Here is a 72,089-nt window from a genome sequence, read left to right on the forward strand (position 1 = left end):
AGTGATTATCCAGGTAAAACTCTAATTTACCTCAATAAGTTTTGCCTGAGAGTAAGAATTGAATATAACTGGTAAGGATGTAGGTCATTTGGTTTTTACACATAAATATAATATGATTAAATTCCATTTGAGATAGAGAAAGTCAACTAAGTGCTAAAATGAAAACAAAATTAAGATTATGGCTTGAATACTGTATAATGAAGATAGGCTTGTGCATTTCAAAGACTACAGTATAATGATGGACACTGCCATCAACGGATATAATTGAATACAGCACACTGTCTTAATGGTAGAGTGAGGACCTATGTAGCAAAAGTATAATAAAAATATGAATTGGAATAATAAAACCACTCAAACTAATGGAAAATATGTTGTAGAATCCACAGCAACAATGTGGGATCCATTGAGCCTTTCCAATACGCATATGCATAGCATGCTCTCTCAGCGGGGGAGTATTCCTTATTGTATGCTGAAAATTTTTGGCATCCCTGTTGTGTTCTGTGGTGCAGACTTGGTGGAAAAAAAATTTGAAAAATCCAACAAAGAGGATAAGAAAATATTTAACTATTTGTTTGTGGGTAAATATTCATTATTATGTGTACTTTAAGGAAGGGAGACAGGATAGTCTGGAGGTTAAAGCATGGGACTTGGAGTCGGGTGTTCTGAGCTCTGTTCCTGGCTCCTCCAGTGACTTATTGTGTGGTCTTAGTCAAGTCACTTATGGCTAAATACCCAAAGGAGACTTAGGCGCCATGTTGCAACACCTAACATTTAGGTCCAGTGGAATTCACAGTGCTGAATTCCCTAAACAATGCATGGGGAAAGTTCGGTGCCTAAGAAAGGGATTCACAGAAACCAGCGAAGTGAGTAGAGAGCTGTTAAAGTTAGCCAGTAGGAAATTCTGAGGTGATAGGTGATGCCTCAAAGGAGCTTAGGCACCTATTTCTGGGCTAGAGAGTGCTGCCTATCTCTACTCCAGAGTCACAGCCATAAAATCTATGTTGGAGTTAGGTGCGTAAGCCAGGTCAGCCTTTCCTTGCGAAAAGCCAAGGTGCGCCCTCCTCTTAAAATACTTATTCATTGGGTCCGAGAGCGAATGAGAACAATAGCCTAATGGTTAGCATATGTATCTGGGTGACCCAGGTTCCAGTTTCTGCTCTATTGGCTCATTAGGTATTTTATACAAAGTGGAACAGCTCCAACAGGAGAGATTGAGAGAGGCTCATTGCAGAATACCCCATAAACTAGTGGTTAGGGCACTCAGGTGGGAGATGGGAAACCTATGTTATAATCTTTGCTTCAGCTCAGATAAAGTAAGGAATGGAACCTGGGTCTCCTACATCATCGGTGAGTGCTCTAGCCACTAGGTTATTGGGTATAACATAATAAGATGGAGTGTGGGTTAGACATGCTCAGAAAAGGCTTACTAGGTTGGGCTCTACAGGTGAGAGGCAGGGGAGCGCCTCATTTGTGAATCCAGCCAAGACTTAAGCATAAGCTGGCTGCCAAGCAGTTTGGTGGTGTCAGGACTTAGGTGGCTTTGTGTATGCCCACGAGCAGAAATTTAGGCATGGGGACTTTACTGGCAATTACCTTGGTGCCTAAGTGATTTATGTACCTACAGTGTTAGGCAGCAGCTGAGTATGGGTTTTGAAGACTAGATTTTGGACTTAGGTGCCTAAAGTGACAATTAGGTGCCTAAATCTCTTTGTGTCTAGCCTTTAGGCCCCCTCGGTCCAGCAAAGCACTCAGGCATGTGCTTAATTTTAAGCACATGAGCAGTCTTGTTGACTTCAATGGCATTACTTATGCACTTAAGTGTTTGTTGGACTGAGGCCTTGATCTGTCTCTGACACAATTTTCTCATTTGTAAAACGGGGGTAATATGATTTCTTGCTGACAAGGGTGTGGTTAGGATATGCTAGCTGATGTTTGTAAAGCACGTTGTGATCCTCTGCAGAAAGGTGTTATACAAGTTCACAGAGTTACTATTTTAACTCATGGCTGGATACATTTAGCTTCCAGAAATAGTTTAGAGAGAGTTGGAAATGAAATACTTCTCTCTCTGTGTCAAAGAAAGACAAACATGGAAATCTGTTTAGGTTTGTGACGTTTAGCCTCCCCCTGCTCCTCCGGTACCAGAGGGTAAATTAATCATATACCCCACTTTAGTAAAAACAACTTTCATCCTCATCAAGGGCAAAGACCCCTAGCATGTAAAATAATCTACTCCAGTAATCCAAAATCCACATTCATCTTTTAACTGGAGTAGTTGCAGAGGGACATCTGAAGAACACCTCCCCTTCCCCTCAAATATTGCTGGATAGCAGCACAAAGTCATTCAGAAACTGTATAGCTGTGTCACAGTCTGCTCTGTAGTCAGATATCTTAGTTTTGTGGCCCAGATTGACACTGGATTGTGGAAATTAAATCTCGCTTGACAATCCCCTCCTCCCACATTTTATCTAGTTTATTTGTTCTTATTTTGTAAAGCCAAACAAATTAACATTTTAACACCTAAGCCCCAGATCTGAAATGTGGCAGTGGCTCTAAAGCATAAATCCTCAGCTGTTGCTGTACCATTTGGAGAGGATGTTTTTATATTAGTAGATTTTTAAAGCCAGAAGGGACCATTAGATCATCTAGTCTGACTTGACAGGCCATACAATTTTACTCAGTTACCCATATATTGAGTTCAGTCATTTGTTTTTTGAAATGACCAACAGCTCCAAAGACCATACTTCAATAACCTTAGATCTGGTGAAGATTAAATTGCATGAGCCAGATTAATTCTTGGTATAACAACATGGGATGTCAGCGGTATTACACTCTGGATTAATTTCATCCAGGCTGCAGAAGGGTTTACCATACCGGGCAGCTCATGCCCTTTAAGATCAATAGTAGGAGAGCTGGTGTAGAAGAAGCTCTTTTAAACCTGCTCAGAGCATATCTAGATGAGATGGTGGTAAAAACACCTTTGCCAAATCTAGAGTAATGCTGTTACTGTTGTTACCTATGGTAGAACTGCAATGGTGAGAGATTTCTCAAAAACCTGTGGTGCGGACAAGGCTAAAGTCTCAGCCAGTGGATGTTGTGAAGTCCAAGACTATACCACGGTTCAAAAAAGAACTATATAAGTTCATGGAGAATAGGTCCATCAATGGCTATTAGCCAGGTGGGGCAGGGATGGTGTCCCTAGCCTCTGTTTGCCAGAAGCTGGGAATAGGCAACAGGGGATGGATCACTTGATGATTACCTGTTCTGTTAATTCCCTCTGAAGCACCGGGCATTGGCCACTGTCAGAAGACAGGATACTGGGCTAGATGGACCATTGGTCTGACCCAGTATGGCTGTTCTTATGTTCTGTTAAATTGTCTCTTTGGGCATGTTATTGCATAATTGTCCTTTGAATGGAATTTTTGCATCCTCCTTTGAAGCATGTGGTATGGACAAATGTTGGAGACTGATGTGGGACTGTGATATAAGATGAGGGAAGGCAATGTGGTGTAGTGAACAGAGCATTGGACTGGGACTCAGGAAACCTGCATTCTATTCCTAGCACAGCCACAACTTTCTAGGTGACATGGGCAAGCCATTTTAACCTCTCTGTACCTCATTTTCCCCATATGTAACATGGAGATAATGATTCTGGCTTCCTTTGTAAGCACTTTGAGTACTAAAGATGAAAAAAGGCTATATAAGAGCTAGGTTTTGTTGCTCTGTGGTTGTTTTTTGTTTATTATATGTCAGATCAATTGTGGCCAATTCCTATCGTCTATGTATTAAGCATGATGCTGAAAATCAAGTAAAGTAACCTTTGGACCTCAAGAACTCCTATGAAATGCATTGTTTCTGCTTAATACTGGGTCCAATTCTGCAACTTTTACTCAGAAGAGGAGTCCCACTGAAGCCAAAAGAATTACTTTGTGAGTAAGTCCTAATTCATATGAGTAAAGGTTGCAGAATCAGGCCCACTGTTATTATGAATTTGTAGTGGGCAGTAAAAAATAAGGTGGAGTGAGACCTGTTTATCCCCTTGGCATTCTAACCATAAGCATAATATCATTGACAGCTAATTAAAAATCTCTACTTGCCTCCAGCGCACTAATGCCATTTCATAATACATTTCACAATGGGCCATATCCTGACTTCACTGGGAAAACTGCCATTGGCTTCAGTGGGCCAGGATCTTTATTCACTAACTTTCATGAGTATTTTCTGAGGTTGAGGAGTCTAGAATCTAGTCTTAAATGTGCACCTATAGCACCCAGTCCTGTAAGCCCTCCCTGTGTGTACCTCCCATATGTAACAGGTTTTCCCTTCACATTCTTAGGGCCTGATCCAATGATCATTGAAGTTAGTGCTGGAGCTGAAGCATTTTTCTATTCCATTTTCCACCAACCTTTCCATTTTATTTCTATGCTCACAAAACTACTAAATTGTAAAAAGACCTTTATTTTGTTGCACGTCACATTGTTCTTTGTGTTTTTATTTGTTGTAACCCGCTGCCATGTGTACTCTCATAGGATAACCTTATAAACATGATGAAGCAACTCAAGGGATCTGTCATGGAAAATATTTATTGACCAAATCATTATTAAAATTATCCCCAAAAGAGGAACAAAAATAGCCGAGACACAATAACCACCCAAATGACCTTTAATTGTAATTTATTTTAGACTTACATATTGATGAATTTATTCAATGACAATAATAGCTGATTCCATCTGGAAAGCAGGAAGACATCTAACATAGTGGGAGATACAGTTTTGCCCAAAAGAAAATACTATGTAATACTGAGATAGATTTAGGATGTTGAAATCAAAATTAGTAACTAAATTGGCAGGGCCTTGATTTTTAAAATTGACTAGTTATTTGGAGTGCCTCAATTCACATCTCAAAGGGGTCTGATTTTCAGAGGGCAAGTGCTCAGTGCTCTTCTCTCCCTTTCTTGCTATGAGCATAGGGACTGCACTGTAGAGCCCTTGTACCTGACACACAAGGGGACTGGCTTCCTTTAGCACTCCTCCATGTGCACTTCCACATAAGTACCTGTCACAACATGGCCCATGATGAGCCAGCCTGACAGGATCCAGAGTTTACTTGCTGTGCCTATAGCGCTAACTTCAGCACCGTTTTCCTACTCACCATCTTAAGCATTGTTTAATCTTCCATAATCTTTGTCCATCTGAGTCAGTGCAGGACCAGGGCCCCAGCATAGCCCAGTGCATGTCTCTGTGATACCTTACAGTGATTTGCAGTAATCCATTCTGAATGTCATGATCCTCACTTGATCCAAAATGAAGATGTTCGAATTCTTGGCTGAGCAGAACAAACAAACATAAAACAACCAATAGAAATATATTGAAAGGGAGAGAAGATGGCTCGTGCTTAGGTTAGAGTTATAAAGGGGAATTGCTGTGATGCGGTAGTTAAGGTTTAAAACAACACACAAGGAAACCCCAAGGAAATCATTAATATGAGACCTGCTGTTAAATCTCTGATATTCCTAAATATTAGTAGATTTGATTTTGAATCCCTCTCATTGGCATTAGACACTTTCACAATTTACTCAGCAATTGTTTAACACAGACACCCTTTTAAGAAGGCAAGTGGAAAAGGTTTAGCTGTAATCCCTGGTTTTGTGTGCATGTGAGTAGCCAGCAGAGGGTTAGGAGTGTACTGTAGATCCTTTTCTCCAAGAAGAAGCTTCTTGGACTAAAGATGACATTTGCCATTTTGAAGTTGTCAAGCGGAGAATGAATAGTGAATATTTGCAAGGTTGTGGAATAGACAGGAGCCAATCTCTTTTCTCAAAGATCATCACCCTATATATAAATGGCTCAGTTTGAAAGAAGATTTTATTAATCCTTGAGTTCTACAAAGGCTACGGAGCCTACTTTGAAAGGAGGTTTTATTACATGGTACTTGGTAAGAAACAATCTGAATGGAATTTATTTCCTTTTTTACCCACCCACTAAAATGTAGTTTTTACATATTTGCAAATTTCTACTGAAAAAAAGTGTTACTATATAAAGGTACCAACAAACAGGCTGTATTATCCCATTTGCTACTAAGGATACTCTGAAGTCACTTGAAACCAATGCTTTTGTCTGTCCTTCATTTGAAAAAACAGCAGCTTTCTCTCCTCTCCCCTTCTCCCCACCCTCGGCTCCTGGGAGAAAAAGAAAGGGGAAAGTTCCCTGGTTTACACTTTTCGCATGGGTCAGTAGAGGGAGCCCAATCTGGGAGGAGGTTCCCTGGCAAAGGGAAAGGCAGGGATCCTTGCTCTGGGGTCTAATTTCAAACACAGCTGTTCCTGATTTTTTTTTTTAATTTTGAAATTTCAAATTTTTTTCACTGAAATTGAATTTCAACAAAAATAGCTGATGACATATTCATTAATTTCTCTCCATATTTTGACCAGTTCTTACTTCTATCATACTATCTCCTCTGTCATGGTACAGACTGGTGGTTCTCCAACTTATTCATTTTGCACATCACTTTGGACCTGATCCCAGGCCCACTGAAGCCAACAGGAATCTTTCCACTGATTTCAGTGGGCTTTGCATCAGGTGCTCAGTGGCAGAGTCAGTGTCATGGACCCACCCCACCACCTGGCCTCCCCATCTTCCATTTCTTGGTTTTCAAAATGTTGTTCATATTGTTCCCTGGGAAGGGTGCTGAAGACCGCTGACTATTCACTCTATTGTTTGAGAATCAATGTGGATGGTGAGGTGTCTAATAAAAAAACTGTTGCTTAAAGCATGGGGTCATCTAATCAAAGTGGAGTAGAATAGTAGTCATTGTTTGGAGACCACTTTGAGTTGTTCTTTCAAAACAGAAGGTTGCCTAGGAAGGTAGATCTGTGTAGAGATTTCAACTTTCCTGTGAGAGACCCACTTTCAGGGGTGGGTTTCATTTAAAAGCAGATGATGCTTCCATAATGATAATAGGAGATTGGTTGTTGTTGACGTAAATGGGAGCCGGAGCAGGGCAGCTATACTGGAGTTGGACTCAGGCTCACATAAGGCAGTGTAGACACTGGAGTGCCAGGTTGGGACTCAAGAGTTCAGCAGTTACAAATGAGTGTAGAGGCTGGGTCTGCTAATTGGAGTTCTACTAACCCATGGCTTACATTACATTACAGGACAGACATACCCTGTATGCTTAGGGGGTTGTTGACTCAATGGTCTTCAGCAGTGGAGAAGATATCCAATGTCTTGAAAAGTATCACAATGCCTCTGGAAAGAGGAATCAATCGCCGGCAGCATCAAAGGTAAACAATGGCAAAAGGAAAGGTGAATTCCTCCGCCACATTATTCAAGGTACTCAGCTTCACAAAATCAACCCAAAATTGTTACTGGAGGTGGGGGGAGGGAAAGTGAAGAATGTCCTACTTGTAGCACCCCCCCCCCCCCCATGTCCTGGGAGCATGGCTGTGTTTGCACGTTGAGGTATTTTCCCTGGCTTTGTCTCCGCGCTGGATCATGAGCTCGCTGGTGTCACATTGCTCTGCAACTTCCCGGAACGTGCCAGTGTTTCCAGGAGTGAAACATACACCCCCCCCCTTTCTTCGACCCCCATCCACAGCCTGACACTGGAGTTGGAGAGCTGCGGCTTTTGCTGGCTAGCCTCCAGCCATCCACCGACCCAGCTAATGAGGGCCAGGTTTATTCCGCTAGTACGGCTGCCAAGGAGCCAATGTAGCTAGGAGGAGGAAAAGAATTTCACGTCAGACACGACTTTCCCTTTCTTTTTTTAAAAAGTGCATACATTTGGTGTGTGTGTGTGTGTGTGTGTGTGTGTGTGTGAAAGAGAGAGATCTGCTGGGATACATACAATATATAATCATAAATAGCAGTGCAACCCATTAATAAGCATGTACTAAATAACCTCAGACCGGGCTCTCTAACACACACAGCTATATGAAGTGTGTGGATAATTACATTGCATGTACGCAGCTGATTCATATACTAGACAAAATACTTTGGCCATCTAACCGTTTTCTTTGGAAACACACAACCCACTGCTTCAGTCATTCACGCGTAGCGCTCATCTTCTCGTAGATCCGGAAAACAAAGGCTCCCACGTGTGAGGGGACAGGACTGAGGTGTGATAAAAATAAAACGCCGGGCAGCCGTCAATAGAAGTACAACCAGAAAGGACCCCTTAACTTCGCTCCCCCCCTTTTTGTTTTCAAGGAGGCGAGAGCTGATTCAGTTGCGCGAGTTCTGTCTTTCTTGCCTTCTGTTTTCAAACAGTCCTTTCTCCAGATCAGTGTCAAGTGCGTTTTAAATGACTGAAGGGGCACCCAACTTTTGCAATGCTCTAAGCGCCCCCCCTCCCCTTTAGAGACGTGTGTTTAAAAATGAATGTTCCGGGTAATGCAAAGAAAGGGGGTATTGGCTGGATGGGAGAGAAGTGTGGTCTTTGCACGGGGCGATTCGAGGGGCATTGCAGATCCAGGCTCATCTCTGGCCGGACTGAGAAGGTTTGCGCCAACTGAGGGATGCTCTTTAGTGCAGGACTAAAGATGTTTAGGGGCGATCAGGGTGAAGGATGCTAGATAACAGGCTCAGCTGCCTTTTGGGGCAGGGCTTTGGGTTCTGGTGTCTTCCCCTGTTCATCACATGGAGCGCGGCTACAGCTACACTCCGTATTCATCACGTTCACATTCATCAGAGCCGGGGCTGGAGGCGCTGGACTCCTCTTCCCAGGAGAGGAGGGAAATGCAGGGCACTTCTTGTCCTGACAGCAGACTAGGGAAAGTAAGAAAGTGACATCCCTTTTGCTTTGTCTTGCTCCTCCCATGCCCCAATTTAGGACCGTCCCTTGCAGAAAAAGGAGAGGGGCGGGGCGGGATGGTTCTGGGGGGCTGGAGTTGGGATCGCCTTCCAGGTAGACGAGAGCAAATTGTCAGATCAGAAACGGGAATTATGTCATTCCTGCGGAGGAATGAATTCAAAAGCGCTTCCTTGTGTGGCTGATTGACAGCAGTACACGCGATGGAGAGTATATAAAAGCAGAGAGCAGCCCCTCGCAAGCCACTGGAAGAAATCTCAGCCAGACTACAGCAGATTCCGCAGCCCCGAGGAAGCCTGGAGTTTGCACTTCGCTTTTTCAAATAACTCCCGCTCTCTTGCTTTTTGGATTTGATTTGGAGCGTTAACAATAAAAGAGCAGCAGCAGATCCTTTTATGCCGGGTAAGGGGGGACACCTTTTAAGATTTCACAATGCCGCGATTGACAGAAAACTGCTATTATGAGCTATGGGTGATGGATTTGTCTGTCTGCTTATCTGTCTGTCCTCCATCTCCTCTTAGGTCTGCTTAACTCAGTAGTAGAGCATCTGTTATTCAATCCATCTTTCTTTTGGACGACTATCTTTTCAGCTGTCATGATAGCTGGGAATTTTGTCTCCTAAATCCTTCGTGTTAACAAGTATTCATGAATAGTGCACATACAGTACAGATTTATTTTTTGCACAAACAGATTATAGGACATCTTTCCTGGTGATGGTTAGTTAGGTAAATAATATGATTACAGAAGCAGCATTTAGAAATGGGGTGTAAACACGTTTGTTATACTACTGGTCATTGCATCCTATCTACCATAATATGTACATTAGATAGAAAAGGAAATATTTGTTAATGGCTGGTGTTGCATCTGTCAAAAGGTACTTGAAGTAGGATTTTTAGCTAACTGCCCCAGATTTGCAGATAAATAGTTTTTTTAGTAATGTCCTGAGCAGAAAACACTTATAGTTTTATATTGAAAGTTTGACTTTGTGTAAAAGATAATGTCCCTGAAGTTGTTTGGATATTTAGGTTAGACATTTTTTAAAGTATCAAGGTAGCATACTGGTATCTTGAAATGTGTGTATCTATACGGTGCAGTTGGCAAACTGGGTTTGCTCTATTTAACAGACATGCGTACACATACACAAGTTTAGATGAAAATGCAGATATACTGCTTACACATCTATATTACCATACAGGAATACCTAAAGGGAATGCTATCTACCTAAAAGTCAGCATTGAAATAAATATTGTGTGTGTAACTTTCTATAATGGCATGTTAAAAAGTTGAATAGAACTCAAGAAATTCCATTATCTTGCAAATAATTCAGCTATATGTTGTGATTCAAAGTGGAGTTAAGATGGAACAACTAGTATACTGTCTATCCTGTCACTTAAAGCCTTGATGATGTCTCATGGAAAAATCTTGAAGAAAATTCTGCTTACATGGTATAGATTTTCTGTATATCTTTTCTTTTTTATTATTAAGGACATGTGGATGAATACAGGATCTTTATTTTTAAGAATTCACTTGAAATCATCATGCTCTGCATTTGATGTCAAAAATCAAGTCCAGAGCATGCAATTGTGATGTCATAAATATAAGAGCATGACCACATATAAGGGATAAGCAGCAGAACTCTTAATCACAAATATCCTGTTTCATCTTAAAATGAACCAACAAGAAAACCACAAACAAACAGGAAGAAAAATACTGTGAATATGTGCTGTTGCATATAAACAGAATTGCTTATGGTCACAGTTTTTTTTTTCTTCAGTACAGTCCATGAGGCATCTGAAGGTCTTATAGACAAAGACCATTTTCCTAACGGATTTTTTTGTTTATTCATAGGAGTTATGCTACAGAGGAGCAGGCTGTTGTGGCTAATTGTCTTGCTAACTTTGTGGGCTTCTTCAAATGCTCAGGGTAAGTCCTGAAACTTCTCAACTTCCTGAAGCTTGAGGCATTTGAAAGCAAGCAAAAATTACAGTAATTTGCAAAGCTAAATGTTGACTTTAAAATGAGATAGCTAAACGACTGGAGACAATACAGTAATAACATAATCTAAGGAAAACCTGATTAAAATAAACAAAATCAGACAAAAACTTTAAGATAAATCTTATTACTACTGGCACATTTGGATGATAACATTTATCTATTACTGACAAAATAAATATATAAAAATAGTTTTCCCCTACTGAACATTGACCTAAATTTACCTATTCTTAATTGCTAAGTGATTCCCTTCTGTAATGTGTATGTAATATGAGACTTAAATGGACTGGGTGGATGGGCGCTGCTTTGTCAGAAATTTAGAGAGAAGAAAATCTCTATAAATCGAATTCAGGCTGGGTGTAAAAGGGCACAATGCCAGATATTCATTTCCATGTGGCCTCCTGAGCCAAATTCATATCTGGTGTAACTCTACCCTCTTCTTGAGAGTTACCCTCTTGTAACATGGTGTTCATAATTTGATTCTTCTTTGCTGAGAGTTAGAGTAGGTAGCTTGAAATCCTGTCCTTGTAAAAATAAGCATGGTTATGTATATGGAATTTTGTTCACTTTCACTAAGGATTTTTTTTTACATATAAAGTTCCCAAATAGATGAAAGTGCTAAATAGATGGAAATGCTGTTTATTGTGCCATGCCAAATATAGCACATGTGCTTCTATCTTTCAAGCAGATGGAAGTAATGGGCTTATTGTGCCAAACAGGTAGCAAACATGCTAGTGTCTATCAAATCATTAGAATTATTGGGTGTACTATGCATGCTGATTTTCCCTTATGCCCATTTTTGTATTCACATTGCTACATGCCATTGACTTTTGCAGATGGTAACAAGGAAGATGAGACTACGTTTGACTTATTTCAAATCAGTAACATAAGCCGAAAGACAATTGGAGCAAAATTATTTCGGGGTCCAAATCCCACCGTCCCGGCATATCGTTTCATCCGATTTGACCATATACCTCCATTTAATCCAGAGAAATTCAAACAGATTCTCAACCTCATCCGGAAAAATGAGGGCTTTATTCTTTCAGCCACCCTAAGGCAGGACAGGCAATCCAGAGGTACTATCATTGCTTTAGAGGGCCCTGGCATCTCTCAGAGACAGTTTGAGATTATTTCCAATGGCCGAGCCAATACCCTGGACCTTATCTATTGGGCAGATGGCTCCCAGAATGTAATTTCCTTGGAAGATGTGGACCTAGCAGACTCACATTGGAAGAACCTCACAGTGCAAGTAACAGGGGAGAACTACAGCCTCTATGTTGGTTGTGACCTTATTGACAGCTTCATCCTGGAGGAGCCTTTCTATGAGCAGCTGAAAGCAGAGAACAGTAGAATGTATGTGACAAAGGGGTCCATTCGAGAGAACCATTTCAGGGTAGGTAATGTGAAAGCATTAGGGTCTGTGATGAGGTAAAGAATTTAGCTACATTTAATATTAGAAGACAATGGTCCCAATTATACTTTCACATGCACTTTAAAGTCAATGGGGAAGCATGGATGAAAGAACAGAATTTGCTCCAATGCGTCTTTTAGTTGATTGCTTGGGGTGAATTATATGAATCTTAGTGCTCATGAAAGTGAAGGACTGATACAGCACAGTCGAGAGCCATACAAAATGCACGCCATCTCTGAATAGGTTTCCCCATGCAACATGTTAATATTCAACAGTCCTTTTTCCCATTTGTGAGGCTTCCCATAGCAGAGTGTCAAGCATGCCATATTTTGCAGTGAATTTTAGAGCTGGTCAAAAATTTTCCAAGAGACCATTTTCTGTCAGAAAACACCAGATCAGCGAAAGTGAAACGTTTCATGGAAATTTGTCAATTTTGATGAAATTTCATTTCAAAAGAAAATTAAAAAAACCCCAAACATTTAGACAAGGTTGAAACATTCCATTTCAAACTTTTCAGAACAGGACATTTTGATTTTTTAGTTTTAAGTGACTTTGTTTCAATTTTTAAAAATCTCTTTGATATAAAATAAAATTTTAAAAGTCAAAATTGGAATGAAATGTTTTGATTGACCCAAGATTTATTTGTGTGCGGGGGGCGGGATTTTGTTTCCAGGAAAATTCCAATTTTTTTGATTTTGTTCCATTTCAGAATGGAAAACATTCTGAAATTGTGGATTTTCCTGCAAAATGAAAAACCCAGCTCCTGTCCTGTTCTAGTGATTTGTACAAAGTCCTTTAGGGGCTAGGTTGAGCCACCCAATTTTTTATACCTGAAATCAAACATGAAATCTTGTCTCTGGAGTTGAAAAGCCAGTGCCTTGCAACCCACTGTGCTATATAGCCTCTGCTCTGATAATTGGATCTCTAATTGAATTGTGTGGAAATAGAGATTTGAACTCACAACAAGACAGCAGCATGAAAACAGCTAATCAAATATTACTTTATCATGACTCATTCTGAAAAAAACACTTGCTTTTGTACTTCATTAGTATAATAAATAATAATGTAACCAAGTTATCAAAGTTAACTTTTTGTATGTATTTCTCATGGCTTGTACCCTACGTTACTTTTGAGTATTTACCTGTGTTTAAATCCAACCAATAAACTGGGGAGGATGATAGGTGGAGAAGAATACATACAAAAACCCCAATGATATAAATTTAATGCTGAATTGATCTGAAAGTTGTTTTCTTTGATTACAGGGTCTAATTCAAAATATTCATTTAATTTTTGATACTTCAGTAGAGGATGTTCTGCGTAACAAAGGATGTCAGAGGAGCCAGACAAGTACGTATATTTTTTCACACTATCATTGTTCAATTGAGTCCAAAAATGAAGAAGCCCAAGGTCCATATATTAACCTCAAACCATGGCATAGGTTCCATTGAAGCTAGTGTGAATTGGGGCAGAGGTAGAACATGTATCTGGAAGGTTTGGAATTGTTGACAAGCTACTTATGAGCATTTTTTGGGAGTGACAAACAAAGCAAATTGTTGTAAACTTTGCTATGAAGTTGCTGAATAGATATAATAAAATATTGCTTCCGGCAGATAATCTGATCTTTTATCCCTGCTGCTCAGGTTTAGAATTTTGGTTCTTTATGTGTAGGTTGGGGAAAAGCTAATTACCAAGGAGAAAGTTACTGAAATTGGAAAGAAAATTTAATATATGTGAAAATATCCATGTACTTCCATGAAGGAATGTTCTCAAATGATTAGAGCAAGGGATTGGGGATGTGTACACTACAAATTACTTTGGTGTAATTTACATAGCTCAGAGGTGTGAATAATTCATACCTCTGATTGACATAAATTATGCTGACCTAAGCGCTGGTGTGGACTGTGCTATGCGCTCCCACCAACATAGCTACCACCTCTCCTGGAGGCAGGAGTTGTTAAGCTGACAGGAGAGCTCTCACTCATCAGCTTAGAGCAGGGATCAGCAACCTTTGGCATGTGGCCCGTCAGGGAAATCCATTGGCGGGCCGGGACGGTTTGTTTACCTGTCGCGTCCACGGGTTCGGCTCATCACGGCTCCCACTGGCAATGGTTCTCCGCTCCAGGCCAATGGGGGCTGTGGGAAGTGGCGCGGGCCGAGGGATGTGCTGGCTGCCCTTCTTGCAGCCCCCATTGGCCTGGAGCGGCAAACTGCCGCCAGTGGGAGCTGCAATCGGCCGAACCTGCAGACGCTGCAGATAAACAAACCATCCTGGCCCGCCAGCGGATTTCTCTGACGGGCCACGTGCAAAGGTTGCCGTCCCTGGCTTAGAGCATCTTTGTGAATGGTGTAGCTGCATTGGTGCTGCTGTAGTACAGACACAACCTAGCAGTCATGTGTCAGGGTTCTAATCCTGACTACTTGACTGGCTCATTGTGTGACCTTAGACAAGCTTTAAAAAAGTGAAATTATTAGATGCCAAATCTATTAGAGATATCATTGAAAGGGGCTTTGTGGATGAATCCTCGTAGGTTATGATTCAAAAAAAGTATGAATTGGGCTGGAGAGTGAGTGTGAATAACACTTTAACCCAGTCAGTAGGGCACTTAGTCTCTGTCCTGTCGTTATGTTGGTATAACTGTGTCGCTTAGGAGTGTCCCCTCACACCAATGAATATTTAGTTATTTATATGTGGTGGAACAGTTCCATCAAGAGAGGTTAAGAAAGTCCTGCCCTAGAATACCTAGTGGTTAAAGCATTGTATTGAGAGGGGAGAGACCCAAGTTCAAATCCCTATTCCATATCAGTCAGAGGTGGGAATTGAACCCATATGCTGGGTCTGTGCTCTAACCACTAGGCTAAAAGTTATAAAGTGGGCACCAACTCCTCCTGTAGCCACTTTGTGTGGGGTTAGGTATGTTCCTAGAATGCCTAGCTGATTGACTTTGCATGCACCTAGGGAATTTTTGAAACATTTTATTAAGGCAAACTTATGTTAAAACATTAACATAGTACATCATACATTACTTATTAAGGATTAGGTTAATAGTCAAAGAACCTGGCTAAAGATTTTGGCTTGCTGGCTGGGGAGACCTTCTCTACTGAGTACTCTAAAAAAGATGACCAAATGTCTAAAAACCTATCCTCTTTTGGCACTTCTCTTGTATATGAACTTGTTATGAAACTATTCTACTACAAAGACACTCCATATTTGATTAATTCCACAGGAGAAGTCAAATTTTTCCAATAACGTACAATTCAAAGTCTTCACGCTAACAATAAAAAATGAAATTAATTTGTCATTCTGTTTATAAGAGAGATCCTGTATTGGAGCATTAAGTAAGAAGCCCAGGGTATTTCTAGGAAGACAGCATTTTGTCATAAGATTAATCTTTTTAATAATTTCCTCCCTAAACTCTCTAATTCCTGGACATAACCACCATATGTACAAGTATGTTCCCCTTTTCCCACAACCCCTCTAACAGAGTGTCTCCCTAGCAGCAAAAATCTGATGGTTCTTAACTGGAGTCAAAATGCCATTTATACAATAATTTATTAAAATGTTCTTTATGAACCACACAAATTGAAGATATATATCCCCTTTCTCATACAGAGACCTGCTCATCCAGATAAATTTCTTTGTCCAAATCCCTCTCCCATCTTTTCTCTGGGTTGTTTTCTCATCAACATCTTTTTCAATCAGAATTGTATGTATCTTAGAAATTAAAGCTTTTGTTCCAACTTGCTTCTGCATCAACTCCTCAAATATGGTTGAAAGACTAGATAGAGTTGTCCTGTGTCCAGATTTACAATAAAATATTTGGTTTGTAAATAATGAAAATACCAACTGTTTATATTATTTACATCACATATCTGTTGGTATCATTCAAATCAGTACCCTGAAACAGCTGTCCAAATTGAGTAATCTCAGCTGTTACCCACAACAAATAGCCACTTTGAAATTTCCTAAGGATAAATTCCTGATTATTAATGAAAGTAGCTAAGGGAGAGGACCTCAGCAACAGGAATTTTAAAAAATCGTCCAAAGCTGCGGTGGTTGGATGAATGGGTGATATTTCTTTTTAACCCAACAGTTACTATGAATAGCTATATTTGTCTGCCAGCTTGTTTGAGTTTTACCCAGTGTTTGGATGGTCTATTGTTAACCCAGTCAATCACATCTTTTAATTTCAATCCATAATGATAATTGAGGAATGCTAGTCCACCTCACTTTGTAGGCTTACACAGAACTATAGCACTCACCCTTTGTATTTTCCATTTCCATATACATTTTAATAGTGTATCCGGCCATGTTTTTAATGTCAAGTCAGGGATACCAGTAGGGATGCACTGAAACAAAAATAGTAACTTTATGAGGATGTTAATTGTTACCTGTTTAGGTAAGAGATTTCATATTTGTTCCATTCCTCCAAGTCTTTTATTTCTGTATTCCACAGGGACGATAATTTGCCTTAAAAAGATTTTTATGTTTCTCCACAATATTTATTCCTCAATATTTTAACAGTTCCTTTGCCTGTTTACATTTATGTAGCTGACAACAGTTTGTTTTGACCCGCTGGGGAATATTAATTCCTAAAATTTCAGATTGATTGTAGATTATTCTGAAGCCTGATACCTGCCCAAATTCTGGAGTCAATTGTTCTATACATTTTAATGAGGCTTCTGGATCCTGCAAATAAAACAAGGCATCATCAGCATACAAAGCTATTTTGTGTTCTAATTCAGAATGCATTTTAATACCCTTTACCAAGGGGCTGTTTCTTCATATTTGTTGCAAATGGTTTCATTGCCAAAGCAAACAACAAAGGGAATAAGGAGTAGCCCCCAAGGGAATTGTAATGGTGGAAATTTAGGTGCCTAGGGGCTTTGGCAATCTACAGAGCTAGGTGGCAGCTGAGCAGAGGTTTTGAGGACCTCAGTGGTGCCTAAAGTGGCAGCTAGGTACCTAAGTCCATTTGTGGATCTAGCTCTTAGATACTGTACTGATGTAGACTTGATAGTTGAGTGTCTTACTTTAGGCAGCATAGGCATCAAGGCATACCCTTCTATGGTTTTGGCACATTTCATTTAAGCAGGTTCCTTTGCTCAGGTTAGGCAAGAACTCTACATAAGACAGATCTATACTTCCCACCATTGCTGAATGGCAAAAGGGAGGAGGGAATAGGAGGGGAAACATCTCATTGCTAATGTTTCCATTCTGAGTAGAGAGCAAATCCAAACATGTGATCAGTTTTATCCATGGCTCCCTTGTTAGTGGCAGGACGTGTGTGGGTGAAGGGACAGGTATGAGAAAGTGTAAATCTTGTTTTGGTTTATGTCACGGTGCATTCAGAGTAAAACAGAAGGCTGGCATCCAGGATGCCAAAGTTCAGGCATCCCTTCCCTCATTCCCCTGCAAAGAGTGAGCTTTGTAAATATTAAGCCCATGTAGACACCAAGGACCACATTAAACTATCTGATCCACAAGGCAGAGCTCTGAAATCTAGAGTAATTGATGTAATTAAAAGACTGACAGAACCCTCTTCACCTAGATGAGGATATAATGGCATGATCTGTTGTGCCAATACAGAGCAGATCTTCAGATCTTCTCTATTTGTGTTGGAAGATTACCAAGAAGGGAAATAGTGTCAGCAAAAGTAGATTGGATCATGCCAAAACCCATGGAACCATACTATAAAAAGAAAGTAGAAGGAAAATTATGACAGTACTGCCTGCTGATACTAACCTTAGCTGGAATACCTTGCATACTTCAGCATCTGCAGTTGTATAGTCAACTAGGGAGTTGTTTTGCTACAGGTGTTCCCTCCCAACCATGTCCATCAGCTATGTCTGGGGTCCAAACACAAGAGCTACAAATCAGGTACATTACACAGATTTGTTTTTTTCACCCTCTCTGGAAGAAGGCTGGTCAATAGACCAATTAATAATGTTCTTATTTTTATCTTACAACACTAAATTGAACACAATGGAATGGAAATTCCTCATTCAAATACGTGAGGTGGAGTTGCATCATTTTTGTGGCATGCATGTGAGTAACATGAGACATGCCACACACATGGTTGCAGTTTGCAGCTTCATGGCGCTGCCCATGTAGCTTAATTACCACAGTAGAAAAGCCATTGGTGTTATACTACTAGCTTGGCTAACAAGGTTAACACATACCACACTGTGCTGCATTCCTTAATGCACTGCAACATATTGATGGGGGGTGTGTGACATTCTGTATTTCAAATAACCTTAATGATCTGATGTTGAGTAAAGACATGAAAGGGAACACTGGATTGCTATTCAGGCCAAACCTGTATATGCCTCTTCCAGTTTAAGGTACATATTGCTGTTCTGGCCCTATTATTACATGGGCATAGGCCACCTTCCCCTTGTGAACTTTTGGCCCATATTTGTGACAGGAAGTGATTGTTTCTGCTGCAGTTCTGGGTTAGCACCTCTCATACTGGCAGGGAATTCTGCAAATGTGCAGGGAGCTGCCTGCAAGCTCAGCAGCACGGTTTCTGTCCAGGCTGGCTTGTGTTCCTGCCCTTCCCCTTGGCTGGATTTCACCCTTCCATGGGAGGTTTGTGAAAGAACAAGGCTAGGGCTTTAACTGAGCATGGTGATGCTAGACACTAGAAGTATTTGGTCAAGTTTGGCAGGTTCAAAACTTGTTTGGGGACAATTTAACCTTTTATTTGAAAACTATTTAAAATACAGGTGGGAGAACTGAGAGGGTTGGGAAGTGGGAAGGTTGAGGGATGTTTTCCTGGAGCCTGGAGAGAGGCAGGAGATGTAGGACATTGGAGTATAGAATGGCCCTGCTGCTTCCAGGGACTGTTCTGTGCACCCAGGAAGCCCTATATTAGTAGTTCTTGTTGCTTCTTGTGTGGAATTACCATGAAGATAGTCTCAACCTTTGTGACCTGTGACATTCTTGCAAAACACTTTCTGGGATCTATGAAAATCCATCATGGAGTAAACTTTCACATTATACTTCAGGACCTTGGTATTTCAGCACAAATCTAAATAAGGCTATTCTCTATTTAGACAATTGCTGTACTTTCAGATAAGAAAACAATTACGGTAGTTAATCCTTGGTATGGTTTGATGCCAAGACAAATTACGTTAAATTAACAACACACACCTTGATCAAGCCCCAGATGCTTGTCTGGCTGAACATTGACCAAATGTGACTGAAGTATGGATCTGCATTGGGTCTTTTTGGAATCTTAGTTGCCTCTAGATGTTCAGATATCAGCAGTGGCCAAGGAATCTTTGTCCCATCTACACTTGATTAGCTTGCAACCTATTCTTTAGAATTTGGACCGCGAGTTGCCACAATTATTCATGCCTGTTACTTCCAGATTGGATTACTGCAATCTACACTACTGGAAGCTATATCTAGTGAGCTCTAGCGAACTTCAGCTACTGCATGATGTGGCTGTCCACTTACTAGGAGGAGCTTCTTGCTGGGAGTGTGTGGCAATGTCTACCACTTTATTCTTGGGTGCAATTCAAGGAGTTAGTTTTGATTTATGAAATCTTTAATAGCTAGAGACCTCTATTTTTATTTTTATTATTATTTGTATTATGGTGGCATCTAGGGGATCCAACCCAGTTCAGGTCTCTATTGTGCTAGGTGCTGTGTAAGCACATAGGAAGAGAGAATCCATGCTCCCATCTAAATAGACAAGACAGACAAAAGATAGGAGAAAGGGAATGTGATTATCCCCATTTTACAGGAAGGGAACTGAGTCACAAATAGATTAAATGATTTGCCCAAGAAAGTCTGTGGCAGGGCTAGGATTTTAATCCAGATCCCCCAAGCTTTAGGACAATGCGTGAAACACAAGGCTGTCCTTCCTTTCTCCTTTGCTGATTACATGGCAGCTGAGCTGAGGTGCGTGAGCTAACTGACTCCAGATTTAAATGTGAGGGGCTAGGGTGGGGGGGCAGGGCAGGCATTGTCAATGAAATGCCCTCAACTCTGGGGTTACTCCTGTTGCTTTTCTGACAGGGGCCTGAATTTGTTGACTTTCAGGGCACAGTGCAAGGCCTATATATTTTTAAACCCTTTCTGAGAGGTAGGCTGACTAGAGAGGTGGTCCAGGAGGGAGGTGTTGGGTTGATGGGTGGGGGAGCCTCACTATAATGTGATCATTGTGTGCATTTTAAAAATGATTTATACATGTGCACAGAGATTTGGAGAGGCATGTTTAAAAAAGCTAAATAAATACATAAAATAAAATCCCACCCATGGCCAGCTCAGAGGAATGAGAGCTGTGTTTGGGAAAAGATGCACATTTTTACCTTTATATCAACATTTGTAGTTTCAGCAACTTTTCCTTCCAAAGCGAGTCATCTAGCCCTTAAGAAATGAGCAGGAAGCCAGCCATATAAAACTGACTCCCCAGAAATACCCAGGTGTCTTCTTTCACCGATTGCCAAGGGGGAGTAGGGAGTATAGATGTAATCAGGGGCAGCTCTGTTTTTTGCCACCCTAAGCACGGCAGTCATGTGGATTCGGTGGTGTTTCTGTGGGTGATCTGCCAGTCCCGCAGCTTCGGCGTACCCGCCGCTGAATTGCCGCCGAAACCACGCGCCTGACTGCTGCCCTCACAGTGACCGGCACGCGGCTTGCCACCCCAGGCATGCGCTTGCTGCGCTGGTGCCTGGAGCTGCCCCTGGATGTAATGTTTCTAACATAGTTTAGGACTGAACTTTGCTGAGATTATAGATTTAATAATCTTAAAATGCTCAGGTCAAGTCAAATTTCTACATTGACTTGGCAGTATGAAATTAATGATCTGAAAAGTACCACATGGGGAATCATATAAGCTTAATGTTTCCACATAGTAAGAACACGGCATTCATTTCAAGAAATCAAAAGGCAACTGAAGTAAAGGGAGTCACACCACAGATGATTCTGGCCCATGATGCCACATATGTAGTTTCTTTCTGTCCTAGATGCTAAGTTACCAATTTCTTTAAATTTGATAACTGGAAACAATTCAGTGTAGACTGTGGCACAGGGTATTCGCAAACAATGGGGTAACTAAAAATAAAATCAGCCTCCCCTCCCCATTTTTTAAATTCCTTTCATCTCGTGTGGCTATTGAGCTGAGAGTGAGGAATGGTGCTCATACATTTGTGATGATATGCTGTATTGCAATCACTGGACGCATTTCTCCTTTGGAATGTTTAAGAAAGGGCAGAGTGGTCAAATCAGTCTCTCTAAGCTACGTTAGACTCTGGTTCACCTTACTAGATTGAGGTACTATATTGACACTGAATATGTTGAATGAATCTTTACTGAAAGGCAGGGAAGTAAAGCTTCCCATATAGCTGAGATCAATATTGGGCTACATCCTGTGGCTGTTACTCACACAAAGCTCCCTTTGAAGTCCAAAGGAGCTTTACCTATGTAAGGAGTGACTAGACACTGAGTAAGGACCTCAATGGTGCAGAGAAGGATTTTAGTCCCCGTTTATTATCATTATAGTTTGTTTAAAAAAAAACTAGTTTCATTAAATAAAATCTTTTGGCAGAAAGAGAATCCTCTTGCCTCAAAATGTTTGGAAGAATTATTGCTGCTGTTTTCTGTCATGCTGATCTCCAGCAATTTGCTATGTACAGGGAGAACTTTTAAACTGTGACTTCAGAATTCTTCCCAAGCATGTTCAATTATCCCTACATAATGCTCCATTGAGTGCATTTTGTAGAAACTCTGCCTTCTTGGGGGACATTTGAAGTGCCTGGAGCCAATTTATAGCCTGGCCTTAGCTGGGCTTACCTTTCATTCCAGCGTTTCCATGTCAATGTAACAGCTCCTATGAGGGCTGTCACCAGCCATTGCAACTTAGGCTATGGCTACTCTCCAGAGCTTACAGCAGCTCAGCTGCACTGATGCAGCTCTGCCGTTGTAATGCTGCTAGTGCAGATGCTCTAAGCCGACAGGAGAGAGCTCTTCCATCGACTTAATTACTCCAGCCCCCGTGAGTGGCAATAGCTATGTCAGTGGGAGAAGCTCTCCTGCCAACATAGCGCTGTCCATACTGGTGCTTAGGTTGGTGTAACTTATGTCGCTCAGGGTGGTGGTTTATTCACACCCCTGAGCGACGTAACTTATGCCGATGTAAGCTACAGTGTGTACATAGCCTTAGACTAGACTGGAGACTTCTATAAATTGCACTGGGGCCTGAACTAGACTCCAGAAGCACTAGGGCCTAAGAGACAGAAAGTTTGCAAAAGCTGCTTATACTCTCCTTGCCCTTAGAAGTGCATTGCTCTTAAACATCTAAGAGTCTGGCCCTAACCCTTTCAGTAATTTGGGAAGTAAACTGTAATTGGAAGATATCCTTGGGTTCCATTCAGTACGGGACCATGTTGTTCCCTCATTTACTGGGAGGGGGGACAAAAAAGGCCTGATTCTATAGCCGTCACACTGGCAAAAACCCAGGTGACTTAAATGGGAATTTTGCTTGCACAAGGACTGCAGGATTATGCCAAAAGCCAGTTTTTGCTGTTAATTTTCAGTGATGATATTTAGATGTCTCCTTTGTTTCTGCCACAATTTTCACTGCAGTTTAATAACCAAGCCTTGGGTTACTTAGACCTCACACTAAGGGATATGTGTACACTAGCTAAGGGACCTTGGGATGCTCTGACTATCACTAGCAGAATAAGTAGAAGAACAGAGTTTTCACTGCCATCCGTTAGTTAATGTTGCAGCTCAGCTGGTTTCTTAGTGTTTTTGGCAGTTTCACTTTATGCCTGGTTTCACGAGTGAAACTTTGAATAAGCTTCTTGCTAGCGAAACAAAACCTCTCAGTCACACAAATACACAAAGCCGATTGCCATTACAGAGATTAAGGAGAAAAAGAATTAGGGTCAAATACTGCTCCAGCTGAAGATAATGAGAGTTCTGTCATTCTTTTCAACAGAAACAGGCAAGTACATCTACACTGTCGCCAGGAGCATGCTTCCTGGCACGGATAGATAGATGCACTAGCTCTGTGCTAGCTTGTGCATTAAAAGTAGCAGTGCAGCTGGGCTAGTGGTTTGATTGCAAACCCACTTGGGCTCCCTGGGTCTGTACTAGCCCAAGCTGCCACCCACGTTATCCCAGCTACGCTGCTATTTTCAGTGGACTAGCTAGACTAGAGCTACTGCATGTCGGTCTACCTGTGCTGGGAAACATGCTTCCAGCTGCAGTGTAGATGTGCCCTAAGGGTCCTTGCCTGTTTCTGTTGAAGAGAATGGCAAAACTTCTAACTTCAGCAGGAGCAGTGTTTGGCCTGAATTATTTTTCTCCATAGTCTTTGTAGTAAAGGAGTTTATTCTAAGTTTCACCCATACAACCAGCCATAAGGTGAAGCTGCAAAAACCACTAAGATACTACATGAGCTGCAGCATTAACTAACGGATGGCGGTGAACACTCTCTGGTCTTCCACTTATTCCACCAGTGATAGTTGTGGTATCTGGACTCTCTTAGCTAGTTGGTGACTTAGGAGAACAGAGCATGGAAAAGAGAGTTTATTGGAGGATATCTATCTCAGGCTAGAGGTAGTCCATTTAATCAGCACTGTATCAAAGGAAGCTGCATGGTTTAAGGGATTTTTGATGGGTTACACAGCTACGTGCTGATTGTGACTGAAAGCTGCTGTATTCTGATAGCTCTCTGGTTGCCTATGTGGAATTGTTGTTGGTCTAAGTTTACTTCCAGTGGATAGTCAAACACCACAATTTCCACCTTTGTTTTCAGTTTCACCAGAGAGTCCATAAAGTTCAGAGTTTAAATTACTTTTTCAGCCTTAAGTAATGTCCTTCCAGATGATTACTGAAGAACATCGGCAGGTCAGTATGGGAGAAACACTCACCATATTGTAGGTATTCGGTAGATAAATAGAGGTTTGGTGCCACAAAGGGGCTGGAAAAGTTACCCAAGCAGAGAAACTATCCAAGTTATCCAAGCAATATTTCCTTGACATTGGAGCTGGGATGAATTCCTGGCCAGTACAGCTGGCTATACTTCTCCTCTGGATGTAGAGGATTGTACCAGTGGGGAGAAAGGGTTGACTGGATCACTGTGCTTTTTGGTGATTCTGTGGTACAGAAGTGCCACTAAGGGTCTGTCTACACTGCAATTAAGCAGTTACAGATAGTCCATGTCAGCTGACTCGGGCTTCCGGAACTTGGGCTATGGGGCTGTTTAATTGTAGTATAGACATTTCGGCTTAGGCTGGAGCCCGGACTCTGGGACCCCCTGTGTGTGTATGTGTGTGTGTGGAGTGGGTCCCAAAGTCCAGAGCCCAAGTTCTAGCCTGGTCCTGACAGTCTACACTGCAATTAAACATCCTCGTAGCCCGAGCCCCTTGAGCCCAAGGCAGCTGACACCAGCCAGCTGCGGGTGTTTAGGTGCAGTGTACACATACCATAAGAAGCTGTTACCAGCTGGTTTAATTTAGAAGAGCCACAAGGCTGCTATGAGATGTGCATGGGGCTGAAGAAGGCCTTGGCCATCCCAGAAAATGGGGGAGCACAAAAGTGGCTTAAAAGCCACCTTGGCCTCTTAGTGGTGGCCTCATTAGTAGAAGAGTCCTGTCTCTGTGACCCAAATGAAAAGGATAGCCCTTGTCGGGTCATGAAAAATGCAAAAATTTTCATGGCCTTGAGAGGACTTAATGTGTGTGTTTTTATGACGTTCTATATTTTTATTACCTTTTCTTCATAAATGAGCATTTTACATTGCCAATAGTGCCTTTAAATGATGACTATGTGAGATGGAGCTGGGCTCTTAATTTTGAAAGGGAATGTCTATAATTGGAAGCAGCTGACATTCAACCCCTCTCTTTTATTCTTGGGTATAATTTAGCATGAAGCTGTTCCAAAAGAGCTGCAGTTAAACCCTACCTACAGGTGCCAGTCTATAATTCCAGCCGTAAGCTGTAATCAGCAGAAGACTGTTGTATACACAACTGTTTTTTCCCCTCTCTCCTTACCAGCTGAAGTGAACACTATCAATGAGAGTACTGAAATCCTTCACCTTAACCCTGCTGTCACCACGGAGTATGTTGGTGAACAGACAGAGAAGACGATGGAGTTCTGTGACCGCTCCTGTGAAGAGCTGGGAACTATGTTCACTGAGCTCACTGGGTTGCGCATTGTTGTTAACAATTTAGTGGATAACCTTCAAAAAGTGGTAGGTATCTCTGGACTTAAGAATCAAAAGATACAAAAAGTCAATTATAGAATGTTGTCTTCTCTGGCTCCCTCTGTCACTTTGCTTAAACATCTATAAAGATGGCTAGGTTGTTGGGGGAGGGGAATCCTACATTTTCAAAAGTGACTACAAATGATTTTGCGTGCCCGACTATGACACTTTACTTGGGCATGATTTTCAAAGGACAGGTTTAGAACAACATTTCTGAAAATCAGGCCCTTTAAAAATATTTCCAATATGGTAATCAAAATTCAAAGCACCCAAAATCACTAGTCAAATTTGGCCATATGTGTACTGTATACACATGTCTATATGTGCATATCTATGCATGTGTGTATATAATTTATATGTTTATATTTATAATGACCACATATTATAGCTAAGAGGCAAATGAATGCATGTGAGTTTTATCTTTTTATCTTTCACCACTGCAGTATGATGAAGTGTGTAGTTACTAGTTATAACTCATGTTCATACCTTGTAAACAAAGTTTTAATAATTTACTGCATGTCACGGGATTAGAATTATTTTCCCTTCTGAAGAGGATGAACTACATTGGGAAAAAAAGCCTTTTACAGTAGATTTTTATTGAGCACTGGGTAATTATGATCATAATATTAGCTGAAAGAATTGCACTCTGTGGTACAGTAACTGAGTTGTGTTTTTCTTCTTGGCTAATGTACATGAATGCATAAAAGTGTAAGTTTTCAATCATATATTAAAGTCAGGTGATTGAGCGATAGTTTCTCTGTTTTTTTATTTAAGGCACTTTAGTTATATAATTAAGTTATTTGTTTAATCTTTCAGTCTGAGGAGAATCAAATTATGTGGGAATTGATTGGGCCTAACAAAACTCTAAAGAACCAGTCGGTCTGCTGGCAGGATGGTCGTGCCTTTGCAGATAATGAAAACTGGGTTGTGGATAGCTGTACCAAATGTACCTGCGAGGTAAGACTATGGAAGGATTCCCCCTATTTCCAAAATGGACAATGGACTGAATCCAGCTTGGCTACTCAGTGCTGTTCCAGCATCCAACATTTATTCAGGGCTTGATCGAAAGCTCACTGAAATCAATAAAGAGACTCTTCATTGTCTTTGATGGGTTTTGAATTAGGTCCTCAGTTTCTAATGGACAATACTGCAGACTTATACTGGTAACTTGCTTGGTTTAAAAATATTTCCTTTTATAAAGATCCAACCTCACTAAACAAAATATTTTTGTCTTTTAAAATGATGACAAACAAAATCTCTTCAATATATGGGTAGAATTTTCCCTGAATACACAGATTTGCCTGTATTTGAACATAAACATGGGCCAATATGTTGCTTTCTTTGTATGTAGAATTCTAAAACCGTGTGCCATCAAATCACTTGCCCAGCAGTGTTTTGTGCCAATCCATCATTTATTGAAGGTGAATGCTGTCCTGTCTGCTTTCATTGTAAGTATTTAACAAAAGGAAAATCCACCTGTTTGGCAGTTTTTAAAAAAAAACTACTTTATTTAAGGGGTGGTAAAGGAAGAGTTGAAAACCAACTGAGCCAAAGAAAAATCATTATTTAAGCATCAGGATAATGAGGTTTAACTGCATTTTCCCTGGCTGCACATTCCAATTTCTCATTGTGTATTCTTTGCTTTTCTTTCTTTTTCTTACTATCTGGTTAAAGTAGACTGCAGTCAGAGTGGATTGGTGTGCCTGCCATTCCCCTATAGAATGTGTTTAGCTTCTAGAGACAAATGGGAATTTCCTGTGTTTCAGTATAATAATTGTTGGAAAGGCAAAAAGTCTCTCAAATTTTGTTTTGAATCTTACAATACTTCACTTATATGGAACAGAATAACAACAGGATTCTTCCAAGATAGCACTGCAGTTTGTGGCTTGCATTTATAGTGAGAATAGTTTTGGAAATATATCTTGTTCTGGGCTGGACAGGCCTATTGCAGAAAAAAAAATTGCAAGACATTTTTAATAGTTTCAGTTTTCTGAAGTGTAATATTTATTGCATCATATTCAGGTTTCGTGCCTATTCGGATTATATACAGCACATATTTTCATTGTGCTCTCAATCACATTTATGGTTATGTTGTGTTCAGAGATGGGTCCAAGCTTCACATTTTGTATCTGGGTCCCAAAGTATGTGGATGCCTGGAATCAGAGATTGGGTCAGCCCATTACAGCAGTCAGTCCCAGATCTAAATTTACAAAATGTGAGGGTGTTTCAGATCCAGGTATCTGAGTTGGGCCAATCTCTACTTATGTTTTCTTTTTAAATAAAGTTCTCTATCTTTTCTGTGATGGATTAAAATAAAAATCAGAACCAGAGATCTAACTAGCACAGGATAAGTTCTAACAAAAATACATGTGAGAACAAAAATCTTATGACCAAGGAATTGACAGTGCTAAGCAGTTTTTGCTTCTTCTGCAGCCAAAGACAGTGAAGATGGTTGGTCTCCATGGTCGGAGTGGACAGAGTGCTCAGTGACATGTGGCTCTGGAACACAGCAGAGAGGAAGGTCATGTGATGTCACCAGCAACACTTGTGTAGGCCCGTCCATCCAGACAAGAACGTGTAGTCTTGGCAGATGTGACAATCGCAGTGAGTGCTGACATCTCTCTCTCCTTATTAATGTTCTCTCTGCTTCTCCCTTTCTAACCATGAAGCAAACGGAATCCTAGCCTGGATTTCCTATGCACACTTTGATAGAACTGTATATATTTGAACACTAATTTCTGCATTAGTACACTAGTTATCAAGACATACTGTATTTTTGTTCCTTTACTCACCCGTCTAATATTCCTCACCTTTATTGTCAATCTAATATGCATGTGTACTGGCCAGTCTAGTTTTTGCTCTGTAAAAGGAAAGATACTAAAAAGTAGGGCCTCTTGCCTTGAGTCAGCATATATGCAGCACTGGCTACTCTGCAGGAGCAGCTAATTACTACATTACATGTAGTAATTACATGTCATTGAACCATGATTCTCAGCACAGCCCTTAAGCACAGAAGTGTTTAGGACATGGGGAAGAAATACCGACATTAAGTAGTTATAGAAAACTTTTGTAAAATACTAAGCGATCTTATATTTATTGTACCTACAAGTCAGACTAAAGGAACACTGGTCATGATCACTTTCAATGACTCCTGAACAACTGTTTAAGACAAGGATTTTCTTATGTTCTTACAACACATTTTTTTTTCTAAATGATCTGTCCTCTAAACTGAGCTTCTCTAACATCCCCTTCAGTCCTGTGTTGGTGGTTGTGTTTCATAAGTAAGATAGTCTCTGATGTCTGAACCCAAATGCTGGCTTTTGTAACAGATAGTAATAAAGGGTGGGTGGAACACCTATTGTAAAATGGAGAAAGCTTTGTTGCCGGGCTAGGTTCACAAGTGAATTGCTATTATGCCCCTAGATGGGACAAGCACTTCCTTATGTTGTGTGGGGGTTTTTTTTCTCCCTCTGTCAGTACGTCAAGATGGTGGCTGGAGTCACTGGTCTCCTTGGTCTTCCTGTTCTGTGACCTGTGGAGTAGGCAACATCACTCGCATCCGTCTCTGCAATTCCCCCATCCCGCAGATGGGTGGGAAAATTTGTAAAGGAAGTGGCCGTGAAACAAAAGAATGTGAGGGAGTCCCATGTCCAGGTAAGTTTGTGGGCTTTACCCCAAATTGAAAGTCAAATAGAACTGTATTGCGTGTTCCAAGAAGGCAGGCTCTAAATCAGGGGTTCTCAACCTTTTTCTTTCTGAAGTCCCACAACACGCCATAAAAAACTCTATGGCCCACCTGTGCCACAACAACTGTTTTTCTGCATATAAAACCAGGGCCAGTGTTAGGGGGTAGCAAGCAGGCTGGGGCCCCAGCCATAGGGGCCCACATGAAGCTACATTGTTCAGGCTTCGGCTTCAGCCCCAGGTGGCAGGGCTCAGGGCCTCGGGCTTCAGCCCCGTGCAGTGGGACTTCGGCTTTCTACCCTGGGCCCCGGTGCGTATAATGTTGGCCCTACTTGGAGGTCCCCTGATACCTGCTCGCAGCCCCCCAGGGGGCCCCGGGCCCCTGGTTGAGAACCACTGCTCTAAATTATCATGCTAGTGATACAGGATCTAACATGTAGCCTTGGAGATGGACTAGTATAAGCCTATGGTATGTGGTCACTTGGCTCTGTTCCCTTGCTTTGATTTTTGTGACTGGCATTGGATTCAGAAAAGAAAGTTCAGAAGCAGTATGGTCTTGTGGGTTGATCAGGGGAATGGAAATCAGACATCCAGGGTTCTACTTGTGCCCTTGTATGTAACCTTTTGCAAATCTCAGTGCCTTGGTTTCCTTATTATCATGCTTACCTAGCTCACAGGGATATTTTAAGAAGAGATGGGTTACAATGGTGTTGTGTGAGGCTTTGCAAGCTTCTTAAATTGTTATTTGGGTTTAAAAACTTAGAGTTTGGGAACCTTTCCTTCCTGTAACTTAAAGACATATTTTCCAAGGATAATTCAAATATACAACAACAAACAAATAAACATGTTTTCTATCTAAAGGCGAAACCTGTGCTATGTATTAGGAACTGAAGTAGAATCCCCCTAAAGCTGGCATAATTATATGCCCTATATATAGTATACACATATAATTTATATTTAAAAAAATTATTTCTCCCCCATTGCTTTCTTTTCTCAGAGTCAGTTTAGATTTGTTTTTCATTCTGCCCACTTCCTGCTCAATTTCATCCTATTTTTTACGGTATTTTCTTTCTCTCTGTTTCTCTGTTCACAATCTCTCCAGTCTATCATGGAATGTGAACCCAAGTATGTTAAAGTGAAAGTTGAACTTCTGAATCCACTGTATATTTGAGTGGATTAAAAAACAGGCAAAATGAATTTACTCATCTCTACCTGTGAGGCCAAATTACTATAAGTTCCAGTTGTTTTTTATTTATTGAGAGCCATCAGTGTGCTTGATGCTGTACAAAGCATATGGGAAAACACAGTCTGTATTCTGGGAAGTTAGGTCCTGATTCTGTTCTTATACTAATGTAATTCTGGAATAACTATACTGAAATCAGTAAAGTTACACTAGCATAAAATGTACATGAAATCAAATTAAGGCCCTTATAGTCTGAGTTAGCTAAGCAGTGCAGTTTGGAATACGAAACGAGGGGGAAATCTGCAGGTGGTGTATATGTCACTTTTTGTAAAAATGTCATGTAAGTTAGCAGACTTACTTTCAAGTTATGATATAAGTAGTTTCCTTAAGAAGGGATTTGAATGTAAAAAACTGAGGTCATTTGCTACCTATAGAAGGAGATCCCAGAATGCAGTTAATTGCATTGAGCTAGATCTTCATCACCAAATATAAACAAAAGAGTTTCAGCACCAAGTGCAAGCTGAGGGTTTTTTCAGCTGTAAATTCTGATTAGAAACAGCTGGTTCAGAATTGGCTACTAACAAAATGACTTCTCAGGACACCTTTATCATGGAAGAAGTCACAGAGCTCAGAGTTGGCGTGCAGGTCATATGCTTGGTGTTCTCCCATATTTCCATAATAGAAGTTGTTTTAATAACAATCTCATCAGTGAACTTTGAAAATCCAGATGCATCAGCCAACATAAACTGCTTCCAATCACTTTAATTGGAAATATACCATATGAAAAGGCATTGCATGCTGTTATGAGTTGTCAACAATAACTAAAATGGCTGAAAAATCCATGTATTTATCTGGAAATATTGTAATCTCAGTTTTCAGTTGTTCAATTTCATTTCTTCCTCTGGGTACAGTTACAAACGGTTTATAGAGATATCAGAAGGAGGAGTTACCTTTATAGTACCGAATGTTGTCTACAGTATGTTGCTCACACTAATTTTCCCCTTTGTCCTGCATGTTCCAGTTAATGGTAGATGGGGTCCTTGGTCTCCATGGTCCACATGCTCTGTCACCTGTGGAGGAGGGATCCGTGAGAGGTCTCGTCTCTGTAACAGCCCAGAGCCACAGTATGGAGGAAAGAAATGTGTGGGAGATGTCATGCAACATGATATATGCAACAAGAATGATTGCCCAATTGGTGTGTATGCACTGAGTGACCAGCAGTGAGCTATGCAGCTTGCAAACTTTGTTATTGCTAGTTATTTATCTCCTGTCACATGGATAGCAACACTAATTGATATTAGAGTGTCTACATATATGAAATACACTAATTCAGTCCCTGTTTCAGAAAAGCACTTGCGTAAATGCTTAAGTCTAATTCACTTCAGTGAAACTTTATGCATGTGTAGATTGTTAAGTGTTATCTGGAATAAGAAGATTTCCTGCATCGGGGTCTCAGTATACTATTAAAATAGTCAACTGTTTGTAGCAGTCCACAAACCAAAAAAGAAATGCTTTCCTATATAGTTGAAAATTCAAATAGTTTTAATTGTCAGTATTCCATCATTTTTATCTATTTCAATGAATGGAGAATGTTTTTCTTTAATAAGGGTTACAGTTCTTTACTTTCTACACGACTACCCTTATTTACATTTTTGCTTGTGTTTTGACAGATGGGTGTTTGTCAAATCCGTGCTTTCCTGGAGCAGAATGCAGCAGTTACCCTGATGGGTCTTGGTCATGTGGCCCATGTCCAGCTGGGTACCTCGGTAATGGAACAGTGTGTGAGGATCTTGATGAGGTATGCGTTGTTTCAGTTGTGAATCAACATGAAACATTTCCTTGAGGCTATTTATAAAGATTGTATGGTGATTATACAACAGGCTAACTTGGTTCTTTCATTTTGCTTCTGTGTTTCTCCATAGTGTATAGCTGTGCCAGACGTTTGTTTTAAGGTGAATCAGGTCCATCGCTGTGTGAACGCAAATCCAGGGTTCCACTGCCTGCCCTGCCCTCCACGCTACAAAGGAAATCAGCCTTTCGGGGTGGGCCTGGAGGCTGCCAAGACAGAAAAGCAAGTAAGTGATGTTGAAGAGGGGTCAATGGTTAGGAATGTGATGGAAACTGAAACCTATCTAAGCATTCTCCATAAAAAACAAATTGTGAAAGAATATTTCATAAATGTGGGCAACAAACAAATATAGCCACAAATAGCTAAGCACCAGATTTTCAAATGTATTTAAGCAGCTACAGATATAGATGGACACCTAGTGGGATTTTCACAAGCTCGTAGGTGACTAACTCTCGTTGAAATCAATGGGAGTTAGGTGCCAGAGTGCTTTTGAAAAATCACAGTAGGCATCTATCTGTTTCGTAGGTGCCTAAAATACCTTTAAAAATACGGTCCTAAATGTGGATGCAACTTTTCTATTAATACGATGATGCATTGGGCCTGATTATTCACTGCTCGTCACCTTGTGTAGTCATTTCTACCTGTGCAAAATGAGTGTAAAATGCTACAAGGCTAGAATGGTAGCCTTTTACACCCAGAGTTTGCAATCCCTGTTCACAGGTGTAAAAGACTACATAAGAGGCAATGCAGTGGTGAGCTAGGATGATTATCTTGATAAATACACCAAAGTAAGTCATCAAACATCTGTTTGAAGATCTCACTTTTCTAAATGCCAGTAGGTCAAGATGTATGTGTATGGGGAGGGGTGGGGGAAAGGAGAGGAAATGACACAGAGGAATGTTATCTCATAGAAAATTAAGGCAACTTCTTTAAAACAGCTGCCATGAGACTTCATCAGTCTCTTCTTTTTGAGCCATGCTGTAGTTAGCTCAACATGTGAAGTCTAAATGTACAACACCTGTTAAAATTAAGCCACTCAAAACTTACCAGGAAAAACAAAAGAAATAAGAGGAACGTGACAGTAAACTTGCTGACAGGATATTAACATCCATTTGTTTGTCTCTCTGGTTTAAGAAAAAAATGACTACACACCAGCTGGTAGACTTAGACCATTATATCCTGAAGACCAGTACTCTAAAGGAAATGGGTGTGTGCAGTCTTTCCTGTCCATAATGAGAATTAATGGCTCCTAGGGGAATGCACATGTAATTCCAAAAAACTTAAACCAATTGTTTAAATTTATTTATTGAGTAATGTCTATTTTTACTTGTGGTTATGCTTTTTTTTTTATTGCCAGTTATCTACAATTGTGAACTGACAAAATAAAATGTATGGCTTAGACCAACATTTTTTTTTTAAAAGTGCCTAAATTGAGACATCTAAATAACTGGCCTGGGTTTCAAAAGTGCTGAGGACCTAGAAGCTCCTACTGATGTCATTAAGTTTGAATGAGTACGATCTGTTCTTGTAGGTGTGTGAACCTGAAAATCCATGCCTAGATATGACACACAGCTGCCACAAATCTGCAGAGTGCATCTACCTAGGCCATTTCAGTGACCCTATGTACAAGTGTGAATGTAGAACAGGATATGCTGGTGATGGACGCATCTGCGGTGAAGATTCTGACCTGGATGGTTGGCCCAATAGCAACCTGGTCTGTGCTGCCAATGCTACTTACCATTGCATGAAGGTAAGCAAGAAGGGGCAATAAAAGTTGTTATGTCACAACCAGTTTTCTTTTTTTTAATAGCTAAGGATATTTCTTTTCATTATAAAACTGGTGACGGTTTCTATGCAGACTTGAACTGTTACGGTATCCACTCTTTCTATGAGATAGTATAGAATGTATATTCACTTACACTTTAATGGAATCCTGTATTTCACTGGCTCACAATTATGCTATTCTGTAAAACACTTCATAGGAAAAAGAGGGATCACTCCTGGATCACTTCTTATCCTAAACTCAGTCCCCTCCCTTTTGTAGCAGAATTCCTTTTCTGTTCTGGGAGGTCTTCTGGGGACCACTAGGAAGAGTTCCATGGACCATCATTTGAGAATCACTCAAACATTACTTGCATGAAAAGTTCTTCTCTAAAGAGTTATCTAAGAAGGCTGAAACTATGCAGTCACCAAGATTCAGCAGGAGCTTGTGTATTGGTAGCCAGATATTAATAATGTTCTAAGACAGAATGCTGGTTCTGTGGGGTATTATGCCAAAAGTGTGCAGCCCCGTGCAACTTCATCCCCACTTGTGTCCTAGTACACCTCACTCAACAACAAAGGAGGCAATAGGATTACAATGCTCTGGTATTTCTGATTGAGGGGCAGATGGAGCAAGGCTGCTGAGATAGTAGAGAAAGGGTAGATGGTGATTAGGATAGGTGTGTCTGGGACCCTGGGTCCTTAAGCGTGTACTCAACTTTAAGCACTTGAGCAGTCCCACTGAAATCACTGCACTATTGACATGCTTACAGTTAAGCATGTGCTTAAGCACTTTGCTGAGTTAGTCTTTATGCAATGACATTGGCTGCATAGGCCTACAGAGGGCACTGTTTTCTTTTGATTGTTCTTTTTCAGTTCTAAACGTGCCCTTCTTAGATTTCTGCTCCTGCTCCATATTAAAAAAAAACATAGGTCCTTAATTTACTTGAGAATGCAACCAACCTGTCCTGAGCAATGGCATCCTCTTCTAGCACTCTGACAGTGGCAACAAAACCAAAAGAACCTTGTCAAGTTCTGAACTAGAGTAATGGGCAAACAAATGAGAAACTTTACACAGAGACTAACAATGTTTGAGCTAAGAGTGTTAAATGGAGCAAAAAGTCATCCAGGTGTAACTACATTGAAGTCAATCGCATTACACTAGGAATGAATTTGGGCCAATGCCTTATTAACAGAAAGGGTGTATTAGATAGACCCTTGCTGAACACTAGTCTCAGATGCTGAACTTTCTCACGCTGCCTGCTGTCGGCTCATTGTAGATCTGGCCAACTCAGCATTTGCAGTTCATATATTCTTTTTGGCTCCTGTCATCAGGACATGCAACATATTGACTCAAGATGCAACACAAAAGATCCGCTTTCATTAAGAACATAACATGTTGAACACATTTAGAGGAGACTGTTCCCAAAGGTTCAGTCTTGTCTTTCTGTAAGACATACATTAATTTTATAGAAACAAATGTTTGATTAAAAAGGTCTATTTAAAAAATAGGTAATATTCTCAGGCAGTAGCACTCATTAGAAATTATTCTAGTTTAGTAATTTTCTAAAAAAAAAAAAAAAAAGATCTCCTTCTCCTACCCTGTGAAAGTGATTGAAAAATAACTTGTCTAAATAAATTTAATATATTGAATTTAAATTTACTTTTAGTTCTCTCAAAGTTTTCATGTATAGACATTTTTTCCTCCAGAATTCCTGTACTGAAAAATGAAACATTAGCCTAATACTTTGAAGGCTAACATTGGGTCAGGAATTAAGGAATCATCTGTATATACAAAAAAAGGAGTCTTAAAAGTTTGGAGGTTCATTTTGATTTTGATAATTATCTAAAAACTATAATGCTTTTTCCTCAGCTTATCTAGATGAACAGAATCTCTTGAGCTTGAAAATTTGGGCTGGAAATGTCATGAGAATAGATCTTTCCCTGAGATTTCAACATTTTCTTTGCTGATCCTGGACTCAAATATATGTGCTATAAGAAGAATATTTCTGCAGTGGTTTGGCATGTCCAGTCTTGGTTTCAAGCAGAAGTGGAAAGGTGAAAATAAGTGAAAACAGCAATGAGAACAATTTATAACCTCAGAAAAGGTTTTGGTGTAGGAAATAGACAATGGTTTGAGTGGCTTTTTAGATTTTCACCCATTCTTTATCCCAAGGCAGAATGATGACCCAAGGTAAGGCATAAATTTGTAACAGTGAGAGTAATTAACTATTGGAACAATTTACCAAGTATTGTGGTGGATTCTCCATCATTGACAATTAGATGTTTTTCTAAAAGATCTGCTCTAATAATTATTCTGGGGAAGTTCTATGGCCTGTGTTATACCGGAGGTCTGACTAGATCATCACAGTGGTCCCTTCTGGCCTTGGAATCTATGAATCTATTTCTCCACTGGCTATACTATTTTAAAAGAAAATAGCAGTTAAAATGCTGGCTCATTGTTTCACTTTTTTATATTTATATTTCCAATTTAGAAAGCCTATGTAGTTATTGTAAGAAATATTAGGTCCTTCAGTCACCAAATCCTGCTCTTTTTTGCACCATTGTGATGCCATTGGGGTACATTCATGCAACCCCACTGAATTAAATAGGATTCAATGACTGTAAATGAGAACAGAATTTGCCTCCATGTGTTAATCAGAGTGATTGCTTTCTTGAAGTTTTTGAAAATCTGTACTTATATTTTTGCCTAATCCAGAAAATTGTTCACTTGGAATAATCACCCTTTCCTCAGTTCTGATCTTCAATGCGAAATAAAAAAGGATACATTTGTCTTTTATTTTCAAAAGTCTTGGAAATCTAACAGTGCAAAAGGACACATGTCTCAAAACTACAGCCCCATGTCTATGTCTCCGTTGCATTAACTTTCCGTATGACAGATTACATCTGAAGATCATCCTTTTAGCTTTCATCTTCATTCTTCTGCTTAAAGGCAGCCAAAGCCAGCCACGTTACGTTGCAGTCTTCAAAGTTCCTCCGTGAGCTGTCCATAAGGAGCTGACACTGTGTATGTGTGTTTTTTCCTATCACATGCTCTCAGCTAAAATACACTCCAAACATTTCTTCTAACAGAAGGAAGTTGGGGAATGTGATTTGCAACTTCATTTAATTTATTTTACAGCATGAAAACTGGATGAACTAATATTTTTGGCAACAAACACAAAGTCTTTAAAATGTACTTGTGACCGATTTTCTCAGCTATGTGTTTTATAGCCTCTTGTGGGCTATATAGTCTTCAAGCCCATGTTACGAGCCTGTGACGTAACAGAAATATAATGTACTGATTTTTCTGGACAGGATAACTGCCCCCATCTGCCTAATTCTGGACAGGAAGACTTTGATAAGGATGGCAAAGGTGATGCCTGTGATGAAGATGATGACAATGATGGGGTAGAGGATGACAAAGTATGAGATTTTATTTAATGGTTGATTTTTAAAAAAATGTCTTTTATCATTTTAATGCAACTCCCTGTGATGGGGTGGGGGGTCCCTGTCCAGTGCGGGGGGAGTACACCCTGTCTCTCAAGCCGCCTTCTGCCTCTAGGCAGTGAGGCCTAAGAGTTTAAGTCCACCATTGGCTCTTTGCTATAGGGCTGTGCGACCTAGAAGTCAGGGTCTATAGCAGTCCCCTGACTCCCCGGGCAGTAAGGCCTAGTGGCCAGAGTCACTAGCACTACCCTGACCCTAGGGGCAGTGAGGCCCAGAGACCAGCGTCAATAGCACTACCCTGACTCATAGGGCAGTGAGGCATAGTGGCCAGAGTCAATAGGGTTGGGCTGCCTCCCAGGGCAGTAGAGGTCAGGATAGGGAGTCCTGGGTCCTCCCTGCTCCACCGGGTCTCAGCCTAAGGCCCTGGTAGTGATGAATAGACTTACCACTTAATGAGGATCCGCCTGAAACATGCTGACTGCTGTAGGGACAATGACTAGTCTCTCCCTGGGCTACTTCCTACTGTAACTCCTGCAGTCCTGGCCTATGTGTCTTTGGGGTCTCTGTCCTCGGGTTGTGCTGATCCTGGGGTCTCCAACCTCTGAGTGGCGTCCTCAGGTAACTGGGCGCCTGCCTGAGTCTCTGCGTTTCCGGCTCCCACAGTCTGGGGCTCCAGCAGCTCCTGGGCTGGAGCCTGCAGCATGCATCCTTCTTCTCCAGCAGCTAGTCCAGACTGAGCTGGGCTCCTCCCTCTTATACTGGTGTTACACTTCGAGCATGCCCAGGAGGGACATGGGGGCGTGGCTTCTCAGCTCACAGTCAGGAGTTAACCCTCCCCTGTCCAGTGAGGGGTAAATGCACCCTGTCACACTCCCTTACAAGAAATAATTAAGGACTGTGTGGATCAGGTCCTCAGTTGCATTAGGGCAGCTTTGAACTGCCCAGTCTTATCTCAATTACCCTTGAAGGGTACAGCCTAGTGCAGAGCAGAGTAGGATTGCAGGAGTGCAAAGAGGACCTAATGCCCCTTTTTAAGCCTCCATCCTATCTCGTGCTGTGCTGAGTGCTCTGTAGCATCACTTAGGGTTTTGGTATATTGATTAGAACAGGAGCTGGTCCTCTGATTTAAATAAAAAATGACATTTGATTGCTTTGTCTGCACTGGGTAGCATGTAACAACCAAAGGGGAAAATGAAGTGTATTCTGCTGTGTGCCTTCATGTTCTGGATCTGACTCATACAGTCTGTATTTGGAAACTTAAAAAAAAAAGTCAAACAAGCATTTGATCAATAATATTTATGTTGCATGTGCAGTTACAGAAATCATTGCCTTCAGTTACATTGTCCAGTTAGGTGACACTGAAGAGAGTATTCTTCTCTCTCAGGGACATTTATTTTTTTGTTACCATATGGCAGTAGTTGATAAAATAGGACATATTTTGCCTTTCCATGATATCTTTTCCTAGAATGTCCAAAATAGTGAAGTCTGGCTGTTGCATTAAGAAAGTAATTTGTCTTCATGGAAAATGCTTGCACAACAACAAAATAGTGAAAAATATTCTCCAGAGACTTCTCTTAAGGTTCTAGAGACCTAGTCTCCTCTCCACACATGTATGTCGGGCTTGCTCCTCCACTGCCTTGCACATTAGGTAGTCATTTACATTTGTACAAAATGGGTATAATATGCCTACCAATCTGCCTTAGTATTTTGCATCCGCTTCGCAGAGGTGTAAATAGCTACACAAGGGAAAGGGCTAAGCTCATCAGTGGAAAGCACACTTGTACATCAATTTATATGACTTAGTTTCATTTTCACTTTCATTTCTTCCTAAGTGGAACATGAGGGATGGGAGAGTGGGGAAATACTTCTTGATAAATGAAATAATGCCTCGAACCAAGCTGTGATTTATATTCTTAAATCCTTTGCTTCTGCTTGCTAGGACAATTGCCCTCTTCTGTTCAACCCCCGTCAGTTTGATTATGACAAGGATGAAGTTGGTGACCGTTGTGATAATTGCCCGTATGTGCACAACCCTGCTCAGATTGACACTGATAATAACGGAGAGGGTGACTCATGTGCTGTGGATATTGATGGTGATGGTATGTTCTTATTTGCTAAACCAAACAGCAACTGGTTACTATTCCGGATCTAATACTTATGCACAATGGGTGGGCTGGTTGCATTTGTATGTAAGATACAATCAGTTCCATCTTATATTATACAGTCAGAAATATAGAAAAAGAAAGGGAAGACCAAGGTCCACCAATCCCCAGGCTCTGCATTGAACACAGGACATTGATTATAGACTCATAGACTTTAAAGACAGAAGGGACCATCATGATCATCTTGTCTGACCTCCTGCACATTGCAGGTCACAGGTCCTCACCCACCATTCCTGTAATAGGCCCATAACTTTGGCTTTGTATTGCTGAAGTCCTCAAATCTTATGTGAAAATAATGTGAAATGTACCCACATGAATGTAATAGATCACCCATGCCCAATGTTCTAGATAAATCACACTTCCCCACCCCATTCTAAGGCCCTTGCAAATACCCCTCAGAGGAGGAGAAGAATTTCTTCCTGACTCCAAAATAATCAGGATGCAATATACTACTTTTGTTTCCTGTTTGGATACTAGAGGGAAACAAAGATATCGGTTAAGGCTCTATCTAGAGGATATTAATCTGGGCCAGGTAAAATCAGAATTGACCTGGATAATCGTACAAAGCTCAAGCCAATCCAAACTCAAACATCCTCTGAGTTTTGAAAAAGATAGTTTTATTTTGCTTATTTGTACACACCTCTCTAGTCTTGGTTTTGGCCAGAAATGGAAGCAAAAACATTGAAATATCTTTAGAAAGCTTGTTCTTGAAGCATTTCTAACATGGTTGAAACCCAGAAGTGTTAGAAATTGTAGAAAAAAGTCTGGTCTTGGATTTGCTTCAGTAATCATGCAACTTTTGGACACTTATCTGAATTGAACCTCTGAACCTTTTGAAGTTCTCCCATCACTCACAACATCAGATTCTTACTAGAGCTCGTGGGACTTCTGCATGTGCAATGAGTGGAAAACATAACCCTGTATCTTTGGCTGAGACTCTGTATTTCAAAGTTTATATAAAGCTCCAGAAACCATATAGTTGAAGAGATGATCCTAATGTCATCTTCTGGCACTTGTGCCAACATTGTCTTAACTTTTTTTTGTCACCATGATATAATTTTGGAAGGAGAGGACAATTTGTTGCAAAATGAGAAGTAAGGGTGTCTGAATATTTGGCAACACTGTACAATTAATTTTATATATGTTATATTAAGATGAGCTTATTTAGCACTAAAGCATGCGGTCATGCAATGTATTGCTATATAGAATTCCTCAGGAATTCCATTGTGATATAGTATTTATTGCAGAGCATTACTCAAAAATTCTGGGTAGGTAGTTCCAACTCTAAGCAATGAAAATCCAAGTAATTTAAAATGAAAACTTTTTTTCTACTTTTTTAGCAATACACATTTTCTTTAGGCTCACAAATATAAAAGGCCAAATTCTTCAAAGCCCATGCAGTCCTTACATAAGCAAAACTTCCATTGAAATATATCTGGGAGTTTTTACATTAGTAAGGAAAGCAGGATTTGGCCCACAGTATGAAATTACAGTAGAACCTCAGAATTACGAACGTATTAGGAATGGAAGTTGTTCATATGAACAAAACATCATAGTTGTTCTTTCAAAAGTTTACAGCTGAACATTGACTTACTACAGCTTTGAAACTTTACTATGCAGAAGAAAAATGCTACTGTTAATCATCTTAATTTAAACGAAACAAGCATAGAAACAGTTTCCTTACCTGTCAGATCTTTTTTAACTTTCCCTTTATTTTTTTAGTAGTTTATGTTTAACAGAGTACAACACTGTATTTGCTTTTTTATTTTTTGGTCTCTGCTGCTGCCTGATTGCATACTTCTGATTCCAAATGAGGTGTGTGGTTGACCGGTCAGTTTGTAACTCTGGGGTTTGTAACTCTGAGGTTCTACTGTACACCCTTTCCTCAGTGGCTCTTTCATTTCTTATTGTGATGTGGTAGTACAATAAAACTGAAGCAGCTTTAATGGAATGGCAAATAAAACGTACCACTTCTGACAGAGGATCAGCATAGGGCTATGAACCTCTTAAGAGCCACTTAAACCCTCAAAATAGGGCTTCAATGGAATTTAAGTGGGGGCCTGACCTCTGCAATGGTATCTTACTGTATGTGAACCAGCTGTGCTAGATTTCTTATCTGCTTCAGTCACATTATTTTTTTACCCTCACAGACATTTTTAATGAACGAGATAACTGTCCATACGTTTACAACACTGACCAGAGAGATACAGATGGGGATGGAGTAGGTGATCATTGTGATAACTGTCCATTGGTGCACAATCCCGATCAGGTAAACACTAAGCCCATTTGTGTGAGGAGCGATGGGTGGGAGGATTTGCTCTTGATGTGGGAAATCTGAAAGCAACCTTCTAACTGCTTGTATTAATGCTGACCTCAGAGGAGAGAAAGAGAGAGAAAATGTTTAAGGAACTAAACTAAATTATTATTATTATTTTTATGATGATTTGCATTGGAGTCAAGCACAGAGACCTCTACCAAGATCAGGACCCCATTGAGCTAGGCACTGTACAGACACATAGTAAAGGGCAATCCCTGCCTCAGAGAACATATCGCTTAAATAGATAAGAGGTGGAAGGGGAAAGAGTGACAGAGAAGCTAATTAATTCGCCCAAGGACTCAGATCAGCAACAGAACCAGAAATGGAGTCCAGGTCTCCTGACTCTCAGTCCAGTGCCCTGCCCATTAGACCATCTTGCCCTCCTTTATGATTTTTAGCTAGCTGATTGCTCTGTGGGGGTGTGGGAGATACAGTACAGACTCATTGGGTAAAAGGCCAGGAAGCTCTTCTATTATCACAGGATACAGAATAATTTGAATGATGTAATTTTAAAAGTTTGATATCCCACAAGCCACCAGTGCAAAATGCACTAAATTCACTTCTGAACTGGAGAGGCCCATTTCTCCTATCACAGGACATCAGTAACTGCGATTGATTTCAGTGACAGTTACTCAGACCTGTGGAAGGAGAATCATGCCCCTTCCTTCACAGAAGAGACATATCAATGCATGGAAAAGAAAAGGCCGTATTTTGCCCATTTTTCATTTCCACATAAAACATAAAGGCCCATTATGGCAATGATACACTCTGTTTAGTGACAATTCTCTTCTGCCTGCAATCCACCCACTTTACATAAAAAGAAAACTGCCCTGATCGGCAACATAATATATGAACAACTCTTTTATGTTATTTATGGTAAATTGCAGGTTCTGGTATGAACTGAAAGCAAAAGTTATGCAAAATAGTTTTGCAAGTTTTCAATGATTTAACACTGAATATTGCCTTGGTTCAGGTGAATGCCTTGGAATTTATAATTATGCAAAGTTATTGCACTTAGCTTCACCTCAGGGCTTATAATAACTAAACTTCATTGAGACCAATAGCAGCCACTCATACCTTAAGAACCTGGTCTGTGAAAGACAGTTCATATGAGCACTACACAGCTTGCACAGACTTCAATAATATGCGGTAACACACTCTCATGAGGGACTATCGGGCCAGCTGAAATGCATGATATCATATATGCATCTATTTTGTGCTTGCAATGCTAATTATGTTCCAGGGAAGAATTTTATCATATTGCACTTTGTTTTATTAAATGATTACATCTGATTTTTGTCCTGCAATGTGTCTAATGAATACTCTAGTGTCCATCCCAGATTTTTAAATTGTTATAACTGTTGCAGTCAAACCCCAAACAGCTGGCTTTAAGACTGAAAAGTTAGATCTGAATTGTCCATCCTTCTTTTGGACCTTTAACATTTTATATATATGAAAAAACCCTCCTCTTCAATGTAGGCATTAAACTTCCTTATATGTGAAAAACAACAGGTCTGATTTTCAGGTCTGGCCAAGTGCCGCTCCGTGCAGAGCCTGAGGGGTTTGGGGCAAAGATGTCGTTAACCCCACCTTTGCACTCCCTGTATTCCTGTGCCATTTGGAGAACAATTTGGCTCCCACTGCAAGTTAGAGAAACCTTAGGTCTGCTTTGAACTTCACTTGGCTCTCCATGGCTCCAAGAGTCCACATGGCAACAAAAATTGTCAGAATGCAGTGGCACTCCAGGCAAACCTCCTATCCTGACCACACCCCTGGCATGACCCTTATGATGCAGGCAGTGAAAACTCTATGGGTATGTCTACACTACAGTTAAAACTCCTCAGCTGGCCCATGCCCTGTGAGGGTTCTTGAACCTGGACTCCAGCCTGAACCCAAACATCTACACTGCAGTTAAACAGCCCCTTAACCCAAGCCCTGCAAGCCTGAGTCAGCATGGCATGGGCTAGTCATGGGTTTTTAATTGCAGTGTAGACATACCCTATGATGCACAGAGAACTCCTTTGCATCAGGGTTATTTCCTGTGGGCTAGATCTGACCAAGGTACAGCAGTGTAAAGGGGATGTATCAGACCTGTGAATTAAGACCAGTAGGTTCCAACCAACAAACTTAAACTAAGAGCCATGTAGGAAAATGTTTGCCCAAGTTTTGGTAAGATCTTCATTAACATTCTTCATATTAGAGTGAAAAAAATTGAAATTTTATTACATTTCTACTTCATAGAAATTTGTCACCACAATATAGGAGCTCTTCAGGAAGTTACTGAAAGAGAAATGTAGAGAATAAGAAAACATGTCATCTCAATTCTGTGCTTTGTAACAATCAAGATGCCAATGTTGTTGCCTGTTTTTTTCCTGTAGACTGACATAGATAATGACCTGGTTGGTGACCAGTGTGACAACAATGAGGACATAGATGAAGATGGCCACCAGAACAACCAAGATAACTGCCCCTACATCCCCAATTCTAACCAGGCTGACCATGATAAGGATGGCAAAGGGGATGCATGTGATTCTGACGATGACAATGATGGTGTTCCTGATGACAGGGACAATTGTCGGCTCATGTTCAACCCTGACCAAAAGGACTCTGATGGTAAGAACCAAGTAGCGTGGGTTTGATTCAGTTCTAAGTACATGAAGAACTGGTGCATGTATAGAATGCGAAGGATATTTTTTTCCATGGATAAAAGAAATAAGACATTTCGGACCAAATTGAGCCCTGAGGTAACAGGCCTGAGATCACTGACCTCAGTGAAGTTTCTCCTGTTTATGTCATGTCTGAACTTGGAACATTGTATTATTGTATTAAAGGGCATCAAACTAGAACTGGTCAAACATATAATATAGTTTTGATTAAATAATTGACTGTTATTTAAAAAAAAACAAATTTTCTGGGACAATTTTTCTTTCCTTTTCAAATGTTAATTTTTTGATGAAATATTAAACTAGAATTTTTTTAATTAAAAAAACTATTTCGGTTTTTGAAAACCAACACAACTGACAATTTTGGTATTCAACTTCAGTTTTTTATTGAAAGAACCAAAATATTCCATAACATTTAAAAATGAGAAATATTCATTTATTTGTAAATATACATGGAAAATATTTGCCATTTTTCAACCAACTCTACTAAAAATTGTTTCACAGAGGAAATACTTTAGGTATGTGTTGATCATGTACATTAGACAGTTACATAAATGGATGCAGTATTTTCCTTCATTTCTTGTCCTGAATTGTTGCGCTGTAGTCCTGGTCACTGTTAAACAGCTGTAATGGTCTACCACATAGATGGTTGCAGTTCAGTGGTTAATGAACTGTTACCAATATATATATAATATATAAACTATTTTGTGATCCTTTAGGATTAAAAACTGCTATATACGTTTGATATATTTATCAGTAATGATCCACAAAATAAATAAATATGAGTAATTTCTTAGTTACACAAGTGTAAATGAAATTGCTGGAGTTATTCCACATTGATGCTGGTGTAACTGAAAGCAAAATTTAGTTCATATGTTCATAGTGACGATACATTTACAGTGGACCAGTTCTCGATTGCTGCTCTGGTTACTTTGGAAATCCTTGGGTGATATAGAACAGTGATAGCAGTTCCCACACCTCCTCTACTCCCAGTATCCTGGTATAAGGGGGACATGGCTAGGATAAAGAGGGAATGACTTACATAACTCTGTTCCCTGCCAATCTCTAAAAAAAACAGGAGTACTTGTGGCACCTTAGAGACTAACAAATTTATTAGAACATAAGCTTTCGTGGGCTACAGCCCACTTCTTCAGATGCTGTGGCCCACGAAAGCTTATGCTCTAATAAATTTGTTAGTCTTTAAGGTGCCACAAGTACTCCTGTTCTTTTTGCGGATACAGACTAACACGGCTGCTACTCTGAAACCTGCCAATCTCTGTTGCAAACCTGGATAGAGTTTGTGGATGACATGGCTGGTTGGACAAATGCTTTCAATATCTTTTGAAACAAAATCAACTCTGTCAGCAGTCAGGACCACTGGGAACTTCAGCAACATATGCATTGAATAATTAAAATTCTTGTATGGATTCAAGAATTGCTTCTTTGATATTGGCAAAGGGGATAAAGTTGGAAATGCATAGTTTTTATCTTAAGTGTTAAGATAAACAAGTGCGGGAGTGCACAGCTGGTCAGAATTTGGAGTTCTACTTGGCTGTCAGACAGTGGAATGTGGAACCATTTTCCCACCAAGCTGAACTGCAGAAAGTCTTTGAGGTTCCTAAGGTTCATTATCCTTCTTTCTGTCAGAAAGCCCGTGCTTGAAGAATACAATGGTGATCAAGTGCACTAAAGATATTTTACATCTGCCTCTGATATAAGTCCTTGTTGGTGGCAGGATGGTACACTACATAGACTACTGGTCTCTTCCAGTGTAGTAATTCCTATGTGAACAGCTGTTGACTTATATAAATAGAGAAGGAGAGAGGTACAAAATGCTAACAATTTTTGCCTGTATATGTGTTCTGCTTGTAGGTGATGGCAGAGGTGATATCTGCAAAGATGATTTTGACAACGACAGTGTCCCAGATATTTATGACGTGTGCCCCGAAAATATTGACATCAGTGAAACTGACTTCAGAAAGTTCCAGATGGTCCCCCTGGATCCAAAGGGAACAGCTCAAATTGACCCCAACTGGGTTATTCGCCACCAGGGCAAAGAACTGGTGCAGACTGCCAACTCTGATCCTGGCATAGCAGTAGGTGAGTATCAAAAGAGAAAAGAATTATCTGGATTCTTTGGAACAGTGCTGGCTGAAACACATACAGAATAATACACAGCCCCAGACCTTAGGACAGAGATAGTGCTGTTTATCTTCAAAGCACTTTACTTTAACTACAACACTTTCTTCAACAAATTATTCCCATTTTATAGATAGGGGAAATGAGACAGAAGGTTTAAAATACACAGAGTCACTGTCAGAGCTGGGATTAGGACTCTGAATTTTTCATAGTGACCTGAGTGTTCAAGCTGCTAGACCACACTTCTATTATGGGTAGCACATCAAACAACTGCATAGTCTTGTTTCTCTTTTCATATAGAAGCCCAACATAGCATGGATTTGTTCATTTACTCAAATGGAAGTATATCTCCTGAGTGTCTGAGAGTGCCTGTGTGTATATACTTGTCAGAGATTTTTCCTATTGCTGTTGGCACAACTCTCTGCTCAACTAATGAAGAAAAAGCATTCTGTATTGAGGTTGTATATGAGAAAAAAGCCTATTGAGCTACTTGATTCCATTTCATTTTGGAATGTCAGCCGCTATATGTTAGACCTACCCACATGCATTTTTATAGAGTTAATTCTGATAGGTAAGAGGGAACATAGTTATTTCACTGATCTGAATAAATCAGGACTGAGGAAGGCTTGCAAACATACATCACATTTGTTGTTCTTCCTGCCAAATGCCTCCTCCTTGCTCCCAATTGGTATTGTAAGGGATCTTAATGTAAGACACTATAAATCTTAGTTTTTTCTTTAAAAGGGCTATCAAGTCATGTTGTTTCTGTAACAGCAGTATTACAAGAGGGAAAGGGACAGAAAAATGCAAAGACTACACAGAAACAAAGGTAAAAAGAGAGGATATCATCATCTTATCCTCATCCTGGTTTAAGGAATGAGACAGAACAGATATATAAGTACTATATAAACAGTACATATGACTTCATTCTCTCTCTCTCAACCCCTTCCCCCCCCCAATAAAAACCCTAGAAAGCCCAAAGCGACAGAAGTGGTATTACAGTCTGCTTTCAAGCATTCTGAATTTGCACCACATGGAGGAACTGAATATCTTGCACATTTAATCCTCTACCAGGTTTCGATGAGTTCACCTCTGTTGACTTCAGTGGCACATTCTATGTTAACACAGACCGTGATGACGATTATGCCGGGTTTGTGTTTGGTTATCAGTCCAGCAGTCGATTTTATGTTCTGATGTGGAAGCAAGTCACACAGACCTACTGGGAGGACAAGCCCACCAGGGCTTATGGTTATTCAGGGGTATCACTCAAAGTAGTGAACTCCACGACTGGCACTGGTGAGCACTTGAGAAATGCTCTCTGGCACACTGGAAACACACCTGGACAGGTAAGAGAATCAAATCTTCATACCATTGAGGGGTTAACAATATTGTAAAAAGGGGGCTGACACAAAAACCGGTTACCAATTAAAAAAGGGCACTGAGGCTCAGTATGCCAATAAGAGTAAGGAAAATAGTAAACGACTTTTCAATGTTATTTTAATTTTTGGATAAAATTGCCAGTCTTTTTAGATGCTTTTGTTGTTATTTATTTGTACTATTTACAAAGTAATGCAAAATGTACATAGATAAAAGAGTACAAAGTAGTTAAAAAGAACCTGCAAAATCAAAGGACAAGGTGTACAGGTAATTCTTCCAGCTTGGAGATAGTATTGGTGTTACAATGGGCTTTATTCTCTTCAGATGGGTGTTTAAACACCCACCTTTGGGGCATCACATATATTTGATGATTATATTTCTGAACGTGGCTGTGTTCAGAACGTTTGCTGCAAACTCCCAAGTCTTGTAATAACTTCACACGGTGGCCCTTGTGACCCTACGGAAGCCTATTGAAGTCAGTTGGGCACCACACAAGCACAGGGATCCAACTGCATACAGTTCATTCCAGGGTCTGAGCCTTCCTGGAGAGTTTTATTGTGCCAGAGATTTGAAACAATATACAATAAATATTGAGCCAGTCTTGCAGTAGCGCTTACTCAGCTGATTAGTCCCATTTCTTTCAATGTAGCTCCTCACATAGGTACGTGTAGCAGGATCAGTTCTGTAGGGTGAACATTGTGTGAGTGTGTGTGTGTGTATCTGAACATGTACAGAACTCAAAGACAAAATATATTCCCAGGTCTCCACTCCCCTTTACTTTCCTTGCACTTTTTCATCAATTATCAACATTTTCATCAAGTGGTCTGGAAATAAATATAAAATTACTGCTGATAAAATTTTTGGATGACACAAAGCTTACCAGAGTCGTAAATAATGATGAAGACATGCCAGTCATCTAGCGTGATCTGGATCGCTTGATAAGCTGGGCCCATTCAAAAAAGAAATGTAGGCCATACTTACAGAATGGCAACTATATTCTGGAAAACAGTGATTCTGAAAAGGATCTAGGACTCAGAGTGGATGAGCAACTGAACATGAGCTCTTAGTGTGATGCTGTGACAAAAAGAGCTCATGTGCTCCTTGGATGTATAAACAGGGAAATAGTGAATAGGAGGAGGGAGGTTACATCTGTATGCAGCATTGGTGAGACCTGTTCTGGAATGCTGCATCAAGTTCTAGTGCCCATATTTTAAAAAGGATACTAAAAAATTAGAGGGTGAAGTAAAGAGCCAAAAAATGCTTTGAGTAATAAATAAAATGCCTTGGAGGGAGAGACTTAAAGAGCTCAATCTGTTTAATTTATCCAAGAGAAGACTAAGAGGTGACTTGATTACAGTGTCTAATACCTTCATGGGGAAGGTTGGAGGGAATACGGTGCACTAAAGGATTCTTTAATCTAGCAGAGAAAGGCCTAACAAGAACCAATGGCTAGAAGTCGAAGCCAGACAAATTCAAATTAGAAATTAGGTATAATTTTTTGACAGTGAGGGTGGAACAAACTAGCAAGGGAAATGGTGGATTCTCCATCTCTAATATCTTCACATCTTTCTGGGAAGATATTCTTTAACACAAGATATTCTTTAACACAAGTTATTGGGCTCAATACAGTGGTAACTGGGTGAAATTTTATGGCCTGTGATAGACAGGAGGTCAAACTAGAAGATCTAATTGTCCCTTCTGGCCTTAAAGTCTATGAATCTATGAATTAATCTACTTGTTTGAAAGTAACTGATGTATAATTGAAGATGGCAATTTTCATGTTACTTAATATAGGTGACCAGAGTGTGGGGGGAATGGCGTTCAGTATCACTAAATTTTAAAGTGATTTTTAGTTTGGTGATACAAAGAAAATAGGCTGTGATCAGATATCCAGTTGCTGTAGTACAAACTGTTTCTAATGAAGCATTTGTATTCCTACTATAGGTACGTACCTTGTGGCATGACCCCAAGAATGTTGGCTGGAAAGATTATACTGCCTATAGGTGGCAGTTGATTCACAGGCCTAAAACAGGATTAATAAAGTAAGCGGTATTTCAGTGCCTACAAATTTCCTAATAATATAGCTGTCGTTTCTAATGAAGTAGTGGCTTTTAATGGTTTGTTTGTTAATTCCAGTGCTGATGATTCATTCATGGCAGACTGTTTCTCTATTTTTGGAACATTTTATTAGATTTTAAATAACTTCTCTCTCTCCTCACACACACACATCAGATGTGTTCAATTTCATTAGGACTGTTCAGTATTTACATAAACTAAATATTATTAAATAAAAATATATTTAATTCTTACTAAATAACTGTTTTGTAAAGTAGCCAAGAAAGAGAAATTCCAAAACAATACTCAAAGTAAGATTAAAACTTGACATTTTTTTTCCTATCTAGTTCAGCATTCTGTCTCTGACAGTGGCTTACACCAGGTACTCCAGAAACATGTGTAAACACCTCTGTAATGCACACAAAAATGCACTGCTATGTATTAGTTATGAAGGATATCTTTTCCTAACCCTAACTGGTTATCTTATGCCTTTTAAAAATGAGGATTGACAGTGCAGATAATTTTTAACCTGCAGTAAATACTGTAACTGTATATTACATTTTTATTGGGGAAATTATCTCTTGCCTCTTTAGACCTGAATAGCCCAGGACTCATCAGGACTAATACAGTTTTGTTCTGTTGCATGATGTGGGGAGTAGAAAGGATTTGGGGACCACATGGGTCATCCATTACATTAGAAAGAATAAAAGACAGTTTATCTATGTAATATAAGCCATCCTGCTTTAGAGCATAGGCCAGCGATTAATTGACAAAGGATAGAAAGATACTCCTGTTATGGGCAGGTTATTTCACAGTTGTGCACTCACTATGGTGTTTCTTGCACTTTCCTCTGAAGCAGCTGGTACTGGCCACTGTCAGACAGGATACTGCTCTAGTGGGCTCATTGCCCTAATCTAATGTGGCAGGTCCTATGGTCCTTGTACATGAAGCTCCTTCATCCTACTGAGAATTCTAATAGAAAAAGAAAAATTAACTAGGTTTTTGAATAGTCATTAAAATGTATTTATTTGTGAGGAGGTAACAGACTTACTGTGAGTCAATTAAATTATGTGTATATTTCTCAAGCTAACCTCTAAGCATAAAGAGGCATGTGGCTAATCAACATTAAGAACATGACACTACTTCTTGACACTCCAGAAGATTTAGCTGTAATAACACAAGGATTTTGGAAATTCTTTGCAGATGATGTTCATAAAATTACTCATGAAACAGCGCCAGGGCTTCCAATAAATGGGCTATGACTACCAGACAGACTCGGGGAGGTATAACAGAGGAATGACCCATGTAATAAACTTGTACTACATGGCACCTAGTGTTAGAATTCAACATCATATCATCACCTGACAGCTGCTATTACATGTTTCAACCTTGGAATGTTCTGTTGATTCACTATACTAATCTAAAACATGTCTTTCTTTACAGAGTTTTAGTATATGAAGGAAAACAGGTCATGGTAGACTCTGGACCAATCTATGATACGACCTATGCTGGTGGACGATTAGGTCTTTTTGTCTTCTCTCAAGAAATGGTCTACTTCTCTGACCTCAAATATGAATGCAGAGGTTAGTTTTTCAGTGAACTAGGCAATTATGAAAGTTTTATTTATGCCACGATTACTTCAATCTCCCAGCTAAACACGAGGGCAGTGGTTTCAAACTGTGGGTCACGACCCAGAAGTGGGATGCAGAATGTAAGGCACTGGGTTGTGGCGGCTCTGGTCAGCACCACTGACCGGGCCATTAGAAGTCCCATCAGTTGTGCTGCCCGGCTAAGGCAAGCTAGTCCCTACCTGTTCTGATACTGCGCTGCACCCCGGAAGTGGCGAGCAGCAGGTCTGAGAACCGGCCAATGGGAGCTGAGGGGCCGGTGACTGCGGGTGAGAGCTGCGCAGAACTGCTTGCATGCCTCTGCTTAGGAGCCGGACCTGCTGCTGGCTACTTCCAGGATGCAACAAGGTCCCAATGCCAGGACAGGCAGGAAGCCTGCCTCTGCACCCCTCTTGCACCGCTGACTGGGAGCCGCCCACGATAAGCCAATGCCCCAATCCCCTGCCCCAGCCCTGAGCCCCCACAAACTTGGAGCCCCTTCCTGCACCCCAAGCTCTTCATCTCTGGCCCCACCCCAGAGCCTGTACCCCCAGCCCAGAGCCCTGACCCCCTCCCACACCTCAACCCCCTGCTACAGTCCTGAGCCCCCCTGCATCCCAAACCCCTCATCCCCAGCCCCACCCCAGAGCCTGCACCACCAGACCAGAGCCCTGACCTCCTCCTGCATTCCAATCCCTTGCCCCAGCCCAGATCCACCTCCCACACCCTGAACCCCTCATTTCCAGCCCCACCCCACAGCCCTCACCCCCACACCCCAGCCCTCTACTGCAGTTCTGTGCTCCTCTCACACCCCAAACCCCTCATCCCCAGCTCCATTGCGTCACGGGCAACTGGGTCGCCAGAAAAAAAGGTTGAAAACCACTGCACTAGGGAGAAAAGATAGAAATAGAAAGTATCTTCCAGTTGTTGAATGGAATCCTTAATCTGTCAATCATTCTGAAATAACTCAATCAATTCTTAACTATGAATGAAACAAGAGGGAGTTTATTCTGAGTTGATCAACATGCTGTCCTGAAACAAGTGGACTTAAGCATTTGCTTAACTGCTTTCCTGAATGAGGGCATGACTGTATAACATACAGCAATAATCCTGATAAATTTCAGCCAGAAGGCATGTTCCAAAGCCATAAGGGACCACAGCATAATTTAGACACTGATTCATTAAAATAGCTTGGATCCCACTAGTCTTAATGTAAATCTGAATAACCACAAACACATGTTTAATACAATCTGCCTGGAAAAAGAAGATGGAATTATCTGAGGGAGATATGTGTTTGGAACTGTGTGTGTGTATATCCAGCGCATTAGTGTGTGTTGCATGTGTGATGGTCACCTTCATGCCCGACACACTGGGAGTGAAGCAGGGAATCTCTAGAGCTAAAAGTGTGAACTGCTATAGCTTGAGCTAAAGAGCCAATGTTACCTAGCTGGCAGATGTAACAACTCATATCCTCTATTGATCAGAGCAGGACTTGTAACATGTATTCAGTAGTGGGTTACTCATGCACTTGCAGACTTATGGATAGCCCTTCTTTAAGGAGGCATTAAGGATTCAGTGGATATTTTCAATTCCCATTTTATAGAAGTGTAGGACTGGAAAGGACCTCAATAGGTCATCTTGTCCAGTCCTCTGGACTCAAGGCAGGACTAAGTAATAACTAGATCATTCCTTACAGGTGTTTGCCTAACCTATTCTGAAAAACCTCCAAATATGGTGATTCATGCAGTCTCCATTTAAAAAAATATAATGAAACCATCCACAATGTTATAAATGTGAAAATATAGTACTATTAAAAAGAAAATGAACTCAGAACAGGAAAAATAATCTTTGTATTACACAGGCTGCTTCCCTTTTACTATAGCACATTTGAGCTCTTGTTCCATTTTTACTGTATTCCAAACCAAATATGCCTCTGCACCAATTAATATCTGTTTCTCTTTTACTTTAGATTTCTGAGCTATGGTTGCTACATTACCAGCAAAGTACTGTAGATGCTGTGCAACCTAGACACCTCAGTACATCCTGGTACTCCCAACTTCTCTTTCTGTGTACCTCCTCCTCCTCCGGCCTTCTGTTCAACTAACCTTGTACCTCCCTGCTGCCAAGAGTGGCTTAGCCAATCCTGCGCTCAAGTGCCTTCTGAAAACTAAGACTAATGGGACCTAAATGTGAGCGTCCAACCCACCACTGAAGCAAAAGCAGATTGATACATTAGAACATTTTTGTAGAGTGAAAACTTAGCAAGACTTGTTTATTTGTTTTTTTACAAAGGAATGACGTTTACATATAAAGTGTAATTACTTAATGTATTTATATATATATGGAGAAAAAGGGGATGCATATCATCCATTGTCTTAAACTAAGTGGGAAAAAAAGTGTTAAAACCACTTTTTTATGCGTAGGGTTGACACTTCCCTTGCTCCGATCAGGGCTGGACCTCAGTAACACAAAACCTCTGAGCCTAATTTCAGTAAAATAACAAAGGGACCACACCAACAATATCTAGCCTAATAAGGAAGAAGCCATTGGAGAATAAAGTGAAGGCCACATAATATGAAGATGGCTTGATGCAAAAAGATCTTTCAGCTGATAAGGATGCTTTTACTAACTCTTCAAAAATACCTTTTAAGATTAGAAGTTGCTGAAACTTCAGATTTTTAGTTTCAAATAATGTCTAACTAGAAATAACAATGCATGTTATTTGTATGGACTTAAATCAGGACAAATACAATTGAACCAGCTCTTAAACTTCAACATAAGAAAGCATAGCAATTCAGTTAAGCACATAAGGCCATCCACTGTGGCTTTTATAAAATGGTTTCCAGTTGGCCAGTGTACATCTTTTTTTGCATTCCCTCTTGCTAAACATATTTCATGACCATCTGGAACAAGTTGAACCTGAACCACTTTTCCATCTCTGCTGCAAAAAGCACTTTGACATCCTGAATCCTGATCTAGGATTATGAAAAGGTAGCCACGCTACCATTACCTGATTTGGAAATTCGGAAATTAAGGTTCCAGTTATAAATATTTTGTTAATATTTATCATGATTACACATACTGCTACCTTCTCTGATAATTTATTTTTAAAGCCTGTCATACAGTGCATTAGTAATGCATTATTAACAAATAATGCTAGAACAATCTGTTAAAAAAGCATATCACAACATGAAGATATCATTGAAGCAATGTACACCCTTGTTTAAACATGCGGTTTTAGGTCATTACAATCCAGCATGCTCTAAAGTAGCACATGATTAAATAAATAATAATGAGGAATTTATAAATGGAACCTTAATATATATATACGGTTATCCTAATTTTAGTATTTTGTATTGTTACCTATGTCTGCTGTATATAGAACTGTTTTATTTTTTAAATAATGCTGAAGGGATACCAGTGTTTATTCTAACCAGATACAACAGTTATTCAGTTATACAATAGTATGCAAGTATTTAACACTTTTTTGTTTTGTTTAAGATGTATGAGCTTTGTTCACAAAAAAAACCTCTTGCTGGTGTAATTTTAATCACAGATGAGGTTTACTAAGGGAATACAGTATCTCTTGCCTTATCATAGGGCATGGTGAGCCAAATGTTGACTCAGCTCATTTTTTCCTTTTAAATAGATTTTACTGCTATATTCATTAGAAAGAATTCACAGTTTGGGGCTTTATTGCACATTTTACAGTCTCTTTATATTAACAAACCCTTTTTTAAAAAAAAAAAAATCCTCCTTATGAGGTTTTTTGAGTTTGTTGCAATTCATACTTTTGTTGTTTCAAATTGTATCCCCAAGTCCCAATGAGAAAGTGGGGAGATTTCATTAAATGTAATGATTGTGATGGACGTGTAGGGTTTTTTGGTTTGGTTTTGTGAAAGCATGACATCAGTGTGGGGATGAAGATGTTAATATTTAGATTGTACCATAATTTTCCTATTCTATGTAAATTATTTATGAAGATTTTCTTTTTTCTTTTTCTTTTTTTCTTTGCAAGGGTGTGTGTGTGCATGTGAGAGAAAAAAGGAGGGAGAGAATGAGATCAATGAAACTTCACTTTGTTTTGCCAAAGATTGTAAATAATTATTTATTTGTTTACACAGACAAAATTCACCATTTAACATCCTGCTTCATTTAGTCAGATCATCATTTTTTATATTTTAACAATTAATGATAGGAAATAAACTGTAAAAAGGTTTTATAAAAAAAAAATCTCTTTACCTTTTTTATAGTTAAAAATGTTTCTTTAAAAAAGAAAAAAAGAAAGAGCTACCAGGCCCTGAAACTCTCTGGTAACTAAACAAACCTGTTGCTTGGTTATAAATCATTTCATGTCAAACGGATCTGTTGGTTAGTTACAAATCATTGAGTATATTTTAAGGATGTAACAGCAGGCTTCCTGGTCTCATTGAAAAGAGCCATAATTCCACATAATAACACGGCTACCCCCTGATACTTGACATAATTCCACTTGAGCCACTTAATCTCTTGGTGAACCACCCAAAATTGTTTTATTTCTGACACTATAATTGAGAAATTCACTCCTGCTTCTTGTCATTGCCAGACAAATGCACAGGTTTCTGCACTGGATCTTGGCCCAGCGTAACTGAACAGATGTATAGTTTGGTCCTGTAATCCTTACTCCCACACATCCTATTGAAGTCAATGGGATATATTAGTGTGAATAAAGATTACCCACACAATCAAGGGTTTCAGGAATGAGCGCTTTGGGATGGTTCACACAGAACAAGAAATGAGAAAAAAAATCTCAAAACAACACGATGATAAGATGATGGTAGATGATAAACTGCAATCATTTGGAGAGGGGGCAGGTGAATTGGTTTAGAAAAAACAAGAACACCCATCATGCCAAAACTTTGCAAACTTTGCAAAATGAACCTGAACCAAACATTTCTTTAAATGTCTGAATAGGCCTGCACACCCCCAACTTTAATTTTCACGTGCCTTTCCAATTTGGTGTTCCAACGGGGATTGGAAACAAAAGTTTGTTCAGGTGACACTTCTAGATATGATCTGAAGTATGAGAAATGTCACACAAGAAAGCCATAGAATCTTTTGCTAAAACCCCAAAATCTTTCGAAAGCATATCTGAACTGATTCCGATCTCCAGGCTTGTGGAGAGTTATCCATCACTAGCTTTGACTGCCATTTGGGCTGCAGAGGCAAAGGCTGTTTTGACATATTGTGGCAGATAGCCTCAGAGAAAGGAAAAGTCTAATAACAACAGCATGACAAAAATACAGGGTGTCTGAAGAAAATAGGGATGAAAATGCCTGAAAAGAAAGTACTGCTACGAGTTAATGCATTCATATAAAACAATAACATACTCTGACTTTCCTTCATATTTCTAGCTAAATTAGAACTGAGGACCTTGAAGAAGTTCAGAAACATTTGGTTAACATTTGAAAAAAAAACATTTTTTTTTTTTGCAGCCTCTGAACTTCTTTTTTCAAGATGGAAATGGAAAGAAAAGTGTTGAAAGAGACCAAAAAGCAGACTATTTCTTCAGTGTGGTGGGAGCAGTGGGCCAGTGACTAGAATTGAGTTCTGGTTCTGACACTGATTTGTTTTGTCCACTGTCACACATCACTTACAGTCTTTGGGCCTCAGTTGCCCTGTGTATAGAACAGGAATGATAAAATTTGCCCTCCATGGCAAAGTGCTTTGAGATCTGTGGGTGAAAAGTGCTATATAATTGCCATGTATTATTATTTCTGGACCAAACAAACCAATCAATACTGAAAATCCCATGAAAGCAAGTTATGACTAGATTTCCAGTCCAATTTTGCAGCAGTTTAGCTATTTTAGATAAGTTTCAGCTAGGCCTCTGAATTTTAGAGTGTTTATCTGAACTGAGCTACTGAATCTTTAAAAGTTTGTTCAGCACCAGGTTAAAATATCTACAAGGGTTTTCATCCATGAGGAAGACAAAAACAAGAGTCAGACCTGTGACCTCTCATGTTAAACAGCCTGAAAAGTAGCATAAGTAATGTTAACATCTGTGTCTACAATAGGTGTTGGAAGTAGGAGTGCTGGAGGTGCTGCCGCACCCACTGGCTTGAAGTGGTTTCCCTCATATACAGCATTTACAATTTGGTTCAATGGCTCTCAGCACCCCCACTATATAAATTGTTCCAGCACCCCTGATGTCTACTGCTTGCTAGTTTCATTCTGGGACAGCAGTTGAACAGAATGTAAGTCAGTGAGCCAAATCCTGATCTTGGTGAACTCGGTGGGAGTTTTGCCGTTGACTTCAATGGGATCTGGGTTAGGTTCAGTGTTCAATTTTCACAGCAAAAGTCAGTAAAAGAAAAGCTAATGCTCACATGGGAACATCTGCTGTACAAAGCCATTTGAAAAATAAATAACTATGTAATAACTTGGCAAAGATTTGTTCCCAACATGGAGGGGACCACCCCTGTAGAGCAGGAAGGGAGACCTTGAAACAAAAGGAACATAGAACCACTCAAACCAAAGGGCCATCTGATTCAGTATCCTGTCTCTTGACAGGGGCCAAAATCAAATGCTTCAGCGGAAGGTGTAAAACCCATATGATTAAAAATAATACATTAACATGCCTATGGGGGAAATGTTCTTCCTAGCCCCATGCATTAAAGGCTAGTGGTTGGCTTATGTCCTGAAGCATGAGTGTTGTTTACTTTAGCAAGCTAATATAATTGCAGATAATCTTATTATTCCTGTTTGTGTCTAATTTATTTGAATGCCACTTCTTGGCCTCAGTAAACTCCAACAGTGAGTCCCACAGTTTGATCATGCATGACATAAAATATATATTTCCTCTTATCAGTTGTAAATGTATTACCTTTTCCTTTCATTGGATGGCCTTTTTTTCTTGCCTTATGAGAGAGGGTAAATAATATATACCTCTATCATGTCAGTTCTGAATCATTTCCTTCCCAAACCAATTTGTTCTTTATAAAGCTATGTAACTGGGAGGAGATGCTATCATTCTGTGTGTGTGTGTGTGTGTGTGTGTGTGTGTGTGTTGTGTGTGTGGGGGGGCACCCTGCCTGCTGATGGGGGAAAGCTTTACAACAGCTGCCATTTTGAATTTCAGTACAGATACAGAGACACTCACTGTAGTCACTCTCTCTCTCTCACATGGAGACTCTGTAGTTTGTTGTTTTTCTTAATCTGAAATAAATCATCTAGACTGAAAAATACTTGTTTTATCTGCCCCAACATTGTCTCCTCCTAATTTCTAACTGGTAGCGATTGGTTTAAACCTTGAAACATGAGGCTTAATATCTCTTCCATAGTTTATTGGCATTAACTACAGCAGCGCTAGACATTCTTGTTATTTATATAAATGTCCAATCCCCTGAATCTTGCCAAATGTTTGGCCTCAATGACATTTTGTAGTAGTGAGTTCAACACTAATTATACGTTGTCTGGAAAAATTATTTCCTATCAGTTTTGAATTTGCCACCTTTTAATTTAATTGACTGCCCATTTGTTTTTGTATTGTGAGACACAGAGAACAGAAAGGTTCCAATCTACCTTTGCTATCCCATTCAGTATTTTATAAACTTTTATCGTGTCCCTGCTTATTTTTCTCCTTTCTTCCTACAAGAACTTTTCTATGCCCCTAATCGTTTACAATATTCTTTGGGGGGGGGGGGGGTGGAGCATATAATATTCTAGATGAGACAGTATTATTGATATATATAATGGTAATATAATATTTACCATGTTATTTTCCATCCTGTCCCTTATACATCGTACCTTCTTGTTTGCTTTCCAGACTGCAGCTGCACATTGAGCAGACATCTTCATTCAGTCATGTACAATTTTGCCCTTTCCTGAGTTGATACAGTTAATTTAGAACCCTGTAAGGTGTATGAGTCATACATCTGTTTCTTTCCAATGTATATTGCCTGTGGGAGTGGGGTCACAGTGCAGGGGTGGGGCCACAGGGGCAGAGTCACATGGGGCCTTATGTCCCACTATGCATAAGGAACTGGATTGCCTTACTTCACCCTTGAAATATCTGTTCTAATGAGATCCTTTTCTATTGCTGGGAATTCAAGCTCAGCTATTTTTGCCTTTAATCTTTTTGTACTAGCACATAGACATGTGTAGACTTTATTCCTGGGTGTACTTTCTTAATATAACATGCTTATCGGCACCGTTATCATTTTGGATTGTACCTCAATGACTTCAACTTCTGCTTCCTGCAGTGCTGTTGTAATTCTTTCCTCTACTGCTAGATGCATAGTTTCTTGTGTTACTGACATCACTAGCAGATGTCTTTGTCTAACCTAAATGTTTCTCAGAACCCGTCAGTCTTTCCCTTACCACCTAGTTTAAATAATCCCCCAAATCTTCCCCATTTTCTGTGCCAGCAATCTGGCTCCACTTTGTTTAAAACGGAGTCAATTCTTTCTGTAAAGAATCTTCCTCAAAGGAGTCCCCAGTGCAGAGGTGAAAGTTAGCCGGTATGCCCCGGTATGGCATAGCGGCAAGAGCTGGTGCGCCATACTGGGGCAGCCCGGCTTCCCCAGGCAACAATTTAAAGGGCCTGGGGCTCCCAGCAGTGGCTGGAGCCCCAGGCCCTTTAAATTGCTGCCAGAGCCCTGCTGCTGAAGCCCTGGCATAGCCCAGTGAGGCTCCAGGGGTTATTTAAAGGGCCGAGCTCCTGCTGCCTCTACTGCCCTGAGCCCTTTAAATAGCTGCTGGAGCCCTGCTGCTGCTACCCCAGGGCTCCAGGGGCTATTTAAAGGGCTGGGGCAGTAGAAGCAGGGGGTTCCTGGGCCCTTTAAATAGCCCCCAGAGCCCTGGAGTAGCGGCGGGGCTCCAGGGGCTATTTAAAGGGCCTGGGGCTCCTGTTGCCTCTACGGCCCTGGGCCCTTTAAATAGCCCCCTGAGCCCTGCTGCCAGAGCCCTGGGGTAGCAGTGGCAGGCGGGGGCTCTGGCAGCGGTCTAAAGGGCCCTGGGCAGTAGCAGCGGCTGAGCCCTGGGCCCTTTAAATTGCTGCCGGAGCCCCCGGCTGCCGCTGCTATCTGGGCGGGGGAGGGTACAGGGCGGGCCAGGGCTGGCTCTGACCTCCCCCATCCCCGCCCGAGGCCCCACTCCTTCCGGGGGCCAGAGCCGGCCCCAACCCAGCCCCGTACTGGAAGTACCTATTTCTACTTTCACCCCTGCCCCAGTGCCTCATAAATTTGCATCCCTCCCTCCTAAACCATCTTCTTATCCATAGATTGAAACCTTGTAGTTGCACCTGTTCTCTGCATGAAGCCAGAAGCATTTCAGGGAAAGCGACCCAAGAAAAAGAAAGGGACAACTAGAACGTGATACGTAAGAATGGGAGAGATGAATGCTATAATTTCCCTGTATTAAAGTGGTGATATGCAACAGGCAGAAACAACCACTTCTCAGGAACACCGTCCTTTGCATTTGCATGGTCTCTGCTAAGCCTACTTAGTGCAAAGTTTCTCTCTTACAAGAACCTTTCCCCCCAGCATGCCTTTCTTTAGCTGTTCCTTTAAATTTGGCAGAGCCAAACAGCTGCATCCTAATACGACCATTCTTCAACTGGCTGCTGCTTGTGGCATCTTTCTCCCTTCCAGCTGCTAAATATTCTTAACTCCTATAATGTTTTACCTTTTTTTCCCTATGGAAAAAAATCAAATTTCTTCAAAAATTTGAGGCTCAAATGCCAAATATTGTTACTGTAAGCCTGTCTGGAATAGGATTTTTTGCTTTGGTGAAAAATCCTCCCTCTGCTAATTAAATAAGATGAGCTCAAAGAATGGGATACCTGTCCCACTACCTGGGGCCATATTATCCCTGGCCCTTGAGTGGGTATGCTGAAAACCAAAAGAAAGGGAGTCTTCAATGCTGCTAAGCAGCCTGCTCAACAACCAGGGACAATGCCGTAGCCGCTACCCACCGGGGAGCATGGGAAGCCGAGGGTCATGTAGCGCCTCAAAAGGTGGAGGGGAAGAGAGTAGTCAGGACCATGGTCCACTCCTGTCCTGTCCTCCTTTCACTGGCCTACAGAGTGACTGGCATACACAGTGCAGAGCAGGCTGGATTATCCTAGTAAGATGGACTAATGTGTGTGTACCCTTCTCATAGACTCTAAGGTCAGAAGGGACCATTATGATCATCTAGTCTGACCTCCCGCATGATGAGGGCCACAAAAGCTGACCCACCCACTTCTCTACAATCCCTCACCAAACCCTTCCAGAAGAAATGCAGTTCCTAACTTCCCCTCTGCCCCCCTTTTCAAGGCTGTGATTGATACTACATAGCCAAACCCCCAATGTGAGTGACGGCACAGGTTAACTTAAATGAGGTGTAAAACTAAACAGTTTTACAGCTTTTCCCTTGAAATTGGGTGGGTTGGCAGTTTGAATTAAATAAATAAAAGCTGTGAAACTTACAGCAGATGGAGACACAGTTAGGAATACATTCTTGTAAAGTCTCTCCCTCCCCCAAAAAGTTGCTTAAATGTGTGGTGGTTTATTACATGAGTGCCATTTTTCTTAACTGTCCTTTTTTCTCCTTCTCATAATTTTTGGATTTATATCCTCCATAGCTAAGGAAGAACTACATGCTGCAATGCATCCATATAGAAAGTATGTAAAGCCAGAAAACCCCACACCTTATGGGCCAGACTCTGTCTGAATAAGTCCCATGAAATCCCAAGGAACTCCAGTGATTTCAATGGACTCAGACGATGACCATATCAGCGCAACTAAGATCAGAATCTGGCTCATAAAATCCAGAAGTTTCTGCTTTACTGTATAAAATCAAACCATCCATGTTGGTACATGGTATATTGTGGAGCAGTACCCAGGCAATACATTTTAGTTGTCATGGGGCTTCTGTAATGCCTTAAAGGAGAGAAGTTTTTATCTACCATAGCTGTATGTTCTCTGTAGCTGCCCTGTTCTCCAATGATGCTTCTCTCTGCCTATCCAACCAGTGCCTGCTATTTTATTAAGTGAAGTGGGGTGGATACTGTATAATGTATCAGGAACTAGTGCTCATATTTGCTACATCAGTGTGTTGCAATCACAAATAATCTGGGTGGAAAGTGGTTTTCCTTCCCCTAGCCCCCCCCCCCCCCCCCCCAATGTCAAGATTTTGAAAAATATTCCTCTCTGCAATCAGGACAAAAAGTTAAAAATCTCAAAGATTTTCACAAATAAAAAGACAGGGGTGGGGAAGGAAGGTGAGGAAAGAAAGAAAAGACAGGTTTGGGTCACTCACACATTTCATTTAGATAATTGTGAAATGTTTCATTTCAATTTTGACCTTATGTTTACATGTGTTTTTTTAACTATTAATTAACTTACATTTCACAACAAAAAGTCATTTTGAACCAATTTCAAAAAGTGTCTTTAAACAATTTTCAAGACAGGAAATTTGTCTAAACTGACCCTTCCCTACAAAAAAGTTTTGGTTTTGACAAATTGGCATTTTCTGCCCTCTGACCCCCACAAAAAACCAAAACAAACCCAAAGTTTTGTTGAAAAATTCCCACCCATCTCTAATTAGAAACACATAACAAAGCCATTATTAGATTTTATCAAAATCTGCTGTGACATACTTTGACCTTGTAATAATAGCCTACTGCATGATGGGTAACTCCATTTAGGTGAAGAAGAACTAAGTCTTTAGAAATATTTACAGCTTAAGCTACAGTACACTTTTCAGCCAACCAACCAACCAATCTATCTATCTACTTGTATATATCCCTGTAGCATCCATAAACAAAAAAGATTATCTTCTCTTTATAAACACATTAGTCCCTTTCCAACATCTGTGGCATATTCTTCAACTATCTTCATCTTTGCTGAACCTATCTGTGTCAGAATAGGATACTGGAGATTCACACACTGCAAATCACACTTTAAATCTTAGCAATGGCTGTAACAGTGTGTCTTGGAAATTGTTTATAGTCATTTAGATTATGTACTCACTGAGTAACTTCTAATAGATACATTCTGAGAACTCCCTTTGTGAGTCAATTTCCGCTCTTTAAATCATACTGACATAAAGAAAAATTAAGATGGCTTGTGTGGGAGGCAGAAACCAGCAGTCACATCAGTTCCTGACATGGATATTTTGACCAAATGTCTTTTTCAAATCTTTGGAGAAAACAAAGTGAAATATTTTCCTGAACTGAGGACTGTTATTCATAACATCATCTGTCTTAAGAGGGCTTCCATTTCAGTTGTAGGCCAGGGAGCTCACTGAGCCCATCTCCTAACTGTGTAGTGAACACAATTGTCTGTCCAGTGTCTTTGCTATTGCAGTCTTTAAGGAGGCATCAAACATCAATCAAGATGGAGAGGGTGGAGAAGAATCTTCCTATCGTTAATAAAGAATAATTCTTAGAAAGGAAAACAACAGACTCAGAATGCTTTCATGTAACATTCTAGAACTCACTAATCATTCATTCATGTGTTTAAAGAGCTAGGTATCTAGCTTCTTATAAAATGATTAGGCAAAGGGGAAAACAACACATGATTTATTTTGATAACAACTAGCTTTGAGATGGGCAGGTAAGCAAAGAGCCTGAAGGAAACACTAAAAAGAAAAGGACTTATAACTATAGAAGAGAATGATTTTTAGTGTGGAAAAATGAGAAAAATCAAGACAACACTTAATCTCTATTCAATATTTATCATCAATATATCACAACAGAGTTCACACCTACCTTGCTAGGAAGTTTCATCTATTATAAATGGAGGATACTCTAACAGGATTGTTATTTACACAGGCCACAACCCATTATTTATTCAACATAGTCAAATTTCTTGACTTCATTTACAGATGTTATTTATACTTTTCTGGATTGCTTCAAGAATATTAAAACACTCAAGTGTAAAAACAATCCTTATTCTCTCAGGCAAGTCATCTGATATCCTCTCTCCCATTGAAAGTGATGCCTGTCACTTAAAATATACATGATACCAAAATTGTTAATTAAATGGGAGGAAACAAGGTCATTCTCACTTACAGCCAAGAGGACTAAAGTTCTCTATTCTATCTAGACCCGTAGGCCTGGTCCACACTAACCCCCCACTTCGAACTAAGGTACGCAAATTCAGCTATGTTAATAACGTAGCTGAATTCGAAGTACCTTAGTTCGAACTTACCGCGGGTCCAGACGAGGCAGGCAGGCTCCCCCGTCGATGCCGCGTACTCCTCTCGCCGAGCTGGAGTACCGGCGTCGACGTCGAGCACTTCCGGGATCGATCCGGGATTGATTTATCGCATCTAGACAAGACGCGATAAATCGATCCCAGAAGATCGATTGCTTACCGCCGGACCTGGAGGTAAGTGTAGACCTACCCTTATATATGCCCCATCAGTGTAGGATGTGAAAACCTTACAGTCACTCAGGTATTTATTCTCACTATAGGAAAGTGCTATTATCCCCAGTTTACACCTGGGAACTGCAGCAGAGCAAGACTCAATCACTTGCCCCAAGTTACAGAGCAAATCAGTGGTTGACAGGAATTGAAAAAAGCTTCCTGAACTCCAGGCCAGTGTCTTTATTACAAGGCCATCCTTTCAAAGCAAAGAGCCACAAGACCTCTCACTGGGTGTGACAGAGTACTGAGAGATGGAGCTTGAGCCAGCACTCTGGTCACTATTAGCAACCATTAGGTTCCCTCAGAGAAGGCCTAATTGGTCACGGGATGTGCCTGGCTTAGGAAGTTAATGAGCTAATTAGTGCATTAATGGACAAGTGGTTAAAAAGAACACAGGTAGGAGCGGGGAGAGAAAAAAGAGGGGCTAAGAGTGTCTGACAAGGGGTGGGTCTGTGAGCAGAGACTCCTCAACTCACTTTCTTCCCCCCAGGAAAAGGGACAAGAAAGCTGGAAAACAGTGCAATGGTGTGGATGCAGTGATATGTATTTGTGGAGGGACTGAGACACTGCAAATAAAATACATGCTGGTGTTCTCAAGTAAGAGCTGTATGTGTGCGTGTAAGCAATGACGGAATGTTAGGTGTGCCCTTTCACACTGGGGTAATATGAAAGGTTTATTTCCCCTATCTTTCCCCCCCTAGAAATGAATTCAATCCTCATGAAATGATTGCTGATGGATACTCAGTCTCAAAAGTGATCTTCTTTGAGCACCTCTAGGTTTCCTTAATCTCATATTGGGTTAGTCAGCCAACCACAGAGGCCTCATGTAACGTTAGGTCAAAAGGACAACATGTTGGACTCTGTTCCTCTCCCAGTGAAGTTAATGGCAAAGCTCCTATTAACTTCAATAAGAGCAGGACTGTACCCAATACAATTTGTACGGCCCAGCCTTTCAAAATCAGTCTCTAATTTTGGGACAGCCTGAATAGTGAATAGTGGGGGAAATTATGCAGAATAAATTGACAAATATAGGAAAATCTGTCAAATTATTTGGTGACTATTATTCATCTACCTCCAGTAGTAATAGTTAATTTAGCGAAATTTCCAGCAATAATCTCCCCTCCTGTGCCATTGACTTAACAATATTCCATATAAAATAATTTTATCTATATTTTTGCTTTATTTCCTTTCCTGGTAATAAATTTTCTACATTAAAAGCTGAAATTATTCTAAATTGGATGGAGGAGCTAAAGCATTCCCTTGTTTTTATGATAGTCATGTAGCTTATGAGTGAAGGTGCTAAACTGAACCTGGTTTTTTTTTTTTTTAAGAGTATTAACAAAAATGGTCATCACTTTGACATAGTGCTGTTTTGTATCTACCTACCATTTTCCTCAGCAAACTTCTGTAGACAAACTCCCTTCACAGTTTCTCACTAGCCCATCCTTTGTCCTGCATCATTAACATTTGCTTTCTTTTTGGTATTTGATTATGATTCTGACCACCCCAGCTCAGTTCCACTCACAAAGGATTTAAAAAAATGAAATCAAAAGCCAAAAAAATCCTCACTGCACAATCTCAATCAGCAAAAATACAGCCTCTGACATTTCATTTTATTCAAAAGTTCGGTGCAAAAACTCAGTACACCATTCATTAGTCCATCTGCAATACATGGCTAATAGGCTGTCATGGGCTACAGCTCTGAAGGCCATTCACCCTTTGTTGTGCAATATAGAATAGAAAATATCAATGTTAGCATTATTTTGCTGGAGCTATTGGAAAGCCAGGCAGCAATCTATCCCATGGTGTCATGTAACATACTATATGTGGACTAGCGGAACTACTGTATTAAAAAACAAACCAAACCATAGCAATCTTGCTCAAAGTTCATTCCAAGGCTCAGTCTTTGCTAAAACTTAGAGCCTAATTGTATGCAGAGATCATCAACCATGATCAGAGCTACCTAAGATGCCTGGCACACTCCTCTACAGGGCTTCTGTTCAATGCATCAGATTCCAGGTGTTAGCCTTTCATTTTTACTGCATATTCTTAAATTAGATGGAAAAACCAGACCAAGTTCCTGTTTCATTGTGCAGAGGCTTTAGTGTCAGGCTGCAAAGGCCACACACACACACACACACACGAATTACATAAGTGCAGACATGGGAGGAAGCTTTTATAAGAGCAGTTCTCGTTTTCCTGCTTTTCTTGGTATGTTTTATTTTATATGATCATCTCATTGGAAACAAACCAGGGAACGGGTGTATTTTCAAACTTTTGAAATTCCATGGGCTCTGCTACGGTACAGAGACCTGCTGCTGTGGCAGGTCATTAGAAGGCATTGCCTGCTCACTGCAGGCAGCTGAGTTGGTTTCTGGAAAAGGAGGGTTTTGTCAGCTCCTTGCTTCTCTGGCCTTCCGCTGTTAATGAATGCTGCAGTTGGCTCCTCTGATATTCTGCTTTCAATAACTTGCCACGGAATAAAGCATGGAAAGGTGGCCACTGCTCTGCTTAATAGCATCAGAGGTCCCTTCTTCAATGATTAATACCTCAATTTGTGGCAGTTAGATAGGCTCTATGAAGAGAAAGGGGATACCACTAAGTGTGTAGAGTGTGCAGACAGAGCTATGCAACATATGCAATAATTACACTGTGTTGGCTGTGGTGGAAGAAAGTTTGGCCTGAGATCTCACTACTACTTTCCCCCAATAGCTCCAAACTCAGATTCAGCCTGATTTTTATGGTTACCCTCCCCTATCTCTCTAAATGGATCAAGCTGTAACCTTGGAGCTTGACATCCCAATGTGTCAACATGTGACATATACACATTTTTCAACCCAGGCACATCTCTCTGATGATTATTATTACTGATCATTTGTATAGAGCAGGTGATGTGTGTGATACCTATAATAAATTGTGGGTGCAAAAGTATGGGCCCATTTTACAGTTGGTGCCAAATTACCCCTGCAAAAAAGGAGTCTGGCACTGAAAAAGTGACTCTATGTAACCATCCTGGGTCCTGCTGGACTTTCTGAAACACACATAGACTCTGGAGTTAAGAAGCTGGGGCATGCACTGTCAAGGTGTTCTTCAGCACTTTTATGCATATCTTATAAATCCTCTACCACACATACCTGCACAAACAAAATCCAGATTTTTGTGGAGTCTGGCGTTCCTAAGCCTCACAGGGCCTCCTTCAGAGTCTTGGCAGAACCAGCTGGGTTCAAGGATTTTCAGGAGTCCACACACTTTGTTTCCATAGATTTTCTTCAAGTCACAAGATGAACCAATTATACTGAAAGATTAAGAAGTCTGACTTTGAAGAAATTTTGGTGCAGTCAGGAAACCAAGATAAGATAACTAGCACACCTGCAGTATGGGATATAATCTAATCCTCATATTTGGTGGAGAATAAATAGTTCCATACAGCACTAAGGAAATTTCTAGACAATGGAGTCATAGATGCAAACTTACTGGAAAAAGAAAAGCTGACAGAGAAACTTGGGTGTCACCTGGATATTTCTGGTCCAAAGATACACAAAGTTCTGTGCCAAAAGCTTGACTTCCTCACAGCTGTGAAACAGAATGCATTTTATGAGAGGCCCCCTTCCATGAGGGATGGACATGGTGAGGAGCCAGGCTGCTGCCAAACACAAGGTGGGATGGTGCGGCAAGGAAAGACTATGTAAGTCCCCTGCCTTTTCCCCTCAGGAAGCAGCAATAAGGCATCCTCCCTCCACAATCCCTGGGAGGGTGGAAATGGCTGAGAACACATCACCAGACAATTTGGGCATTTCCCCCCTCCCCCCTCCCAATTCTTATAACTAGAATGTGGCTGCATGTTTTCATGTTGGAGTGGGTAAGGTGGAAGGAAGGCACTTGGTGGGAATAAGGGCTGTGAAGGAAATTGACTGGCGGGTGGAGATAGGAGAGGGAGCTACTTGTTAGGGGAGTGGAAAGTGGAGAGAAATTGTACTGTCTGTATCTGTTTGTTTATCTTGTCTTTAGCTTTAATCTCTTCTGGGCAGAGGCTATCATTGTGCCTAGCATAATGGGGCCTTGGCCCTGGTTGAGGCATTTAGGATGTCACTATTGGTATATTGCTACCGAAATACAAATATCAATTAATAATAATAATAATTATTATTAATAAATAATAACTTTAGGGATGCTTCCTTCAACTCCAGGAAGGAAGGAGGGACATAAAGTTGTCAAGCTTTGACCCAGGCAGCAAGAAGGAATGGGGAAACTTACCATCTTGCTATACAGATATTTTGTAATTTAAGGATTGTATCGACACAAGCAATCCTTTGTCTTTCTTTCTTTCTTTCTTTCTTTTGATCAGGCTAAAGAAAGCTGTGATTACAACTCACTGCATGCTGGACCAGAAAGGAGAAATGTGAAGTGCAGAGGTTTAGATGCCTTAAAATGTCAGGATGTTGTTTTTTTTAAGAGGCAAACAGAGAGGGGAAGTGACTTTCCTATGCTCATACATCAGGTCAATGCATAGCCAAGAATAGAATCCAGGTCTCCTGACTTCTAGTTCAGTGTCCTATCAAATTAGAATCTCAATTAAGCTCTCAAGCAGGATATGAAAAGGCAAAAGGAGGAATAAGTTTACATATTCAGTCTATCAACATGTAAGCTCCTTGAAACTTGGACTTTATCTTCTTCTATGTTTTTGTACCATTGAAACTGATGATTTACTCACTAACTAATATTGCTGATAGAGCTAACAATATTGAAATTGGGAAACAAAGTAAAAATAGGCTTCTAAAGAGGACTGGCTTTAGAAATGTGTGTTACCTTTTATATCCACTTTCTTATATACTCCATTAAGGGCCGGATTAATCAATTGACTTGAAATAACCAAGACAGGGAGGGTTTTAAAAATATTTTGTGACTGTTTGGCATCACCTATCCCTAACCCTAATCCATCCCCTGCCATAATGCAGGCTTTTTTCCAATTGCATATTCTCAATGGCTTTGCCATGTCTCATTTGAAATTATTTAAACAAAAGGATTTCTATCACTTACTGTGGGAGATGATTACAAAGTCTACTAGAGCTCATTTTTAGGACTTTTCCCCCTGCTATTTAGCCTTAACTTCTATTTTCATCACCTTGAACCACCCTAATATTTTATTTCCCTCTTTGGTGTTTAAACTCAGAAAAGGAGACTCTGGAAAAAAAAAACAGAAAATTGTTGATGATTTTGAAATTATATAACTGTCTATGATTTCTGGGGTTTTTTTTCACTTTACTGGTAGGAAAAGATTTTAAATTTGAAGCAAAGAAATTATTCTATTTCTGGAGAGTTTGGACTTATCTGGAGTCCTGTTTTTGGAACAGATTTACCTAAAAAAATTATAAAAAGCTGACAAGGGAGAGACTGTCTACTTGATACATATCTGTTGATCCTACCCTGGCATTTAAATAGACTGGAATTTAATCTCTGAAAAATACTCTCTGATATTGGGTAAAAGGCTAGTTGTGTCACAAATTAGCACTTGTTATGGCTGAAAGGCATAATGGAATTTCTCAGATATTGACACATGGGTGGCTAAAGAGTAAAAGTGTCCCCTTTTGTTTCATAACATTATTGCCAAGAAGATGATGATGCATTCTGGAGTCTCATTTTATATAATTGTTTTAGTCTTCCATAGTGGTTTGTCTTCGACTGTAATTAGGGTTGGGTTTGAACCAAAGCCCTGGATCTGAACATTCCACTGTTCAAACACATTCAGAAATATTGACGCTCATCTTGTTAGTGCCAACATTTTAGTTGGGATTTTTGTTATTGATGGGGAAAGGAAGTCAGAGGTCTGGTTTGTAAAAACTTCCCATTGGGAACGACTGAGTTTTGTAGACTTGATAGAAGTATATTTTACAGAAGAGATTTAAAGGAAGAGATGATTGAGGCATGGTGGACAGGGTTGAGGAAGTGGTCCCAAACGCAGAAGACTCTGTGGAAGAAGGCATTGAGGTCGGAGAGGGAAAAGGTCATGATGGTTGCAGAGAAGCAGGTTGTTTGGGCAGAGTGATGTGCGCAAGCAGGGGAACAGAGATAAGCAAGACAGAGGGAAGTGAGGCCAGGTTGTACAGAACCATTGAAATGAGGACAAAGACCTTGAACTGGATGTGGTAAATGCAAGGAGGTCAATAAAGGGATTTTGAGTGAGGATGTCAAGTCAACTTTAATATAATGGAGTAAAAAAAATGAAATAATAGCCTCTGAGTGTTTTTATAAAGAATAGTTGTTCAGTGAAGATATCTGTGGGGCATGATGAACCTAGTCTTGTACCTCTGAGCCCTTTTTCTACTGAATCAAGTCCAGTACTGCTGATGAAATGTGGGTGAAGGGAATTGTTTAGGAAAAAAGCAATGGGATTTGTATTCACTGGATGAATTTGAGGCCTAAATGCATCAGGTTCTATCACTACTATTAACTATCTTATTTTAATGTGACAACTCTCAGGAATATACTTCTCACAGCCTGTAATAACAGGCGTAGGGAAGGCTTCGGGAAATTGAGGAGATATGCCTAAGAATACATAGTCCATGCTACAGAGAAAAATCATGCGGGGCCTGAGATATTCCACAGATAAAAACAAATGTTTCAGGATTCACACTCCATAACATTAGTGAGAATTAAAGCTTCATATTTATGACTTTTCAATTTGTGGGAAATATTTGAAATCTTTAATAGTCCCTGAGCCTAATCATGCAAGGTACTGAGTGCTCTCAACTCCTACTAAAATCAACTGGAGTTGAGAGGACCCAGCACCTTGTAACCTTATGGTCCTACATTGGCAGCCTCCCTACTATGTGCTTAAAGTTCAAGTCAAGCATAATTGTCACTAAGCAAATGATAAATAAATTGAGTTGGAATTCCAGCTATGTTAGGGATGTCACTGTGAATTCCCCATCTTAGTATCTGATAAATCTATTCCTGATTATGAGTGAAAAACAATGTGTTTGATCTGTGACTAGAGAGCATTATTTCCCCTGCCCT

At 40.3% G+C, this 72,089-nt stretch overlaps 1 protein-coding gene across 1 annotated transcript; it reads left to right on the forward strand.

The window, feature by feature from the left end:
- The first annotated feature begins 8,952 nt into the window (after positions 1-8,952).
- THBS2 (thrombospondin 2) lies at positions 8,953-58,902 on the forward strand. Its single transcript, XM_054023275.1, has 22 exons — positions 8,953-9,207; positions 10,654-10,728; positions 11,634-12,190; positions 13,471-13,555; positions 25,223-25,419; positions 26,248-26,388; positions 26,783-26,879; positions 27,865-28,035; positions 28,909-29,085; positions 31,320-31,493; positions 31,969-32,096; positions 32,221-32,373; positions 33,679-33,897; positions 37,227-37,334; positions 39,298-39,457; positions 41,671-41,789; positions 44,216-44,450; positions 46,373-46,600; positions 47,714-47,985; positions 49,961-50,058; positions 51,515-51,654; positions 53,648-58,902. Exons 1-22 carry the CDS (start codon positions 9,201-9,203, stop codon positions 53,653-53,655), a joined length of 3,549 nt encoding a protein of 1,182 aa, XP_053879250.1. The 5' UTR covers positions 8,953-9,200; the 3' UTR covers positions 53,656-58,902.
- The last annotated feature ends 13,187 nt before the right edge of the window (positions 58,903-72,089 follow it).

Source organism: Malaclemys terrapin, chromosome 3, assembly GCF_027887155.1.
Source record: "Malaclemys terrapin pileata isolate rMalTer1 chromosome 3, rMalTer1.hap1, whole genome shotgun sequence".
NCBI classification, from domain to species: Eukaryota; Metazoa; Chordata; order Testudines; family Emydidae; genus Malaclemys; species Malaclemys terrapin.

Excerpts from the sequence above, each read along its gene's own strand:
- THBS2 (XM_054023275.1), top strand. Across the intron at positions 26,389-26,782 it reads GTACCAAATGTACCTGCGAG|AATTCTAAAACCGTGTGCCA; the intron begins GTAAGACTATGG and ends CTTTGTATGTAG. Across the intron at positions 37,335-39,297 it reads ATGGGGTAGAGGATGACAAA|GACAATTGCCCTCTTCTGTT; the intron begins GTATGAGATTTT and ends TCTGCTTGCTAG.